The 70,886-nt window shown below is 44.1% G+C and overlaps 2 protein-coding genes across 2 annotated transcripts; one reads left to right on the top strand and one right to left on the bottom strand.

The window, feature by feature from the left end:
• The first annotated feature begins 1,935 nt into the window (after positions 1-1,935).
• AHCY (adenosylhomocysteinase) lies at positions 1,936-28,053 on the top strand. The gene is made up of 10 exons (XM_036395766.2): positions 1,936-2,048; positions 3,676-3,866; positions 6,609-6,684; positions 8,446-8,598; positions 14,224-14,336; positions 16,961-17,168; positions 18,606-18,693; positions 19,554-19,671; positions 23,927-24,121; positions 27,073-28,053. The coding sequence occupies exons 1-10, from the start codon at positions 2,021-2,023 to the stop codon at positions 27,202-27,204; spliced, it is 1,302 nt and encodes a 433-aa protein (XP_036251659.1). The 5' UTR covers positions 1,936-2,020; the 3' UTR covers positions 27,205-28,053.
• Positions 28,054-41,858: 13,805 nt separating this feature from the next.
• ASIP (agouti signaling protein) lies at positions 41,859-45,382 on the bottom strand. Its single transcript, XM_036395737.2, has 3 exons — positions 45,202-45,382; positions 42,992-43,053; positions 41,859-42,035 (listed from the first exon to the last, which is right to left on the bottom strand). The coding sequence occupies exons 1-3, from the start codon at positions 45,380-45,382 to the stop codon at positions 41,859-41,861; spliced, it is 420 nt and encodes a 139-aa protein (XP_036251630.1).
• Positions 45,383-70,886: the final 25,504 nt, after the last annotated feature.

Here is a 70,886-nt window from a genome sequence, read left to right on the forward strand (position 1 = left end):
GCTTCACAGCCTCTCTGCACAGCCTGTTCCAGGGCCTCACCACCCTCATGGGAGAAAAACATCTTCCTCAGATCAAAGCTAAATCGAGCTCCTCCAGTTTCCATCCATGCTCCCTTCTCCTCTAACCACAGGCCCTGCTGAACACTCTGTCCCCGTCCTTCCCCAGGGCCCACCAAGTCCTGCTTGGCCGCAGTGAGGACTGCCCCAAGCCTTCTCTCCTCCTGGCTCAGCAACCCCAACTCTCTCAGCCTTTCCTCAGAGCAGAGGGGCTCCAGCCCCTGCAGCATCTCTGGGGCCTCCTCTGCACTCCCTCCAACAGCTCCAGGTGCTTCCCATGCTCAGAACCCAGAGCTGGGGCAGGGCTGAGCCCCGGAGGGGCTGCAGCTTCATGGGGAATTTCCCACGAAGCTGCAGCCCCAGTGGGGAATTTTGTGTTATCCCTAGAGAGGAACTAAGCGCGTTTGGATGCTGAGGGATAAAATGAAAGGAATGAAGCCTGTACTTCAGGCTTACATTTCTGTAAATCAATCTTTTGATTTACAGAACTTTTGATTTACAGAACTCCTTTGTATGGTATCAGGTGTGCCAGTGCACCTGCAGCACTCTGAGTATTCTACAGAAATCCTGCCATTTCCACGTGTACTGCTTGTCTCTGTCCCGGTGTTCCACTGGGATTTCTGTGGTTTGTTCACTGTAGGACAGTCACTGAAGATCAGTTGCTGCTCACCTGAAAAAATAATTACCCTCATAATTACCTTTCCAGGGTGGAGTGGGAACTGGGGTCTCAGGATAAACTCTGCACTGAGATCTATTTCAAACTTTTCAAAAGAATTCAATGAGAATTTCTGTGTAATTATAAGGAAATCCTCACTCTTATGTATTTCACGGGTTAAAGGAGACATGGATAACAGTGTGGCTGGAAAGTTCATCCCAGTTCATGACTGAGGCTTATGAAAAACGTATTTCAGACGTTAGAACAGAAGCAGATGTGTGTGTGACCTGCAGGCAAGGCCGAAGCGGGGCTGTGCCTCTTGCGTGCGCAGCAGGCATTGGCTGTGCCTAGGGGCTGGCAGCCCTGCCCAGCACCTGGCAGAGGGCTGCAGGCTGGGGAGGGGAACTGCCTGCAGCCAAGTCCAAGGTCCAGGGTGATAGAGCTGCTCACACCTTGGCCCCAGCTCTGCCTGGCATCTCACCAGTTGTATCCTGCCCATTGCTTTAGGCCCTGCTGCAGTGTCTGTGTGCCCAAGGGTAACACTTCACACTGAACATCTCATGGGATCCTCTTTGGGAAGTGAAACAGGGAGTGCTGTCTGCTCAGTGTCCATGCGGTAAGGCCTGGCATCGGGAATCAGGGCTGTTCCTGGCACTGCCCTGGGACCTGCTGTGGCTTCATGGTACAGAATCCCAGAATGGGTGAGGCTGGAAGGGACCACAGTGCGGCTTCAGGTCCCACATCCTAGGTCAAAGAGAGCCATCCCACAGCACGGGCCTTGAATATCTACAGTGAAGGAGACTCCACAGCCTCTCTAGCAATCTGTTCCAGTGAGTGGTCACGTGCAAAATAAATATCTTTCTCATGTTGGTGGAACTTTCGTCAGCTTCTGCCCATTGCCTCTTATCCCATCGCTGGGTCCCAGGGAGCAGAACCTGGTCCGTGCTCTGAGCCATCCCTGCAGATATTTATACACCGGCTCCCGTGCTGGCACCAGTAGCGGTGGGTGCGGCGGCCGCCAGAGCCTGCTCGGGCACGGGGCTGAAGCTGCGGCAGAAGCCAGGGGACAGGTTCTAGGGAGCGGGGAGCAGGTTCTGGGGACGGGCAGGTTCTGGGGACAGCCCACGGACCCCGCGCCCTTGCTGCTCGCAGAGGAGGCAGGCCCGCGGCCAGCCCGGCCCGGAGGAAGCGCTGGCCCAGCGCCCAAGCGCAGCCCGGCCCCGCCTCACGCAAGCGGCACCGCCTCTACTTAAAGCGCGCCCGGAGCTGCTCCTGCCTCCTCCTGCTCGCCGGCCACGCAGCTCCACCATGTCGGACCGGCTGCCCTACAAAGTGGGTGAGTGCGAGCCCTGGGCCGACTCCGCCGTGCTCGGCACCTTTCCCGGGCCGGGGCGGGTGCGGTGCGGGGAGCGCGGCCTCGGCGGCTGCGGCGCCGCGCTGGATGCGGCCGCGGGGGGGAGGACGGCGGGTCCTGCCCGCGGCGGAGCCGGGCCTGAGCCCCCTGTGCGCTGGGGGAGCCACCGCGGGGGAAGGGGGCTCGGGGAGCGGCACTGCCGGCTTCCCACTCGCGGTTGTGCCGCTCTCCCGGCCCGGCTGCCCAGTCCCTCTCCCGCCGCTCAGAGCCCTTGGCGGGAACAGGCTTAGCTCCGAAGGTAAAAGTATTTCCCATCCCGGGACCTTTGACTCATGTGCCATGAAGGTTTTGGCGGGTATTTCACTAGACCTGAAACTTCACAAAGAATCCCAGTTTATATAAAGAGTTGGGTGTTCCTTGGAGGCTTCATTCAAAGAACATTGGTATGTAAGGCTCAGATTCATAAATAATTTACCCTAGAGGCTCTGAACCTAAAATACTGTAGGGTATTTTTAAAGCAGCCCTGGTTAAGCTACCAAGCCCTTAACAGGGGTAAGATTAAACCTCCTCCTCTTGATATGTTTGTTTCTATCGTCCTTTCCTGGCCTGTTTTCAGGCAGGTTTCAGTCCTAGTGGTGTACAGGCTGTGCTCCAGTCAGCTCTAGCACGTGCAATAGCTTCAGTGGCCCCAGGCTTCGTTCTGCAGCAGAATGCAATTAGTGTGTCTGTGTTAAACCCAGCAGTCTGACTCGGAGTTCTGGTGTTCCCCAGTGCTCTAAACAATCTGTGTTCACGAGGTAGGTGACAAAAAAGCATCTGACTATGGTCTAAATGGAATGGTGAACTTCTGAAATCTCTCCAAGAATCTCAAACCAACTAAGAAGGACAGTCTGTGTTGGCTGCTGCTGCAGAGTTGATGCAGCTGGGCATTACCTGCTTGACCCTTGTGTTTTTAAGGCTGGGGTTGGGCATCCATGATGAATACAGTAAGCCTGTCAGAAATCTGTCTTGCTCATTTTTTGCTGGACTTTTCTGCTGTAGATACTTTTTACAAAATTAGAAGTAGACTGGTAACTAAGATAATTACAGTCACTTAAAATAATTCTTGTGGATCCAATGGGGAAGGACCTGCAGCTTTGCTGTGAGGAGTGGGAGCTAAGCTGGGTTCAGCTCCTGGTGCACTCTTAGGGAGCATTCTCAGCGAGGGAAGCCACTGCCCTACAGCCAACCCGTCCCCACACGCAGGTCAATACTGTGGAAGTCAGTCCCTGTAGGAAGTTTTGGGACTTTTGGGGAATGTCTGTAAAAAGTGCTTAAGGCTGTGGCTTACTGAATTCATGGGCCTCAGGATGTATGTGCACTAGATCACAGTTGATTTATACCCTCTTGCAGTAGCATGAGGGGCTGTTAGGTTTGGTCTAAACTTGTGTACCATAGCAAAGAACCAGGAAGTAACTGGAATAGGGTCTGATTTTTCTGTACCTCCGTCTCCCAGCTGGTGCTGGGTGTTCAGTTCAGCTGTTGCAACCAGTGCCTACCCACAAGTGTGTGAACAGATACCAAGGTCTCAGCTATTCAAACTCTGACACCTGTCCTGCTTCTCTTGCAGCTGACATCAGCCTTGCAGACTGGGGTCGCAAGGCCATTGAGATTGCAGAGAATGAGATGCCAGGGCTGATGAAGATGAGGGAGATGTACTCTGCATCCAAGCCCCTGAAAGGCGCCCGCATCGCCGGCTGCCTCCACATGACTGTGCAGACAGCAGTGCTCATAGAGACCCTCATCGTGCTGGGGGCTGAGGTAACGTGGCTCTGAGTTTCTCCCTCAGCTCTTGGGTAACGCTCTGCCAGGTCACTGCTCCTGCTTATGTAACACCTTACGGAATCCTGGCAAACATCTGTGCTTTTTGGATGAGGCTGCAATCTCCACGTGGCTGGATTGTCTTGTCTTCTCTCCTCGAGCAAGAAGCTTGTTGCTTGCCCTCAGCACCTCTGGGGTGTGGGTGTGTGTGTTTCCTGTGGTCAAGTTGCAGCTTTGAATGCCTGTTGTGCCCTGTGTGCAGTGCCCTGGGCAGTGCCCACAGCTGCTGCCACGCAGCTATGCTGTGCTCAGGCTTGCAGTGCTGTGGCTGCTCATGCTGCAGCTCTAGGGACTGCCTCCAGCACAGATTAGCCTGTATTAAGAACCCCACTCTGCCCTGGTAATGTCAGCAAAATCTAATGAAGTTTACTGAGAGCTTGTGCTGGCCCTTCAGCTGTGCAGGAAAAGAAAAGGGGTGCACTGTGGCTTCAGGGACCAAGGGCTGGGATCTCCACTGAATTTTTTGTGTAACTAGGAACCAGTCACTCTCATCCATATTAAAGCCTGAGCCACTCAGAAGCCATTTACTGCCTTGTGTCCCATGCCTGACTTGCTGAATGAAGTCTGGACGTCACAGCTGAGTGTTTGCTGTACAGGGCATGAGGAGAGCCAGGTATCTGAGCACAATCTGCATTGCTTGTGTGCTGAGCAGGGAGCTGACTGGAATTTCGATGGATTGTTAAGTATGTAAATGATCTGAAGTTCCTTCTTCCTGCAGTTTGGCTGCCCAGAGGTGCCCTATATGGCATCCTTCTCTGGAAACAGTTAAGAATTGAGCAGGGTTGTGCTGATTGAAAGGTGCTGGGAGAAGGAGGAGTTTCCTCCGTAGCTGTGAAGATGTTTCCTCAAAAAGAGGAGGAGGTAGGTATGGACACTGTGCCAGGTCAGCCTGGGCAGGGTACATGCTGCTGTGCAGGTGTTCCCCAGCCTGTTCAGAGCTGTCCTGTGGTTGCAAATGGTACAGTGCTGAAGGAGAGCTTTGATGTGGAGGTACAGTACTGGCTTTGTTCCAGGCACTCCATGTGGAACTCCTGTCCCTCTGCAGGATTTAAAAGGAAGCAGTAGCCATTGAAATTTGGGAAAGCTCCTTGCTGCTCCTGTTGGTTGCTGCATCCCAGTATGGCTGGCCTAGGAGGCAGCTGTGTGCTTAGTTAAACATTGCCAAGCTGCTTTAAGCTGAGCATAACCCCAGACCAGTGATATAAGGGGTTCATCCAAGTCATTCAGGCAGGTACCTGCAGAGACTTGGTTTCTCTAAGATGTGGTTGTACCTTTAAAGGTGTGTGTTGCTGTGTGAACTCCTTGTCCTGATGCCTGTGGATTAGTTTAGGCTTTGATTTGAGTTTGGATTCAGCCCTGGTTCACCTGTTCTGTCAGAACTTTGGTGCCAGGGAGGGAGGAATGAAACTGATAAAATCATAGCCCATGTAATGAGGATGTAGCTCACTGCAGCATAGTAACCTTGGTGGCCATTTTTTGGCTGGGTTAATAAAGATAGAATAAATATTCTGTGCTTCATAATTTGTAACAAAAAATAATCCTTTCCATACCCAGTGTTGTAATTACTAGTGTCTGAGCCTGTCAGGTGTTCCAGTTATTCTAGGCTCTATGTCACTACCACAAGTCTATATTGAGTCTGAAGTGTAAACAGTATATAGGTATTCTGTATACTTTTGAATGTCATGACACCCATAACCTAAAGCTGCACCTCCTCACCTGGGTTTTTGCAAGTTGCCCCCATGGTGTCACCTGCTGGTATGGGGGGAACTTGCAAAAACCCAGGTGAGGAGGTGCAGCTTTAGGTTATGGATTTTGTTTTCCTGTGCTCCTTCCAGGTGTGTTTTCATGACAAGTGTTGGTAGTATAGGCGGCTTCCTACTGCACCCTTTACTTCAAAATGTCACTTTTTGATCAGGTGGGGTGAGTATCTGAAAACAGGCTGGATGTTTGTGCCTTATTGCCCTCTCTACTCAAGCTCTGTAGCCAGTGAACATGTGAATAGCTGCCAGTCAGCCCTGTGGGGAGCAGAGGGTATGTGGCTCTGGGATGTGGTGCTGTGAGCTGCAGTAGGTGTGCAGATCCTTTTCAGTGCAACTCAGCAACATGCTGTTGCTTTTCTAGGTGCCTGAGCCTAGTTATGAAATCTGAGGAAAACACTTAGCTCAGCTGGAAAAGCTTCCATGACTGGAGCACAGAGTGGGAGGTGGGTGAGCATAATCTTAGAGAATGCCTGGATTGAGTGTAATGTTTCAACTGCATTTCTGACTCTTGTGAGTGCCAGCAGGTGTGTTGCTGCATGTCCATACCCTCAGTGGACTTGCTGTAGGGCTGTTCTGAAAATCTGACCTTTATTCACCAAAACTTCCCAAACCCATCCTGTGCCTGTTGGGCCCCCCTGAAGATCTGGAGTATGCTCTGGCTGTCTGGAAGAAGTGCTTGTGAGCAAGGAGATGGCTGAATATAATATGGCACAACTAAAGCTCATTCACATTCTCTCCATGTGACATTTTCCCTGACTTAGTCAGACACCCAGTTCTCACCTTATCTTTGTAGAGCTACTGAAAATGGCAGGAATCTGCACTAATTTCCTTCTGCTCTTGCTCCCTTTTTAAGTCCTGTGTTTGATAGAGTCCCTGATATCTCAGAACTTTGTTCAGCAAACAAAACTTGGTTGTTTTCCAGGTACAATGGTCAAGCTGCAACATTTTCTCCACTCAGGACCATGCTGCAGCTGCTATTGCAAAAGCTGGTATCCCTGGTAAGTTCTCCATGTTCTGGTTTGGCTGAGTTGGGCTGTACTGCCTGTTCTTGCTAAATCAAACTGTACACATCAAGATCTTCTGAGCAAGCTTGAGGATAGAAACAGCCCATCAGAAGCAGTGGTTTTTACAAACCAGGACATTTGATTCAGGCTGTGTTGCATCAGCCTGTGCCCAGGTCTCCCAGCAAAGGCTGCTGTTGGGCTCTGATAGATCTCATTAAGATGATGGAATGGGCTGGGTGATGAAATGGAGTGGTGTGTAGGTGTGTGCAGCTGGATGTGTTTGGTGCTTTCCAGCAAGCCCTGTCCTAAATAGGCATTGGGAAAGGTAAGGGAACTGCATGTACCCTGTCACAGTGGCAGGGTCAATACCCAAGATATTTTTAGGCTAGAATTAGCCCAGCTGTGTTCCTGCCTAATATCCCTTAGTTGCTGTATCAGGATGCTGCTGTCTTGTTACTGTCAGGTTCCAATAAGGAGGAATTCCTCATGGACCAGTATAAATACCTGAAGCTGTCTGTGGTGTAACTCAGCTGAAGGAAATGTAATCCTCAGTGCTGGGAACTGAGCCCAGCTGTTGGCAGAGGCTAAATTTGGTTTCTGGCAGTCTGCTTTGGGAGGGGTCTCTCATTTCTATTATAAATAATTATTGGCACAGGTCTTTCCCTAATTGTGGCACATTCTATGGCAGCAAAGTGATCCCTTCATCAGCTCCTTTGGCACTACCAGCTCCAGGCATTGCCTCTGGTGTGGGATGTCAGAGGGCCACATGGGATTCTTTAGATATTGGGTTGTCTTCCTCACTGCTTTCAGCACCCAAAACTCAACTGAAGAGCCACTTACAGGTTGAGTGTTTGTGAAAGTGTGTGACCATTGCCATTTGTATCCTTATTTTTGGAACCTGCTCTCTTTGTTAATATTGTGCCTCACATACTGAATTTGTGAGACCCTGAAGGAATGCTGGTCCTTTGGCTTCAATATGAGATCCTGACACACATTAATTCAGAATAGGCAATTGCATGATTAGCTCTTCATGGCTCAAGCAATTTTCTATGTAAACAGTGAAAACACAATGATTTAGCTGAATGTTGGGGTGTGTAAATAATGCGCCCAATACGTGTTTGAGTGGCTGAGTACTTCTGAGGGTTGAGTACAGCAGGAAGACAGTACAGATGCCTGGAAAGAAAGAAATCCTAGTGGATACAGCATACCAGTGGTGGCAACCTGTTGCTAGGGCTGTACTGACATAGAAGTACACCCTGATTAGAGCAGATGAGGCACCTCAGCATGGATTTTAGTGCTGGGCTAGAGAGACTAGAATTTAAACTCAGAGCTGTTGAAGAGTTTATATTCTGCTGCTTAGCTCATGCTGAAATCTGGTCCCTCTTTTCTGCTGTGCTAGAAAATGCTGTGGTCATGTATTCATTCATCTGTATCATTCTGTCCAGTGGTTATTTCTAATGAATGGGGTGCTGTGGATGTGAGTCTGCTTTAGTTTGCTTTGTCTTCTCCTTTTTAACATGGAAGAGGAATAAGGAGAACAATGAAGTCTCAAAATTTTGACCATGTTTGTGGCCTTGGAACAGTGATTATTCTGAGGTCTGTTTTTTCAGTGCAAATGTCCTTGCTGGCCTGCAGGCACAGATAATCATCTGTCTGTCAGCTGCTACTGGGAGCTGCTGATGAAATCTTCCTTTGGCTGCTTCACTACATGCTGAGTAAGAAACTGGCTAATGGTTTGTGCTTGTTCCCATGCAGTGTTTGCCTGGAAAGGAGAGACAGATGAGGAATACTTGTGGTGCATCGAGCAGACCCTGTACTTCAAGGATGGGCAGCCCCTCAACATGATTCTGGATGATGGTGGAGATCTTACCAACCTAGTTCATACCAAATACCCACAGCTGTTGAAAGGTGACTTGTGTTTTGTTTTGGTAGGCACAGTTCTGCCTGGCAGGCTGTTTGGGTGGGGGGTGTGTAAAAAGAGGTGGGGGAAGAGGGACAGGCATGTACAAACAGGCTGTGAAAATTCCTTACAGTTCAAGACCAGAATCTCTTACCTGCAGGATCTATTCCCACTTCTGCTCTGTAGCTGCAGTGACCTGTCCTGGCCATAGTTCACTGAGCCCATTACCTGAAAATGACCTCTAGGTAGTTCTGCTGTCATGCCAAAAGCTTCCTGGAAGAGGGCTGTGTTCTAGAACAGCTGTTTGCAATTAACAGTTTTACATGAATGCATTTCTTACCCATTGTCTTAGTGCAGTTCTGAATGAAGTCATGACCACCTGAAGCCTTCTGTGGAAAATGAACAGTTCCACCTTAAATGCTCATTCAGTTTGTCAGTGAAGATGCTGATGAAGTCAGGAACTCTTGCTTTGATTTGCCTTCAGTGCAAGTTGGTAAAACTGATCAGTGTAATGTTGCTAGCATGTGCTTATGTAAAAGGTTTCTGTGAAGGGAATTTGACATGAGCAGGCTGATCTGTGCCTGGTGAGTATGACAGACTCTCCTTAGCTCTGCCACTGTCCATCAGCTGTGCTGCAGCAAGATGTGTGCCCAGGGTAGTTAAGGGGCACGTTTGGTCTGGGATGTGAAGGAAATTGGGTGGTGATACAGTGGGGCCTGTTGGTGCTTTTGTAGAGGGGAGGTTGCTGTAGAAGCCTGGATCAGCTCTCCTCTGACTCATGCTCTGCTTTAGTAATAAGATAGGAAAAAATCTGAAGGTGGCAGGCTGTGAATAGGGCTGTTTGTGGGGAGTGTGGGGCTTTGCTCCTCATCCATGTGCTGCTGCAGGTAGGGGCACCAGAAAGAGGGAAACTTTCTCTGTGACAAGCCTCACTTTGTCCTTCATCCTCAGCCTGATGTCACCTATAAACCAACACTCAACATCTTTGTGTTATTTAAACTGTGATGGAAAGTTTTCATTGGTCTCTGCTCAGCCTCTCTTCCATCAAAGCTCTGGTGCTTCTTGGGTTGCCTCTTTGTGATGTGCATGACCTCTTGCTTTTCCCATGTTTGATGCCCAGGAATACAATTGGTCATCCCTCTCTGTCTTCCTGGTGTTGTCAGAGGCCAAAGAAAGTATTTCCCATGTTCATTCTCTGTTTTGCAGGGTTGTTTCCCTACCATGTACACTTTGGTTGGTGTCTGTTTCCAGAGGTACTTGAGCTGAGCTCCTTTCACACTTTCAGCCCTCCTGTTGTCCTTCTTTCTCCTCTCCAGCCCTTTTCATCCTCTTGCCAGTCTTGTGCTCCTGGTGGAGAAGGCACCAGTATAATACAGGGCAGAAGGACAATGGCTCTTGAGCTGTCTCAGGTTTTGACATACATGTGTAGCCTGCCTCTGATAAAAAATATCCCTGTCTGGGTTTGCTTCCTAAATTCATAGAAATGACTCTTCCTCTGGGGTTTTAAAAAGTCTAGGGAGGATGCAATATCTGTCAGTGTTTCCCTTCCCAAAATGTATGACTGTCTGCATTGGCTGTAGTTGAAAAGCTTCTTGCAGCAGTTCAGTAAATTAAGACTGATCTCATCCTTTGTAGAGGATGACAAACTTGATCTGTTTTACTTTCCAGTCCATTGTTCCTTGGAAACAGAAAAACTTCCAGAATGGGACTCACAGAGTAGAGTCTTGATCTCCTTAACCTGAGATCTGTGTTTAGCCTTTTAGCTGCAAAGTCTGTTTAAATGAATAGGTGTAGCATCAAATTTTGGTATCTTATAGCTAACAGAGGCTAATATATCTTAAGGGCTTGTGGGGAGATATGACTACTGTGGAGGTGGAATGAGAGTGACTTTGGCAGAGCATGCACAGTGTGTGGATTGTGAACATGGGAGGCATTTTGGCATGAGGCAGCTGAAAATGCCATTTGCCATTTAAAGGCCAGATAAGTTTTCTGGGCTAATTTCAGAGGGAATTGTCTTCCATGCTTCAGCTGCATTCTAATTTAAATAGTTTGGTCCTAGTGTGCAGCTAACAGTTGAAAGTAGTATTCCTTCAACTAGGAGACAAGTTAAATGTGTATGTGGAACTGCTCAGTAAGCTGCCTCTCTCCTGAAGTGTGCCTGCAGTTAGAGGGCAGAATGGCCTTTGTACTGTTGGCTTATTCCATTAAGCCAAATGCCCTTAATACCAAGATAAATAAAGGAAGAAAAGGGGGGGAAATGAGAACTGGCCAGTGGGGAAAGTCATCTGTGCAAAAGCCCTGTGTGGGGAAGACTGGCTCATTTGTGAGTCATTGATCAGATTTGCTCATTGCTCAGGTGACAAATAAAGGTCTGAGCATTTAGCAAGGTTGTGTCAATTTAATTCAAACTTGTTCTTGCTGCAGGCCCTTCTCTGCTCTCCAGTCACTCAGGCATTGACCATGAGTGGTGTAGGCAGCACTTGGGGCAGCTGCAGAGTGGTTTAGAGCAGCTGTGAATGGCACCTGGGACAGTGCTGGGGTGCCTCCAGGGTGGGGAAGCTGTTGGCATATGGGCTGTGAGGTTTGCTTAGTGCTGTGGAAAGAGAATCTGCTAAGCTCAGGACTCTCACCTGGAGAGAGATGAAGGATGAGGAGAGTGTCTCTTATTTGCCAGATACACAGGAAGAGAGGGCAGGTTTGAACTGGAGGTTCCTGCTGTGACCTCCAAAAGCTTTTCTTCAAGGGGGTGATTGTCCATGATCCAGGCAGTTGTTCTGGAAGCTGATGCTTTTGGGAGAATGTTTACAGATCCTCCATTTCACTGTGCACAGGGCTGCACTGAACTTTAAACTCTGCTTTCTCCTCCAAGCAAGCCCTAAATATGCCAAAGCCTGAATGCATTCCCTCAGCAGGTGACCATCAGGGCAGTGGGGCTGTCGAAGGCTCTGTGGCGAGGTAAAGTGAAGGGGATCAGTCAGCCTGATCACAGAACCACAGAATGGTTTGGGTTGCAGGGACCTTTTAAAGGCTCTCTAGTCCAACCTGCCTGCAATGGGCAGGACATCTTCAACTCAGGTTGCTCAGAGCCCTTTGAACATTCCAAGGGATGGGACCTAGAGCACTTCTCAGGGCAGCCTATTCCACCCTCATTGACCATCAGGGCAGTGGGGCTGTCGAAGGCTCTGTGGTGAGGTAAAGTGAAGGGGATCAGTCAGCCTGATCACAGAACCACAGAATGGTTTGGGTTGCAGGGACCTTTTAAAGGCTCTCTAGTCCAACCTGCCTGCAATGGGCAGGACATCTTCAACTCAGGTTGCTCAGAGCCCTTTGAACATTCCAAGGGATGGGACCTAGAGCACTTCTCAGGGCAGCCTATTCCACCCTCATTGTAAAAAAATGGTATCTTATATCTAGTCTGAATCATCCTCTTTCAATTTAAAACCATTCTCCCTTGTCCTCTTGCAACAGGCCATGCTAAACAGTGTGTCCACATCTTGTAAGCCCACTTCAGGTATTAAAAAGCTGCAGTGAGCTCTCTGGAGTCTTCTCCAGTTAATCAGCCTTTTCCCTTCTAGTGCTGTTGGTCTCATTTCCTTCATGTGCTACAGAGTGGTGTGGGGAGCAATGGGAGGGTCTCATGGCTCAGTCTCAGGCTCCACTGGGGAATCTGTCAATTTTGTTGTGAAAACCATGTTGAATTGCTCTCAGAGTTTCCTGCCTGGGCTTGGACCAGCTCACAGCTGGATTTTTTGAGGAGTAAGGATGGATTTGGACCAGACTTGGCATCTCTGAGTGAGCAGTGCCCTGGAGCCAGGAGGACCATTTGTGTTATGGGTAGCATCACCAGTTGGTCAAGGGAGGGGGTTGGCCTGCCCTGCTCTGGGTTTGGGCAGCCTCCCCTTGAATGTTGTGTGGTTTTGGTCACCACAATGTAAGAAAAATGTCAAACTCTTAGAGAGTGAGTGTCCAAAGGAGGGACACAAGGATGGTGAAAAAACTTGAGGAGAAACCATATGAGAAGTGGCTGAGGTATTCAGCAATAATTGACTGGAACTCCAAAATGAGGATTTTGCAACAAGATGCATCAGAAAGCAGCAAGAAGGGGGCTCCCCCAGGAGGGGGACAAGCCAGAAGCCAAGGGTGGCCCCAGCGCAACCATGCTCTCACTAGCAAGCTACAGTCCCTCAGGGTGCAGAGAGGAGCCATCTGTAGGTCTTGGACAAGGAACCAGCCCCAGGATCCATCCAGGGTGCCCCAGAGCTGGGAAAATAGTGGTGAGACATCATGGTCAAATTTCCATCATTGGGGATCTGCAGATGCCCTGTGTTCATTTGTCCATCCCAGGGGAGCTGCTGGGACAGGACAGCCCAGGGTTCCCCATCTGCAGCTGGGGGACCAGGGATGAGCCTGGCTGCATCCCAGACCCCAGGCAGACTCTGCAAGCTTAACCAGGACTGCAGTTTGGGGAGGGTTGGTAATGTCTTGGGGAGGCATGGAAGAAGAGAGCATGGGTTTGTCCACAGAAAAAATTATTTTAAAAGAAAATGAGCAGAGAGGGAAAGAAGTGCAAAAAAAGTCCTGACAATGGCACTGCAGGAGGAAATGCTGAAACCCAGTGACACACACAGTGAGGAAAGAATGGAGGCACAATAACAAGGATTTAAATGCTCTTTAGGGTGAAAATCAAAGCTTGGGCATGACCTTGAGGAGCACAATCCTTGCTTTGCTTCTGAGTGTCCCAGGGTGCATCAGGCTGGCTGGGGGAGAGGTGACTGTCCCACTCTGCTCTGCACTGGGGTGGCCCCACCTCGAGTCCTGGGGGCAGGTTTGAGCAGCACAATATAAACAAGATCTAAAGCTGCTAGAGAGTGTCCAAAGGAGGGACAGGACGAAGCTGAAGGGCCTTGAGAAGAAGCCCATGAGGAGCAGCTGAGGGCACTTGGTCTGTTCAGCTGGAGGAGCCTGAGGTCAGATCCCACCAGGGCTGCAGCTCCTCCCGAGGGCAGCTCTGATCTCTGCTCTGGGACAGGCACAGGGCATGGCTGGAGCTGTGCCAGGGAGGCTCAGGCTGATCCCAGGGAAAGGCTCTTCCCCAGAGGGTGCTGGCACTGCCCAGGCTGCCCAGGGAATGGGCACGGCCCCGAGGCTGCCAGAGCTCCAGGAGCTGCCAGGGATGCCCAGGCTGGGGCTGTTGGGGGGTCTGGGCAGGGCTGGGGCTGCCATGGGTGATCCTGGGGGTCCCTCCCAGCCCAGGACATTGCCTGCGGGCCGGGCTGAGCGGCGCCCTGGGCTGACAGCAGAGGGCGCTGCGGCGCCGCGGAGCGCGGCCGGGCCGGGACCGTTGCTGAGGCCGATCCTGGCCCGGGCCCGCCCCCGTTCCCTCCCCGGGCCCGGATCCTGCGCCCGCCTGCGTGCCCCGGGAGCCGGGCAGGCACAGCACAGGTGAGCAGGTGTATGGCTCTGAAACACGTCCTCTGATGTTCCTGCAGTTGTTTGAGGGTTTTCATCTCTTCCCTGCTCTCTGCCAAGGGACTGTTGAACTTAAGCCTCTGTGGGATGTTCCCAGCACCTGGATGGCCTGATTTGCACAGCATTGACTCCAACTAACGTGAATACTTTTACTCTTCCCACAGGAATTAGAGGTATTTCAGAAGAGACAACCACTGGGGTTCACAACCTGTACAAGATGAAGGCCAATGGGACCCTAAAAGTGCCAGCTATCAATGTGAATGACTCTGTCACCAAGGTAATACAGACAGAGCCCTTCTACAGTGTTCTGCTCTCTGACCAGCTTGAGGTTGGGATGTTGTCATTGCCATGAAAGTATTCCTTCTCTTGCTGAGCTTCTCCTGATCTGGTTCTGAGCAGAGATTTCCAGCATATCCTAAAAGTGAGCCCTTGATGTCATTGTAAATGCCCTGTTGTCAGGACATCAAGGGGTTTTTGTGTGTAAGGACATCCATTCTTCTGCTGTTTAAGAATGTGAACACACTTTTGGAGATCATGACTCCTGGGCAGTCAGTACTTGTGGCAAGGAGCCTGTCCTCACTCACTCTGAGTAGCTTAAAGGCTCCCAGGCAAGTGTCAGATACCAGCTGGAAAAGAGAGTGTGACCTCCTTGAGCTTGTGCTGGTCAAGGTTGGTTGGTTGTTCAGCCTGTGGCTGATCTGTGAGCAGCAGATGCAGAAGAGAGGGCAGGAGGGAGATATTTATCCCTTGCTTAGCTTTAGTACTGCTTCCAAGATAAAGCCTGGTGAATTGAGAATGAAGTGGAATGGTTTTTAAAGGGTGATGGTGCTTTTTGGCTGCAGATGAATTATAGTGGCAATTAAAGGTGTACTAAAGATTTATGCATCTTGATGTTTTTTAAATCTAGTTACTGACTCTATTTCAAGTTCCATACAGACATCATCCTATTGGGTTGGCAGTTCTCATGTTTGGCCTGCCTTCTCTGCAGTTTGCTGTCTCCTTTCTGCTCACTAAGATGCCCCTGACACTTCATAGGTTGTGGGCTGGAGTCCAGTTGATTTTGAAGGAAGTTCTTCACATCCTTTTCAGCCAGATTTGTGCCACTTGCATAATAATTATTAGTACTGTTTAGTAGACTTGGAAATTCAGATGTTTTTAACAAAGCCTCTTAAAGGGATTTGGGATTCTAGTGCCAAGCAAGTGCTTGTTTTCAAGTCTTGTTTGGTATTTATACAGTATAAGATTTGTACTGGCCACAATTACAGATCTCTGGGAAAATGTGCAACTGAGATGACAAACTGCTCTCCCACTTTGCTATTTCCAATTGGTGCCAGGTTCCTGTGCTAACATTTGGAGAGAGAAGGCAGGCACAGCAGCCAGCTCTGTTCTTCCCCTCTGCCACTCAAATGTGTTTTGGGTGGGGCAAATGTCTGCATCCAACACTCTGCTCTATTCCCTGCATGGGAATGAACAGAAACCTGGAAGGCTTTGACTGCAGTTGGGGGATTTGGTGATGAGGAATCAAATCTGACTGACCATGCTCTTTTCCTCTATGCTGCATGGAAAATCTGCAGGACTAGGAAAGCGGGATACCAACTGGTACTAGCTCTAGAATTTGAAGAATTGGTAACACAATTTTCTGATACATTAATGGCAGCTATGCCTCTGGTAATGATTATAGGCACTGAGTCAGGAACTTCTGGATCTGAGGTATAATTTGTTACATTTTGGCCATGAGCAGTTTATCCCATTTCTGTTCATACTTACAAGAACTGCTGGTGTTGTGGGTGTGCCTTCCACTAGACCAGGTTGCTGCCTCTGGGAATTTAATCTTAGGATTGCCTGTAGCAGACAGTGCTGTGTTAAGTAAAAGCGAGAAGGGTTGGTGCCCTAAGGCTGTAGAAAGCCAGGACAGGCTTTGAGACCAGTATTTTGCTGTGAATGCAGGATTTTTTTAGTATTGCTTCCTTGCAATAGTAAAGCACAGCTCAACATTAGTAGCCAGCTTCTTTAAAAATTCTTGGTCTCTGTAACTCCCCAAGGAATCAAATCTGTTTGTACAGCCCCTCCTCCTGGTCAGAACAAAAGGCTTCAGAAGAAGAAGGAGCATTACAAAGATTAGCACAACAAGGTGTGTTTGAGTTTAGGAAGGTGTTCAAGGGATGAGGTAGTATTTGATGTCTGATTTAGCTGGGCACTTTTGATTGGAGGGTCTGGCTGTCAATGTCAGTGTTACAGCAGGAGGATGTTGTGTGATGGGGCATTAGGAGATGAAATCCAGAGGGTCCTGGTTGCAGTGACCATTATTGTGAATGGCTGCTTGCTGAATCTTTCTAAGTCTGAGCAATAGTGAGTGACAGTGTTAGGGTAACTCTTCATGGGAAAAGATGTAATTTGGATCTTCTGGGGCTGCAAGAACCAGTTACTCCTGGTTGGTGTGGGCAGCTTGCTGCTCTGCAGGCTGGATGTGTCTTGCAGAGATAAGATGATATGCTGCTGGTGTGTTTTGCCTTCCTGTGGCATTTGGTTCAGTTCATTGTCTGATAAATAGCAGCAAGGAGCTGAAGAACATCTGGTTTAGGAACTTAGACCTACATTGGTGTGAAAGACACTCAGGTTACCTCTAACAAGTTTTTAGCAAGTCCAAGCCCTGGTCAGTAGATACAAGGTATTTATGAAATGCTTCTCACCATGTTGAAGCTTGTGTTTGATATAACTCCATAGACTGAAACTGGATGAATAAAAACATCTAACCAGGTTGTCTTCTTCCTGTCCCTCGTGGTGGTTAAAGTATTTAAATTACTCTCCTAGTACTTGCACATAAGTCCATTTTGTTTCTTTAAGGAAATTTCACTTGTGTGGCATTCATCTGTTCTGAAACTGCTCTGTTTTCTCCCTCAGAGCAAGTTTGACAACCTTTATGGCTGCAGAGAGTCCCTCATAGATGGCATCAAGCGTGCCACAGATGTCATGATTGCTGGGAAGGTGGCAGTGGTGGCAGGATATGGGGACGTGGGCAAGGGCTGCGCCCAGGCCCTGCGGAGCTTCGGAGCCAGAGTCATCATCACGGAAATCGACCCCATCAACGCGCTCCAGGCAGCCATGGAAGGTGGGAGCTGAGCAGAGCAGCAACTTAAATAAACAGGGCAGGAGACCTTTCTCCTTTTTAATGCCTTTATTAAAAATCAGCTCGGGTAGGAAGAACCAACGGGTCGTGCTCACGGCACCGCTGCTTCTAGGAAAGGCACAGAGGGGGAGGAAAAATGCAGCTTTGTCTACTGGCCTGCAGGCAGAGCTGGGGGTTCTGTCCTCACCTGAGCATCAGGAGATTCCCAGTTTTTCAGTTTGACATTCGAGCTCCTCTTTCCAGCCAACATCTTTCAGGTTAGAGTGAGGGGTAAAAAGGGTCTTGGCGGACACTGGATTCTGTTCCTCACGTCTGGACAGCACCTTGATCCTTCAATTCCCTGCACCTTGATCCCTCAATTCCCTGTTGGCTCGTTGTTTTTAGGGGTTTTTGCTAGGTTTGGTGAGGGGCTTCCTCATTTGCATGCCAATTTTGTTGTCCCCTCCTCTTCACTTTCTCGGGTACCATTCTCCAGGAAGCAGCAGGGTGCCACTCTACAAAAAGGGGAATTCCCAACCATCAACAACAGGTAGTTAACAAAAAACTATTAACAACAGGTGATTACAACAACAAACAGTTAGAATTCCACCGTGGCAGCAACTGGCCCAACCTATGAACTCTGCAACCTTTTAAAAAAATAGGCAACTTTTCTACTCATAACAGCAACTGGGGCATCTGACAGGGTCTGTGTGTCAGTGGAGAGCAGTAAATGAGTGCTGGCCAAGAAAGATGCAGTGGGTTTCAGCCCTGTCCCTGCTGAGGTACAGTTGAATCCAATTTAACTGTAGGAATTCTCTCCTTGCAGTTAGGGAAGGAGTTTGTTACTTGAGGCCTTGAAGGTGTGTTGTGAATCAAGGATTCAGAGACCGTGGTGGTGATGGGCTGAGGGATTGTCTGAGGTTTGCAGTTCTAATCTCCAGTGTGGGATAAGGCTTGACTGGAATTAAAACATTAAAAAACACCAGGCCTTACCCTCTATAGATTTTTTGAAGAGCAGTGCCATGCTCTCTGTCTTTCCAGCTGAGCCCAGGGCATGCTCTGGAGCTGGGTGCCTCATGTAACCGTGCCTTTGGTACCAGTTTATCCCATTTCTGTTCATACCTGCCATGAACTGCAGGTGTTGTGGGGACACTTCTTTTGCAAATTTGACTCCCTGAATTCAGTCTTGAGTGCTGTGCCAGACTGCACAGATTGAATGCACAGATCCACAGATTTGGAAAGGGTGAGGGATGGGTGGTTATTGTGCCATGGTGCTGTTTAGCGAGACCAGTGTCCCACTACCTTGCATCATTTCTAGGCCAGGTTTTGGCAGAAACATTTGACTCATTCTTTCTCTGTACTTTTCTACTTCTAGTATTGTGTCCTACTTGTTAATAAATGTTGGTGGTTGTGTAGAGAAGTAACATTTTCTCTTTTCAGGTTATGAAGTTACAACCATGGAGGAGGCCTGCAAAGAGGGCAACATCTTTGTCACCACCACTGGCTGCACTGATATTGTGCAGGGCAGGTATGGCCAAGCCACTTGTTTTAGTGAAAGCATACCTGTACAATTAGATTTCTTTTCTAAAATACAATTATAACCTGTCAGCAGTTAGCACTCAATCTGACTTGTGGACATCAGAATTTAGCATTAATTTGGTGAGAAATTAAATCTTTGGTCAGTTTTGGTTGGATGTTGCCACATTGCAGTTGTTCCTGGCTTATGGAATGTAATGATGGAGAAACAAAAGCTGCAGAGAGGTAGATTGACTTTTGGAGAATGAAGGCATCAGGGCTGAATTCTGTGTTAGGCCAGACAAATGTGAACAGAAGGGGAGGCAGGTAAAGGTTGAAAGTGATTCCATCTGTGGGTGCATATCAGCAGCTGAAACCAGCCTGTTCTCAATGTACTGCCCTGCAGTGTTTGGTTCTGCTTCTTAGATCTCAGTTTATATCCCCAGCTCCACACAGACTCCTTCCTTTCTTTGCCATGATGACTGTACATGTTATAATGGAAGATCAGATTATGTGGGAAGAGATGTAAAACTCCTCGGAACTTCAAAGTCATGAAGCAAATTATTTCTTGTGTAAGGAGAATAACTGCAGGTATTTGTTTTGACCAATCAAACAAAAGCTTATTACTTTCCAAATTGGGAAAATACTTTCTCTCCAGTAAGTTTTTATATCTTTGGGAAGTGTCCTTCCCTAGAAGTTTGAAAGGCTTTTCCAGTAGACTTGCCATGCCTGGAGGGGTTACCAGCCCCACACACCTTGTGAGAGTCAATGCAGTTGTTGAGCTAGGCACTTCTCAGGGCTGTGGATTGGAGCATCTGCTGAGGGAGAAAACTGTGTGGATTAACTTTTGATACAACTTCTTTTCTTTTGCAGACACTTTGAGCAGATGAAGGATGATGCCATAGTGTGTAATATTGGCCATTTTGACGTGGAAGTTGATGCCAAGTGGCTGAATGACAATGCAGTGGAGGCAGTGAATATCAAACCTCAGGTGAGGCAGCCTTTCCACAGGCTCTCCTGCTGGAAAAAAAACAGTAGCTACTCAGTGTCCATTTCTAGAGAGTATTTCTCTTCAGCTTCTTTGGTGTTTCTAGCTTTGTTGGAAGCCACTGTTGCTCTGGTCAGAATGCAGATTCTGCTAACCTGGGACAAGCTGCACATGATAGTCTTGGGCTGCCATGAAAGAAATTGTTTCCAGCCAGTGCCCAAGGCCTCAGGGTGATCTCTGGGGAGAAGTGCCTGGTATGGGTACATCTTCCTCCATGTGTTGCCACTTCCTTGAGAGACAGGAGCCTACCCTTAGTGCTGGTTGTAGAGACAATTAATTGCATCAAGTAATTCAGCTTTGATGCATTCAGCTTTGATGTTTGGGGCATGGGCAGGGGGTATGCAAATGTGCTTGCTTCAGTAGCCCTGAGCTGAAAACAATGTCATAGCTCAGCTTCCAAAAGCAAGGTAGATGGGAAATACAGAGCAGACCATTAGACACCCTGTAAACTTCAAGAGCAGAGCCCATAGATTGCCTGGTGCCTGACCTGAATCTCCTCTTGTGGAGCTGTTTGCTCAGGTACTGCTCTGCAGCAGAACAGTCATGGTCCTAAGGGAATCTCAATGGAATGACTTTTGGGATTCTATCAAGGTTTGAAAAAACTCACACCTCTTTGTTTTCAAAGTGTGGTGTGTGTTTTTCATCCACTCTGAAATTGAAGCCTCAGGAAAGCCTACCTGGTGCTCTGCCAAACTTGGGTTTCTCTTCCAGACCTGGTGCCTTCATTTTAGAAACCTGTGTGGGCAGAGCAGGCAGGATGTTTTACCCTTGCTCAGCTTGCATGCCTGCCATGTGTTTGTGTTAAGCTATGGCTGTAGCTACACAAGGGAAATCAGAGTCTGAAAATTTCAGCTTTTCAACTGTGTATCTTAAAGCAGAGAAACAAAACTGAACTACATCAAAACTGCTTGGTCACACCAGTGTTGAGGGACAACCATAAAGCAAACCAGGTTTCATCTGACTTGGTGAGGGACTTCTGGTTACCTTTTGAAGAGGGAGTATCTTTGCTATTAGCTGGATTTTGTGACAGGTTTTGTACTTTTTAATAACACCACACCCAAACATACCTCTCAGATCTCCATTTGCCCTTCCAATTTTCATAATTCCCCTGTGACTTATTAGCCACCTACATCAAAGTCTGACTAAGCAGCTGTGAAAGGTATGTTGGGTCACTTTGCATGGCCTTAACCAGGGCTGGAGTTACACTCTCAAGTTCTCACTGTGTTCAGGTTTGTTCTTGCCTATGGCCTTAGTGGAGCTGACTCTGCTCAGCTCACAGGTACCTGCCTGCTTTCTGCTAGCTCAGGTTGTTTAAAACTAAACCTTGGACTGATTGAAGAATAAACATTGTTGAAGATTTAAGTGGGTGTTAATATGGCACCATACAAACTCCCTGCACAGAGGCAGTAAATCCCTTTTTAAATGCTTGCTTTGAGGGGCCAGTCTGGCATTGATGACAGAGTGTAGTAAGGTGCAGTGTGGTCTCAGGTATGAAAATTGTAACAAGATTCTGGTTAAAAAAAAATAAAATTACCTTTTGAAAAGGATGGAATTGGGGTCAGGCTTGTCCATATGGATTAATGCTGAAGAAATCTAACTTTCTAAATATTCAGATTTTTACTAAAACCTGTCAGCTTCTTTTCTGTATCCTGAACCAGAGAGGGGAACATAGTACAAGAGCAAAAAAATCCCTGACTTTCTATGAGGAACATCTCTCTTGATGAGAGGGTTAATGCCAGGGCTGAAGGTGTTTAACTTCAGCTGGAGGTACAGAGTAATTGAGACTGTGTCCAGCATGAAAGTTTCAGTACCAGTGCTGGGCTGATTGAAGAGATGTTTAATACTTTAATAAGAAAAACATCTTACTGTGCCATTGTGACTCATGTGTTGCTTTCAGAGGACAGGTAAGGAGGAAATAGGCTTATTGCTGAAAAGCTGGCAGGTTGGTTTGTCTCTGGGTTTGCACTGCAGCCCTGCTCAGCTGTGTTTGAGTATCAAAGACTGACCTGCAGCACAAACTCAACTTGAGAGGGCAAGGAAAGGTCAAGGTCAGTGAACTTTGGCTTGTAAGTTAGTCCCACATAATGGGAAGGGAAGTGCAAAGCAGCCAGAAAGTCCAGAGCCAAACAAATTCCAGTGGGAAAAAGGAGGAGGCATTTGTCTAAGTGTGGAGAGGAGCTTATTGCTTGGATAATTTGAATTCTACTTCTGGAGCAATTTATTGAGTTTACAAATCAGTCTGTTCTGTCTGCTTGTATATGAGATGGGTTTCCACAGTACTGACTTCAGCCTCTGCTGGTACCACTACTATTTTGTATTTATTTCTCTGCATTAATTTTACATTTTCTATGTTCCCCTGTGCATTGAATGACTCCTGTCAGCACAGGTTGCTGAAGGGGTGGGGTTCTTTGCACAATCCAGCTCTCCAGGGGCAGGTTATGTGGATATTATGTAAGGATACAAGATTTTGACACCTAAACCACCCAATTTAGACTTCAAAACTGAAATGCTACTTGAACTGCTCAACTATCTTTCAGTAGTTCAGTCTGTAAATGCAATGTTTGTTATCAGTAACACTGTAGCTGTTCTCAGGATTTTTCATGTTTTGCTTCCCATCTGGTTCCCTCTTTTGTTATTTCCTCCCATAATCTCCTGATGGCCCATATGGTGTTTTTTGGGTGCACTGAGCACTGTCACTGCTAGTCCACAATGGAGAATTGACATCCAAAATAACAACTGCAGCTGCTCAGGGGGGATCATTCTTATCCCACCTGCTGAGTGCTTTTGGGCGGGAGAAATCAAGGCTGATTTAGGGCTGCTCTTTGAGGTGGTTACTGCCTGCATGTGTTGTGCTGATATCATAATAATCTGTCATGTGAACCTGAGAAGCAGAAAATGATGCTGTGATTGAAGCATAGCTGGGGCAGGCAGGTGGAGGCACACACCACCTCTGAAGGCAAAATGCCTGTTATAAAAAACATGGTTTGTATTGGTTTGCTCTTGGCATCTCTGCTGAAGTCCTGAACAAGGATGATTTTCAGAAGAGAGTTTTGTTACAATTACAGCTTCATCATATGTGGCTTTTAACTTACAGGCCGAAGCTTTAAGAGCAAAATTGAAAGTTGTGTTTTACTTAATATTAAATGACTTTTAGCTTCTGGAGTTTAAATATAGCTGTGAGTAAGGACTCTTTTAGGTCTGTCACAGTTGCTCTGCTGTGCTAGCAGAAAATAAATGGCCTGAAGCATTAGGCTTTGTCAAAGTTGGTTGCTGATTATGTTTTAAGTATTCCCAAAGTGCTCTGCTTCCAAATGCTTGGTATGAAGTGAGCAATAAATACCAGTTAATACTGAGTATTCTTGTGACTTATGGGCCATGTTAGTGTCTCATTATTGCTTTAATATTGTAACCTCCTCTAGGGTGAAGGCAGGGCAGAGAGGAGCTAATGAGAGGTGCAAAAGAAGCAGAGTTAAGTTTAACATTGCAGGAGTTCAGTCTGGCCCAGGCAGTTGGGGCACGTGTTAAGTGACATTATCTCCTGAGTTGTGTGGGACAGTGACCTTATCTGTCTCCTGAGTTGTGTGGGACTCTCACAGCTGAGGCTCTGTCTCCTTAGCCCATCTGAGCCTGGATTCTGTGTGCAGAGTCCTGCTGTGCCTGGGGTGGATTGGGGAGGATCATGCCTGTGGTCCCCCAAGAGCAAAGCAGGGTACACCAGGAGCCAGGACAGCTCTTTGTTTTATGTATTGGCCTTGCAGAGGTGGGAACAGTTCCAGGGGACCTTCAGCAGGCTGAGGGCTCCAGCTGTTCCCTGTGTTAGATGCCAAAGCTCTGGACTGCTGCATGCAGAGGTGTTCCCTCTTCCCTGTCACTACACACCAGTTGTGACCAGTGGGTGTAGATGAACTGGGATTTACTGCTAGCAGCACATTCCCATCACAGCTGGCTGGGACTACACTGGCATGTGGAAAAGCCAGGAGTGTGGGCAGAGCTGGTTGAAGGAGTGTGGGCAGAGCTGGTGAAGTACAAAGCAGATGCTGAGATGTGTGTGCTGTGAAGGCCAGGGTTGCTGCAGGCTTTGCAAACACCAGGGTTGGAGAGAAGGGTGTCTGTGTTACACCTGAATTGCTGAGGGGCAGGGAAGCCCCCTGGGCCCCGGCTTTGCCCCGTGCCTGACGTGGCCCTGCTGCTCCCACAGGTGGATCGCTACACCCTGCGCAACGGCCGCCACATCATCCTGCTGGCCGAGGGCCGCCTGGTGAACCTGGGCTGTGCCATGGGCCACCCCAGCTTCGTCATGAGCAACTCCTTCACCAACCAGGTCCTGGCACAGATCGAGCTCTGGACCCACAGTGACAGATATGCTGTGGGGGTCCACTTCCTGCCAAAGAAGGTGAGTGACAGCCACACAAAGGTGCTGGTAAGGAAGGCAGCTTCAGGTCTGGCTTTGTTGGTGCTTGGACTCATTGAAGGTTCTGTCCTTCAGAGGATGTTTGGCTTTGCATGTGCTGGGTGTGAATGGGCTGTTCTATTGTGTGCAGAACTGGGACTTGCCTGTCCTGTAACAGAGCATCCAGGCACTTCTTGCCTTCTCTAAGGTGCTGGGAAGCCCTGTGCTGCCTCAGGGCAGTTGGAGAGCTTCTACCAATCAGCTTGTTCCTTCTACAAACCTGTCTAGCAGCAAAGGGCAGAGTTGAAGCTGGAGTGAAACTGAATCCCTTTTACTGTGGTTGATAGAGTCCTGATCCCATTTGCACCTGAGAGAGCTTATCACAATCTGGTCTTAATAACTTCACAAAATATTAATGACAGATTTCCTCAGATTTCCCTTTAAACTTATCTCTGTGGTTTTTGTTCTTGGAAAAGTCTGGATCATGTCACAGCTTGCATATTCCTTTTAGAAAACTAACATGGTTTTAATTTTCCAAAATAAGCCTGAGAATTTGAGATGGTTCGTGGAAAAAGATGCTGGAGTTAAATCCTACTGCTTTTGGAGCACAACCCAGGTGTGAGAGTAAATGTGAAAATACTTTCCATTTGGGAAGTAGAATGTGTATGTTTGGGCTTATTAATGAGGTGTTTCCTGAAGAACTTAAGTTTACAAACTCATCAGTTAAGGATCAAGCAAAGCATACTAGAAATGCAGTGTAGGAGTGGATCAGCAAACTGCCACAACTTTTGTCTTCAAAAGAACAGTCTTATTGACAGTTCTCTTGAAAATACATCCCAGTGTTGCTGATAAAATGTGACTTCATCCTTTCACTGAATAAAAATTTTTAGTAAGCATATTTTAACTGGAAGTACAAAGAAATGAGAAGTGATGCCCAAAGCAGTTAAATATGAATTTGCCTGTTGGGGGAAGCATATGGCAGTGATCTCTTCAGGTTCATCCACGGTGACAAACACTTTTGACCCTCTGTGCCTCACAGAAGGCTTTATTCAAAGAATAAAGCAGTCGCCTTGTCAGAACCAACAAAAGAGCTTTCTGTGATAATTTTCTGGGTTAATGCCTTTCCTTGTTCTGTGCAATTGCTCTGAGGTCCAAGTGCAAGACTTAACAATTACCAAGAACCTTACCCTGCACTTTCTTTGACTGCAAGAATATTGCTTTGATTGGCCATTGCAGACCTGCACACATTTCTGCAACATGTGTTCCTGGAAATCCAGGAAAACTCCTGTCTCTATGTTCTTGGCATAAATCTGTCCTGCTTAGCTTTGATTTTTAGGTGAGAATGTCGGCTTACCTTTGTCTAAATTTGTGTGTGTTTATGTCTAAGTCTTGAAGTCCCCAAGCTGAAGCAGCTGTGAAACAATTGATCCCTGCTGCTGCTTGAAAACCTCATCTGGGAATTGTCAGGGACTCAGTTCCTTTTCAAGTGGGTGAAATCTGTCTTAAATTCACTGGAAATACACCTGTGAGAGCTTCACACCCCTGTCTAATCAACCAGATGAGAATACAATTTCTGACCCTCCTTTGTTTCATGACATCTTGACAGGATGTACTAGGCTTAAATACTTGTTTCCCTCCTAAACACAGACCTTCCCCTTAGGTTTTCTTTCTTTCATGGTTTATCTGACTCTTTGGTGGATTTCATGGTTCACTGCCACCATTTCAACCATTTCCCCTTAGGTTTCTGATTTTGTCTTGTCACCTTGGCTGTCCTGGTTCCCTAAAGGCAAGGGAAAAGGTCCACAGTGGTCACTGTGAGCAGGCTGAGCTGCTGTGAGTTACCCTCTGTGCAGATGGAGCTTTTTACCCTGGTTCATGGCATGGCATCACTTCAGAGTAGTGGCTTTGTTACCACAGGGGGAAATCCAGGACTAGTTTTTGAATCATTTAGGCCCTGCTGGTTCACAAGCTGGCCCTTGATTGTTTTGTTTATCTACTGCCCTTCAGTTATATTGCAGCCTTTCATGTCTACTAAAGTAATATGAGGGAAATATTTCTGGTTTTCTCTGTGCTGCTGGGATTTAGACTTAGCTTGTATCTGTTTACTCTGCAATGATTGCCTGGTTTTTGCAGGAATTACAAATGGTCAGGCTTGTCCTTGATCCCTGCTTGTGCTGTCCTTTCTACCTCTGAATATCCCCTGTGGCTGTACATCCCCCCTGACACAGCAGCTTGGTCAGCATCCTCCTGTTTGTTTTCTGACTCTCCTGTACCTGCTCTTGGAGCACTTAATTGCCTTCTAACTTTCTAAATTTTTCAGTTTCTTGAGTTTACACATCTGCCTGACACCTCTGGGATAGAGAAATTATCTCAACCTTTCTGTGCTTGTGTCCTACAGCCCACCTTGGTTTTATTCTTCATGAAGACAGTGCCAGTAGATACAAGTAGTCTTGCTGAACTGGAGATTCTGGAGTGAATTTCATTATTCATGTGGCCCTAAGATGGGATATCTGGAGAGGGCAGGAATTTTTTTTTCCAGTGTTAGGACTTAAATAATATTGTAGGATGACAGTGTAGTATGTCCAGGTGTCTTTTCTTTAGTAGTGGAAACTTTATAATTTTACCAAACTGGATATTCTTTTATCTGAAGAGTTTGATCTCTGTTCTTTCCTTGTTGGATGGATGTGAATGGGTAAATTGATTGAAAAGGGTTTGATTATATAAAATTTTGTTTCACTTAACCTGACTCCCTCAAAAGCACAAGGCTCTTCCATGTAAGTGCAGGTCTGTGCTCAGACAGGAGAGGGATGTTGGCAGGAAAAGAGCTGTGTCAGTTTAAGCCCCCCTTGTTGCTGCTCTTGGTTTCCACATATTAATTTTGCCCTCTGGACTGTGACTTCCTGAACTAATAGAACTCAGTTCTGATGTTCTTATCTCAATGTTTTGTTTTCCAGCTGGATGAAGCTGTGGCTGCTGCTCATCTGGACAAGCTGAGTGTGAAGCTGACGAAGCTGAGTGACAAACAGGCCAAATACCTGGGCTTGTCCAGAGATGGGCCCTTCAAGCCAGACCACTACAGATACTGAGCAGGTGGCACTGCCCAAAGACCAAAGTGCAGGGATACAACCTTCCAAAGCTCTTGTGTGTGCTGGGCTTCTGAGGACAAGCCTTTTGCCATTTTCCTCTCAGTGCTGCACAACCCCTCCCCTTACCAGGGAGCCTTCAGGGCTCTGTCAGTGGATGAGGATCACTGACTCCTGGAATTAGAATTGGTTACTTAGCTAATGTCACAGTGAAAAGGATGCTGTGCACCTTTTGTTGGTTTGTAATGCTCCAGTGAGGGGAACAGGACAGAAGGTGGCTAAATGAGAATATGGAGTCATGCCACACAAGTGGCTGTCAGCTTTGAACAGCTCACCATGAGGTGGGGAACGGTTTCTGCAGGGAGATGCTTTTGCCATGCCTTGCTCCAATCAGGTAAATCCCAGTAAGACACTGGCAGTGGCAGGCCCTCTCCACAACAGTGCCCTGGTAAAGTGCATATTGTGAAACTGGAGGAAATAGGGAGGATATGAGTTGCTTGGTCTCCTTGCTGTAAAAGCAACTCAGCCTCCTGTTAAAAGATTAGAGCTGGAGCTTTTTCCTGGGTTAGTTTACTTCATTGGTTTTGGTCAGAATCAAGACCATTTTGTGCTTCTGCCATACCAGCTTGAGGAGGGGTGAGGCAAGAGAGACTTTTAGCAGCCTTCAAGAGTGTTGTGAGCAGCTGAGGAGCCACTGAGGGGATCATTGGGTTTAGGGGCCTTGCTCAGTCCTCTGCAGACACCAGCAGCACACTGTTACCCCCAACTTGATTTCTCTGAGTTGTCATGTCTGCTGTATCATGTTTGTCACTGACTTCAAGTGCTTTTATTAAAGATCTGACTGTGGCCTGACTTGTTTTGTGCAGTGAGATATTTTGGGGTTTGCCATGGGTTTGTTTACCTTTGTGTGATCTTTAAGCTACTGAAAATATTTGATATACCCACGTGTGGTGTCCTCAAGGCAAAAACCCTTGCTGTGGGCTGCTCTGCATCTTGTGCTGGGGCTGGGAAAAGCTGCTTCTCAGGAAATATATGAAGGGCTGAATCTTACAGGATGGTCACTCTGCCCACACAGATTTATCTCCATATGCCATGGAAGCCCATTCTTGCCACTGTCCTCTTCAGTCCAGCATTGCACTGCAGACCACCTCTGTTTCTGGATGTGAGAATTAAAAGGTTTAGAATGATGTTACAAAGTGCTTGAAATTCTCAGATTCATGCCCAAACCTCAGTGATCAGTTGGAACAGATGGTGGGGGGGAGTGTGAAGTGTTGGAGGAGGAAACAAAAGAGATGAGTAAACAAGATGTTGCTCAGTGTTCAGCTTTTTTCCTGGTTTTGTTTTGCATTGACCTCTAAAAAGCACCAATTTGAACTGAATTAGGGTCCCAAGGGGCCCCATAAGTGTCTCCATAATCATTAATGGTGATTATCCTTCAAGAGACACACAGCAGTTGAGTACACATCTGAATGTAGGTGATGTGCATCTTGTGCTTGTGGCACAGAGTGACAATGGTGGAAAATGTGGAAAATGTCACTGTGGTAGAATAAGTGCAGTGGGAAAATAAGGACTGCTGGTGCCCTTATTCCTTAGTTTCCACTACTTGAGCTTTGGCTTCTCAACCCATTTCACAGCTGAAATCTGCTATGCTGAACTGCAAGGCTATAATTCTGCTCTTAGATCATGGATTCCTAAAACTGGATTAGGAAGGGCCACCTGGAGCTCTCTGGTTCATCCCTGTCCTCATACCAGGGCCATGCTGAGATGAACTTGCCCAGGAGAGTTTCAGGTGTCCTGGGTCAATCACATCATCTCCTTTGGCTTCTCTCCCAGAATGTGACCACCCTCTGGTGAAATTATTTTTCTGTACATTTAACTGGAATTTCCTGTGTTAAGCCTGTGCTGGCTGCTGCATTTTCTCCCTCTGTGCCTCTGGGAAGGGGCTTGTTCCATCTTCACTACATTCATGATTCCATAGACAAATCAGGGAAGTGTCCAGACCAGCTCTAAAGTAGCAGGAGTGGCTGAGGGAGCTGGAAAGGGGCTCAGCCTGGAGAAAAGGAGGCTCAGGGGGGACCTTGTGGCTCTGCACAGCTCCTGACAGGAGGGGACAGCCAGAGGGGCCAGGCTCTGCTCCAGGGAGCAGGGATGGGACAACAAGAAATGGCCTTGAGTTGTTCCAGGGGAGGGTCAGGGTGGATATTGGAGGAAATTTCATGGAAAAGGTGGCCAGGCATTGGCACAGCTGCCCAGGGCAGTGGTGGAGTCTCCATCCCTGGAGGGGGCCAAAAGCTGCATGGCTGTGGCACTTGGGGACATGGGTTAGTGGCAAACGTGGACATTCTGTGGGATGGTTGGACTCCATGGTCTTGGAGCTTTTCCAGCCTCAGTGACCTGGAATCACTCAGCCCCATTGCTTGCTTGCTCTTCATGGGCAAGAACACAGCTGATGGCAGAGTTCTGCTGAATCATTCACAACTGAATTTTTCCCTCCTTTCTCTTTGTTTCTAATCCACAAGCTATTAATTCAGAGCTCACTCTAGCCTGAGGTGGAGCATCTAGACTGCCTAACTACAGATTGCTAGACCCACTGTGGCTGCTTGACAATGGTTTTAGCAGGAGCTAACGAATGAAGAATAGCACTGAGGAGAGCCTGACCTCTGTAGGTGCCCAGGCTGGCGAGTGTCCCCTCCCCAGCACCAAAACCCCTCAAATGGGCTCCTCTGGCATCCCACATGTGGCTGGTGAGTCAGAGGACAGTGACAGGCTCCAGCTTTTCCCACTTCTGGACCTCTGCACAGCAGATGTCCCAGTGAAATACAGATTTTTGGAGTTCACTTGAGTTAGCAATATGAATTAAGCATTTAAAGTTTAGCTTGTAGAATGGTATGTTGAATTTTAACCTTTTTACTTAAGAAACCTCTGCCATGGTACAAAGAGCATAGGAAAATGCAAATTTCTGAAGCGTCTTGCAATAAAGAACAAACCAGGAGAAGACCAAAGGATGCAAGGAACCTAAATAAAGATCAAAATCAACAGACGTACTCAGATAAGCACCAAGGGACCAAAGCAGGCGTGCAAAGGACAAAAGTTCAAAAATTCAACCATGAGGAAGACCACGGCCTTCAGCCTCAGAGACCACCAAAAGACCCCCATGCAACCACCACCGTGAACAACGCATGCTCAGAAGGGCGTGGATCTCATTACCATGTGAGGCCAGGAGAGGCGGGGCCAAGGGGTGAATATGCACGAAAAGGTTGTGCAATGTGATGTATATGGAACACCTCTGTGAATAAAGATGTGGCTCAGACCAGGGCTCAGGGCACAAGTTTTCACCAGAGCTATTGTGCTGGTGCCAGGCGCTGACAATACAAGTCCACTTCATACCTACATCAGGGTGTGGAGTCTATTTATTCCGTGTATCGCTTCACCAGCACTGGGAGAGATGCGAGCCACGGCCCCCCTGGGTCTGCCTGGGCATCCCAGAGAGGGGGAGCTGGCTCACTGTGAGCACAGGGAGGGCTGGCAGGGACAGGGGGGAGCCAAGGTGAGAGTCAGCTGTGACCGTGCTCACAGGGGTCCCAGGATGAGGGGAGAGATGAGGATCTGACTCTATGTTTCAGAAGGCTGATTTATTATTTGATGATATACATTATATTAAAACTATACTAAAAGAATAGAAGAAAGGATTTCATCAGAAGGCTGGCTAAGAATAGAAAAAGAAAGAATGATAACAAAGGCTTGTGTCTTGGACAGAGAGTCCGAGCCAGCTGACTGTGATTGGCCATTAATTAGAAACAGCCACACGAGACCAATCCCAGATGCACCTGTTGCATTCCACAGCAGCAGATAACCATTGGTTACATTTTGTTCCTGAGGTCTCTCAGCCTCTCGGGAGGAAAAAATCCTAAGGAAAGGATTTTCCAGAAAATATCATGGCTACAGTCAGCCTCAGCCTGGTGAAGCTGAGCAGGTCTGGTGTCGGGTGAGCAGGGCATGGATGCACAGAGCCCAGAGCAGCGTTTGCTCCCTGGGGAGAGGCTGATCCAGAGCAGCCCTCAGGCGCCTGTCCCAGCCAGGCTGGGCAAATGGACAAAGTCCCAAAGCAGCCCTACCTTCAGTTCAGCAGCCTCTTCCCCCAGCCTTGTCTGCAGGCTCATTTGGAGGGGCAAAAATGCCAGAAGTGAGATTTCCATGTGTGCCCAAAGGAGGTGCAGTTTGGGAAAGCGTGGGCACTGGGTAAGGAATGAGGAGAGCTGTGTGTGACTCTTTCACACAACAGCAACTGGCTCAGATTTGCAGCCTCTTCCCAGCCCTTATCTCCACCAGCAACCACAGGCTGAGAACTGAAATAGTAAATCCACTCTAGTTAATAGCTATTCCTTAAATTTAGCCATTCCTGGCTGATTTAGCCGGGCTTTTCCTGCTGTTTCTTTCTACTTGATCAGGAAAAAAACCTCAGTAGTAAAGTACTGCTAAACCAAATTTGTTTCCACACTGGAAAAAGTTATTGTTTCATGCTGTGTCAAATTTCAGGTTGTTATTTAGCACCTTCAAGTGGTTTTCAATGTCCCATTGCCTTCAGTGGGGTTGGGTTGTTCTGGGTGGTAACAAGCACTGTCATGCTGGCAAATTGATGGAATCTGGTGATCAAATGAAATTAATTACAAAAGATTGTGCTCATGGTACAATTAGACAGCTCTGATTTGGCCAAAAGTAATCAAGTATTTCCCAAATGTCTGTCAGACTAACATTCTGTTAATGCTTTCCTTATTGTTCCCAGAGAAAATACTCTTCTCTTGTAAATAAGGCACCTCCTGCCTGTTTTCCCTCCATGGCTGAGTCAGAAGATAAGAGAGCACAGGCTGTACATTTTCCTCCATTTATCTCAAGCAGAAATGCCAGACTCTGTGATTTTTAAATTTGCAATATTGTCTTCCTAGGCCCTGCTCTTTATTTTTCTGTGAGGCTGCAGCTCTATGAAATGGAGGTTGATGGAGGTTGCCTTGGGAAATACAGATCAGAGGGGAACAAAGCATGGCTGAAGGGATGCTGCACTGATGACTCTGAGATTCATGACTGAGCTTGTTTTCATAGCAGTGGTTCCTCTTGCAGATGATATGAATCTTCTTGGAAGCTAATTGTGTTTTTTTTAACCCGTGGGGCTTTTTGCTAAGACAAATCAAATGTAGTAAATGTAGTCTGGGAAGCCTCAGCAGGGTTTGCAGTAGCGTTGTTTGCCACTGGACAGCTTTGCACCATTGTAACAATTACAATTATTTTTCTTCTCTTTTAAAATCCCCTTCATGCTTGTGGTTTGCACGGCAGCTTAGGGAAAGCAAAAACAAACAGTAGACTGACAGAACAATAATAAAAAAAACCCTGTGAAAGAATACTTCCAGAAGTGACTGGGATAAAAAAAAATGGGTTAAGTTCTGCAGCATCTTTTTTATGTGACGGGGACACCCCAACTTCTTGCCTAATTCCCTGAAACTGCACAGCAGAAAGATTAAAATATTTAGGATACTTAGAAAGTTTGTAGTACAGTTTTTATTTCTTGTTCCATCTGCAAAGTCCAGAGACACTTTTCAGTAAAACTGGTACTTTTCTGTAGCACCCTGGTTTTGGTTTCATTAACTGGAAAATCATTTCTGTAAGGGAATATTTAATGGGCCGCAGTCATAGGTATGTGCTCCTTTTCCCTGATGAAGCAGCAGCATTTTGGAAGTAAACTGAGCAGATTGCAGAGGTTCAGGAACCTTAAATGCTCAGTAATTGGGCACGAGGTTTTGGGTAGAGCCAGGGATTACTGTCAGCACCCGCCTGGTGCTGACATTTGGTGGTCCTGTTCTTCCTTCTCTCCAAAACTTATGTCCTATGTGTATTTTATTAACAACTGGCTGCAGACTCATTTGAGCCTTTTTGGGGTCTGTCCTGCTTCTGAGATGTCATTTTGGAGATAAATATCAACATCTCTGACCACACTCCAGACTTAGAGGAAAGGAGCAGTGATGGAGAACGTTGAAGGGAATACAGGGAAGCAAACCATCTGCTCTGCTCATTTAGTGCTCCAAATATTTGCTTCCCAAACTGAGAAATTAACATGAATTGAATCACAGCTTTATAGTAAGGAAATCTTTGAAATATTAAAACCTTCATGTTTAAAGTGGTCTGGCTCTGTCAGATATTTCTGAGGTTTTTTCAGTGGAGGAGGGATCTCTGGGTGTAGAATTACTTTGGATGCTCCTATTTCCACTTTAGAAGACTCAGGTTTGATGTCTTTCACCAGCAAGTGAAAGAGCATTCTTTTAATGAATTTATGTATATATTTATAATTTTTTTTAATGCCCCTCTTATTTGTTATGGAACACAGGGAAGAGTGAGGCTGTGTATTCTCGTGGTTCATTTCTGGCTATTACTGTTCTAAGTCACATAATACTGTTGTTGATCTATTTGAGACAGCTGTGCACAGTGAAGGGGAGCCCATATGAGATCCCAAATGACATTTCAGCTGAGGAAACTGCCCAAAATGGCAAGGGTACCACATGAACACTGCTAGGTAAATCTACTAGATTAGCTAAAATGTAGAGAGTGAGTGATGAAGGGGTTATAAAAGTATATTGGAGTATAATAAAGTCAGCAGATGATTTCCACTGATTCAGAGGGGTCTGCAATGGATCACTAGGAAATGATGTATTTTCTTTTTTTCCTGTCTTTATCTGTATTAAATGAAACCACATGTGAATTGTGTTATGACATTAATATAGCCATATTAGGGCTCCCATATTTCAGGCAGGGTTTCATCTTTAAGGATTTCCTGGATGGAAAGATATGTGCATATGCCATGCAGCCATTGAAATAGTTTCTCATTTCACTGAAAAAAAAACCAAAAAACCACACTTGCAGAAATGACTGAAGCCTCCTTTTTCTTCTGGGAGAGTGACTTGACCATATGTTGGCCACCTGCATATAATCTGGGAAGCTTGCCAGTAAAATCTTTGTATTACCTCAGAAAGTAATCTGCAGGCCCCAGAGGTTTCAGGGGGGCACTTGGAGGGTGGGTGGTGGTTGTGCCCTCAGGCAGCCCCAGTGTCCCTGGCCTGGTGCTGCTCCTCCAGGTGGGAATGGTGTCCCCAGGTCCCAGGTCACAGCTGCCAGCCTGCCATGGGGCTCCTGGAGTGCCACAGTGTCGTAGTTGAGATGGTCACAATCCACAGCAACACCCCATTTTCAGAAGGCTTCAAACCTGGTTTTATTTTAGCATGCCTGCTTTTTATACATTCTTACAAAATTCATAAGTTTACACTTTACTCATTGGTCAGGAAAGACAAACAAAGTGCCCATTGGAACAGGCAGTTGCAGGTTTCTCTTATTTATCCTTCTTCCTTTCTTGGTCTCTATTAACAGCCTTGGTAGGAAATTCTTTCAGGGTAAACATGGATCCTGCTATCAAACTTCCCTCTGGCTCACAGAAGTCACTGTAAAAGCTCTTCCACAGCACAGGGCCTCTGTTGGAAGTCAGGCAAGGGGCAGGATTTCACTTCCCTCTCCCAACTTTCTCTGATGTGACTGTGCAAGAGACAGAAAATACTTATGGTGATTCTAAAGGACCAGAAAAACTTGAACTAGCCTGTCATACCAGACTGACACTGGGTTGTCTTTGTCCCCAGATCAGGGATAATTTGTTGGTGAAGGGAAAAAATATCCCACCAAACCCTTTCTAACTGTGAAACCCCATTGTACAGGTCTAAGAGCTGTTCCTGTGGGTGGCCACATGCACTGGGCAGCCCAGAGCCCCCCATGTGCCAGGCAGTGAGGGGGCCCAGCCTCTCTGCTCCCCTCTCAGGGGCTGCCTGCAGCTCTGGGGGCTCACACACGTGAGAAATGACTGCTCACATTTTCACATTTTACAAGTTTATTGAACTTCAACAAAAAATACAACAAAAGGACCAAATAAGGAAAAATTACAGCACTGGGAGCCCTCCCCCCCATGAGTGCCAGCCATGTGGCTCATCTTCAAAATGGATTCTCTGCCTTTTATACCTCCAGCCTCTCCTAAAGTCCTCTCAGTTGGCTCCTTCCTTGCTGTCCAGAGGTGGAGATCACTGTCTTACACCTTGGTTGGAGGTCAGGTGCTGCCAGAGTAACGAGCCAAACCCCTGGATTATAAGGCCATCCCATGATAACAATAGAGGGGGGAGCACATTGCAGTAACATAACTGTGCATCTATAAAACTCCTCTTAACATACATATCATGTTCATCTTTTAATTGTGAGAGCCAAATATCTCATTACTCATACATAACAAACAGGAGGAGGACATGGAGCTGTTGGAACAAGTCCAGGGGAGGCCAGGAAGCTGAGCTGGGAGAGCTGGGAGTGCTCAGCCTGGAGAAGAGAGGGTCTGGAGAGACCAAATTGCAGCCTTTAGCACTTGAGGGGGGCCTGTAGGGAAGATGGGGTCAGACTTTTGAGCTGGGCCTGTTGTGGCAGGAGAAGGGGTGGTGGCTGTAAACTGAAATAATGGAGATCTAAACTAGATATAAAGATCTTTGCTTTTTATGCTGAGGGTGGGAGCCCTGGCACAGGTGCCCAGAGCAGCTGTGGCTGCCCCTGCATCCCTGGCAGTGCCCAAGGCCAGGCTGGACAGGGCTTGGAGCAGCCTGGGCCAGTGGGAGGTGTCCCTGCCATGGCAGGGGTGGAACTGTGTGAGTTTTAAGGTCCCTTCCAACCCAAACCATTCTGTGATTCTAAGAGCAAGGAAGTGCACTGTAGGACTGGTGTGTGTATTCCTGTTCTTTGGGCTATCCCAGGAGCTGATGATGCCTTTGCAAAATACCTGTTGGAATCTGGACACTGGCAAAATGAAAGCTGAAACAGCAGAGGTTGTACAGAGAGGGGAAAGAATTGTTCATGGAGTGCCAAGATTCAGCACTGCCCCTGTGTGTGTGCCCACCTGTGATGTCCCCTGTGGTGTTTTTATGACCACACTGCCACCTGTTGCCTTTATAAGGCTGGGGACCTCACTCATTGCCTTTGGCCAGAGCTTGCCAAAATTGCCTGGTGACTTCCTCATCCCACAGTTAGGAAAGCACATGGTGCTTCAAGTGGTTTGCAGCTGGCCCAGGAAGCAATTCTTTCTTTGCAACTATTAAATGTACCACAAAAATATAAGATTATATTTCTGGTTGGCCATGAATAGCTGCTTGCTGTGCATTCTTGGTTTTGGAAATGGCAAATCTTCTACAGGTATTACAGGGGTAACTGGGATTTTGGAGCGCAGTAACCACAGAGGGCCATCTCACGTGTTTCCTGCTGGGTTCTGAGATAACTGACTGTGGGGAGCACTGTCCAGAAGAGCAGCAACATTGGAGCTCATGAACAGACAGAAAAAAATTGCTCCTGGGTTTGCTAAGGGAATCTGTTGTTAATGATTTTCTTTTCCAGGCCTGAGTGTGCAATTCAGAGGCTTGTTTTGGAGTTAAATAGATCACTGGATGTGGACAAGTGTTGAATTGGTCTCTTTAGCATGTTTGTAGAATCACTTCTGGCCATAGAGTGGTCTAATTCATCTTAAAATTCACTGTTGAAATATATTATGATTTAATGTATTTTGCATTGGCCTTGGGTACCATTTAACGTCTGCACCCAGGCAGGGAGTGAGCTGGAGGCTGCAGCCCCTCACAAGGAGCGTGTCCTGCCCTGCTCTGAGGGGTCTCCTTGCTGCAGCCCTGGGATGGATGTCATTTGTGCCCTGTAAAATAGAGCTCCCACAGGGTCACAGCTTGGCATGTCACAAGTTCTTCCTCTGCCCCTCGGTTTGGTTTTACAAATCTCCTGCTGCTGCTCCAGTAATTCTTTCCATCATGGGTTTAATGCTGTCCTCATCTCAAAGGGGCCTCTTTCAGTCTTCACCACCTCAGCCAAAGCAGCATCACAGACACTGCTGACTCTATTAGAAAATTTAGGAAAAGTCATTTTACCTTCCATCAAATCTTCCCTTCTCTCAGCAATTCCTGAAGGCTTTTGTTGGTTTCTTTTTGCTGTCTTCCAGAGAATTTGAGTGATTAGCTTGGAAAACTATGATGTGTTTAGAGGTAGTTTGGTATAGCCATTAAGGTGTTAATTCTTATTAACCACTAATTTTATCCATCAGGATAAACTCGGATTTTATGGGCTTTGAGTGTGACATTAAGCAACCAAGTCAGGAAAATACAGTATATGTTTTAAATTTACACAAAGCAGGCGATATGTGGAAAAGCTAAGAGTGATTTATTTGTGTTTCATCCTACTAACCTGCAATTGGGGTAAAATTTCCATTAGTCTCTAGGAGGACAATGACTCTGTCACAGAGCATTCCTGACACTGTCTCTACTTGAATTCCAGTAAGTTTTCAGTGGAGACAATTTGGTGTGTGACAGGTAAAAGTTACACACTCCATCTTTGCCATGTGCATGTTTTATTATCTGTTTTATCATCTGTGTGCTGATGACATTTCAGATGGGACCCCGGGGGTCTCCTGCACTGACATATATCCCCTCAGTATAAATATCTGCTCAAACTAAATACATTGAAGCAAATTTTTGGTGTACATATTTTGCTGATTTTTGCATCCTGTGTCAATACCTCATGCAATCTGATCTTTATCCAGAAAAGTCAAGTCACTAAGGCTAATAACAATTTCAGAGTATTTGATTATATGTATTCTCTGGTGTGATAGATGAACAGCAAAGAAAGCAAAGCCTCTTTCTCATCAATTCCAGTTACAAAGAAGGCTTATTAATAAATCAAATTTAAAAATACATTACAGATAGATGCTATATTAAAAGCAATGTCCATATATGTTGAAAAACAAATCCTCTTACTGTCATTGACAGCTTTTTTTTCCTTTTCCTTCGTTGCCTACACACGTGTCCCGTTCTTGTTTGGGTCAGCTGCTGTCTCTGGAGGTCCTTGGGTGGATCTTGGCACTTTGATTTCCTTGTCTGAGAGCCCCAGGTTGTGCTCCATCTCCATCATGATGTGGATGGTGGGGCAGAGGGAGCCCTCAGAGGTGTCTGGGCACACAGCCCTGGTGTTCCAGAGAGAGAAGCTGCTGTCCCTGGGGAGGAACAAGCCCAGGACACCCAGCAGGGAGCCAGGAAAGGCCCTGGTGTCACAGACATATTTTATGAAAAATCCTTTCTTTAGGATCTTTTCTCCTGAGAAGCTTCAGCTTCTCCATGTTTTGCTGCTTTGGAATGTGATTTGGAGAATTGTTTACCCAGCATGGGAAATTGTTTTTACTTGATGACCAATGACAGCCACCTGTGTCGAGGCTGTGAGCAGCCACAAGATTGTATAATCATTCCTTTCTATTCCTTTCAAGCCTTCTGATGAAATCCTTTCTTCTATTCTTTTAGTATAGTTTTAATATATAATTTTCTTTTAATATACTATTTATAATAAAATAATAAATCAGCCTTGTGAAACATGGAGCCAAGATTCTCATCTCTTCCCTCGTCCTGGGACCCCTGTGAGCACCACCACACTTGGTGAGCCCCAAGTGAGGAACATTGCCACACCCTGGGGCACCTGGGGAGCACCAAGGTGACCAAGAGCCACCAGAGGGAGAACTGTGCCTGGGTTGTGCTGGGAGCATTGTCAGCACAGGCCAAGGATGGGGTCCCTCCCTGCTCCTCACTTTGGAGCTCATCCCTGGACTCCTGTGTCCCCTTTGGGCTCCCCAGGGTGAGAGAGACAGGGACACACTGCAGAGAGTCAAGCATCAGGAAACATTTCTTTTCCTGCTTGTAATGGTGAGCGAGGATGACCAAGCACCAGGACAGGCTGCCCAGGGAGGGGGTGGAGTTTCCCTCCTTGGAGATGTTCAAAGGCTGCCTGGATGTGGTCCTGGGCAAGCAGGTCCAGCTGGATGGCAGCCAGAGGTCTCTGCTGACCTCAGCCACTCTGAGGTTCTGCAAAGCTGCAGTCCAGAGCAGCTGTTTGTTGGATTTCTGGCTCTCCTTCTTTCCCTTCCCTTCCCTCTCTTCCCACTCCCCTTGACCATGGTAAAAGATAATTTTTCTGACCAGCTGGACTTCCTGGTATGAAAATGATCTTGTTTCCACATAAGAAGTAGTGTGATTATTGGTATTTTATTATATGTTTTTAGTATCAATCTGATGCCTTGTGAGGTGATCTGGAACAGAGGCTAGACAGTGTTCAAGGGATAAAGTAGGGATTTATTAAAAGGCCTTCAAAGGATGCACCTTGGGCAGTACAAGAGCCTGGCTGTGGCTACACCCAAGATGGACCTCAGATCACACTTTTAAAGTTTTTATACTTTTTTTTTTCCCCACTTTTTGGTCCATTTCCATGTTGGGGTTAATTGTCCAATTCCAGCTCCAGGTAATTGGAGCTGTATCCCATCCTCCCAGATTGCTCTCCTGAATTCACTGCTGTTTGCACCTTTTGGGCCTTTTTGTTGTTTGCACTTTTTGGGCCTGAAGCTGCAGTGGTGTCCTGGGTTCTGGGGCTGGAAAAGGATTGTTTTGTGTGACTGAGCTGTGAGGAGAACTTGCTAACACTTTATATGAAGTTCAGAGTTGTATACTAATGCAGTACAGAATATGGAAAATATGAAAGCTAAAACTTAAGGCATCAAATCAACAACATTTTGTTATACTTATGAGAATTTTGAAAAAAATTGATGGAACCTAAATCTCTAGCTAGTAAAAGAAGGAGCCACATTCTGAAATCCATTATAATGTAATTCCTTCTTATTCTCCTTTTTCATAATAACTGAGTGGCTACAGATTCCTGAGCCAAGAAATCTGGCTAAAAGGCACACTTACATGTATTAACAAGAATTCAAGCTTATATTCCTTATAAAATATAAGGAACACAATGACATTCTGTCATCATTAGGGCTCTTTCTTAGATTAATCCAACAACTATATATCTAGTATGAACAAAAAATTCTGTCAATATCTGACCTTAGTTTTGAGTTCTGGGCTTTAGACTGATTATTAGAATTAAAAAAAACCAAAACATTTCTATGGCTTGAGCCCCTTTGGAGCGTCATCTGTATCATCTTTTCCTGCCTAGAAGATTTTTGTAGCCCTCAGCTGTGTTTAGAAATAAATCAGTAAACAACTGTCTTCTCGATTAGACCTGCACAGGGGATTACAAAATTCCTGAATTCCTGATTAGAAATTCATGGCTAGAAAAATTTAATTGTGAAAGCTAAAGAGCACTAGAAGGGACCGTGGTGCAGGCAGGTGGAGAGAACATGGGAGATGTGGGTTGGCCCTGGAGTGCTCCTGTGGTAACAAAGAATAGCAGTTGGATAAAGAGAAAACACTAAAAACAAGGAAGTAGCACAGAAGACAAACCAGTAAGGGAGCAGGGGAGAGACACTGTAAGTACAGAACAGAGGAGGTAAAAAACAAGAGCTGGAGTCTGGCAAATAAAAAGTCTTCAGTGTCAGGGACATTTTCTGGGTCTGGTCCCTCCTTGCTCTCCTGGGAATTTAACCATGAAGGGTTTTCCTTCTGTGCCATCTTGGATACCTCAAATTTAGGACAAAGAGCTTCGAGAACAAGAGAAAGAAATCTTCTGTTGCCTTGAGCTTCAGCCATCTCTTTCTGAGCCTTTAAGTCTTCATACAGCATGTGATGTATTTTTCCCCTGGTTGCTGCAGGACTTGGGCATTCCTGCCTGAATTCAGCCTTGGAGATGGTTCTGGGAGCTCCTGCAGCAAGTAAGGGCAAAGAATTGATTGCTTGGAATGGTTTGCTTCAAAATGTACATGTGGGACATACATTCATCTTTTGCTGATCTTTCCTTTCTTCCTCAAAAGTCCCAGATATGTCTTCCTGCTTTTGGGCTCTGTACAAGCAGTGTCCTTGGCAGCAGGAGAAGAAAGGCTGAAGAGTTGATTCCTACAGATATGTCTGGAGAAAAAAAAAATTCTGATTTTTATATTCCAAGGCATGGACACATTTACATTTTAAGTATATATGTATGTCATACCCCTGGGAGGTACTGCCTGGTGGCAGAGTGACCAAAACCCCTGAAGGTGAATGCTTGGCTCAGATTGATTAAATTGTCCTTTTAGCCTTGGGTCCATCTTTGCAGGTAGAATAACCTACAAAAATTCTTGTCCTGGTTTTTGTTGAATATGTGGAAATGGAGTTAAACTCAAACCCTGCATTTTCAGCCTGATACTTTGGCTGTGCTGAATGCTGGTGATGTCTCTGTGGGTAAAGCCAAGCTCTAGTCTCTCACTGGCCTAACCAGTCCTGTTTTAGTGGCCATTTGGGTGCCATGGGGGCAGCTTTTATGGTGCTGGTTAGACACTTCTGCAGTCTGGCATTAATATGATCCTTCAAATAAAAGCTCAAACCCACAGGAATCCAGAATTCATCATAAAACACAGCTCTTTTGCTAAAAATGCCTAATCAGTGCCAATCTCCCTGGCTGTCTGCTCCCTGAAATGACATCCAGATTGTGGTAACATTAACCCCATTATAATGACTGTCCATTAAATTTTAAGAGGGGTAGATTCAAGCTTCAGAGCTCTCTATTCTGATTACTAGAGACATGGGGCAATTTGGAATATCCACTTGAGAAGCTAATGAAAGACAGAAGGCTTGCTGTGTTTCTGACTTGGCTTAACACTTGGGGTTTAACATCAGGCACTGGCAGATGGTCTGGAAGATTCTGCATTTGCAAAAAGCACAGTAGTGACAGCAGGAATTCAAGTGTGGCTTGCAGGTTTTGAAGGTTGGCACACAGTTAGCAGCAGGTGGGGGCCTTGGCTTTGGAGATATCTTGCGTTTAGCATTTTTCTGGAAGATAAAAACATGAGAATTCATAGGCAGGTGAAATGAGGGTGGTGAACAGCAGGAGGTTCTAGGGGAATGAGCAGCTGGCTGTGGCAGTGAGAGCTGTGCTAGCAATGCAGAGGTGTGCTGGGGCTGGGGAATGGAAAGGGTGGCTTGAGAGCAACGTTCTGAGCAAAATGACAAACCTCATTTTGACCATGACTGGGTGGACCTTTGGAAAGGGTCTTTAGGAAGGAGAGTGGCAGCAGTGAAGAAAGGGGGGCCAAAATGTACTCAGATGGTGGAGTTATCAATAAAACCAATTAAGGTGTCATGTTTAGATCCCCCAGCTTATCAGATGAGTGAAAACTCCCTGTCAGTCTCGTTGGCTGAGCTGAGAGCGCAGGGCAGCGGCTTGGCAATGCTCCCCCTCCTGAGCCCAGTGATGCTCCATCCATGGGAATCCCCCCTGCACACACAGCTCAGGGAGGGGGAAAAGCCCTCTCATCCCCCCAGGGGTGCAGCTTCTCTTCTGGGGATGTGGAAAGGTGGAAAATTTTGGGTTGCTCAGCACATGCCTGGGTCCTGGGAGGGATCTCTGGAGCCCAGCAGCTCCAGGCACCCTGTGCACTTCTGAAACTCAGTTATGGAATTCTTTGGGTGGGAAGGGATTTGAAAGCCCATCTCTCATCCCACCCCTTGCCACAGGGACACCTTCTGCTATCCCAGGTGGCTGCAAGCCCCATCCAACCTGGCCTTGGACACTGCCAGGGATGGGGCAGCCGCAGCTTCTAATTTTCTTTCCACCGTTATTGTTTCACATCTATTTTTACATTTCAAGCTTTTAACCGAAATTAATATGTAAATTATTTAAATTAGGGAATGACAGTAAAAGCCTTTCAAATGAATGCACCAAGGGAAACTCTAGAAGTAACAAACTGTTCTAAAAATCCAAGAAGGTTTTTTGAACAACCACCTACCTTGGAAGATTTCTTGATCTCTGCCTCTTTCCTGCTGACTTTCTGAGATTTTCTAGTTAAATCTTCAATGAGAATAGCAGAGGAAAATGTGGAATCAATTTTACAGAATGCTATTTCGATGAGATAATTCTATTTTTTGTGTGAGAGGAGGCAGATAACCTGCATTGCCTCCTCACTGCTGCATGTTTTGCAGTGATGTTCATCTCAATTCAGTGTCTGAACTCTGTCACTGCTACTTGTGCAAAGCAGAAGAGCAACTGATATTTGTATTTTAGAAGAGATTTTTTACACATTGTTTGGTAGATGCAAACAATGAATTATTTCAGAGAAATAAAATTAAAGGTCTCTGTAAAAAAGATTGGGGTGCTCATGCACAGTAGTCACATAAACAAAATAGGAAAAATCTTTAGAATTCCATAATTTCTTCTGTTAGAATGTTGTGCTACATGCATAATTTTGGAAGGCATTAACAAGTGTACAATTAACTGCTTTCCACAAGCAAAAGCTCTGCTGATTTGGCATATACTCTGCATCTGTGATGCCACCTTTCATTCTGCAGCTCTTTGTCCCTTCTCCCCCCACAGCCCCTCAACATTTTACATAATGTTACTTGCAAAGATGTTTCATTCACATGCCTGTAACTTTGCTCCCTCTATATTTGGCACTATATGCAATTTTAGATATTTATAACTGTATAAATCCCATTACTTGTTTTGGGGCTTGTTTTGGGCTCTAACACAACAAGAGTGTTCAAGTGTGAGACACTTCCCAGCTCACCAAGCTCTTGTGGTATTTTTGATACCTTTATTCTGGGTGTGTGAGTTTTGTAACAAGCACTACCTGTATGTAATGGATGACTGAGCTAAAAAACATCTATATCCCCACTGGTGAATGGTGGCTCCTTATCTATTCCAGGATCCTCTATCAATATGTTTTTGAATATTTTCTAATTGCTAGGATTTACTGAGTTGCAAAATGAAGAACAAATATTTTGAGCTGGTTTTGGGGGGATTTCATTTATTTTTCTTGTATTATTAAAAGTCAGGGTTATGCATCTCTAAGAAGCAGTGGGGAGAAATGTGTTACAGCTCAGCCCATCTGCCATGTCTAAAGCATGGGCTCACTTCTGTGAGAAGATGAAATATCAGCTGAAGGGATTGTATTTTATAGCCCTGATTTTAATTGGGACATTAAAAAGTTATGGGAATTGTGAGAGTGGAGGCATCAAGGATCACAAGGATCACAAATGGTGCAGCTTGGGAGGCTGCACAAGCTCTGCTGAACTCTCAGTTAAACAACACTGCATCAACTCAGGATTCAGAGGTTCAGATTTCTTTGGAAATGCATGTGTGGGGCAACTGTTTCTCCTTAAAGATAATATTGTCCTGAGTAAGAGCATTGAGAAAATGCAGGAAACAGGTAAGAACCAGAGTGCTTTAAACTAAAGCCCTAAAAACATGCAGAAAGGAGCTAAACAAGAGAAGGTTTATTTTTTTTAATTATTAGCATTTTGACACAGTTTTGAATGTTCTGTAGCTGACTATCTCCAAACACCTGTGAGTTTCTTGAGAGAAGAAGTTGGTGTAAACAACATGGAAAGAGTTAAGGCAGACATGAGGAAATAATTTTGTGAAAAAAAGAGTTAAGCATCACCCTAAAGAGGCTCTTCCCAAACAGGACAGGTGGTCACTTGCCAGAAACTGTAGAGACAGATCTGGTCCTGTCTTGGACAGATAAATTAGTGACCCCTGGCTGTCCCTTGCAGTGCTCTTTTCTTCCCCTGTTTAAAGGCCAGGTAAACTGAGGTTATGTTAATACTGTTGATTTTTCTACCACAAAAGCAGACCCCTAAATATCATATTATGGTTTGTTTTTTTTCTCATATGCATAAAGTTTTCTAAGCAAGGTTATTTCCCATATTAGCACAAGACCATTCTCTTCAATATAAAAAGGCTTACAGTGTGATGGGAGCTGAAGTGAAACCTGTAAAACTGAAATAAATTGTATTTTTTTTCCTCTAAACTGAGGTTTACCACATTGTCATTCTTGGGTGCTGCAGCCACCACAGTTCTGTGCCCTATGAAAGTTGGGGCAAATAATTCAGAATAATCAATAATTCAAGCAAAGTTATCCAAATAATTCAGAATAATCAAAAGCAGTGTTTCCTGCAAATCTTGTTCATTTGGCCCTGAAGGGCAGGTTTTACTCACCTACTATGGAGATGGGTGGAAGATCTGAGAGGTCCATTTTGCTTCTCCTGGACACATTGCATTCTGTCTTCTCCTCAATGACCAAGTGGGAATCAGCAGCCCTGAACAGGCTGTAGCAGAGCAGGAGGCTGAGGAAGAGATTCTTTCTTGCCATCGTGGAGAGGAAAAATTCCATCGTCATGAAAACCAAAGTTGGTCAAAACCTGCAGAAGTGATGCAGGGATATGAATCTCTGCAATGGTTTTCTGTCACATTGTGCAGCTTTAGCAACAACTCTCTGACAATTATTTTATTTCCAGCACTTAGCCTCTGGTCCTGGAATATCTAAGATTGTTGTAAGAGTGGAACAATGCTATCTCAAATACAAGTCCCCGAGATGTTATTTTTTTCTCAAAAGATTTATTTCCCATAAGATGTGAATGTCCTCCCAACTGAGCTTTATAATGGTTATTATATGGCCAAGGGCAGAAACTCAACCACATCATAACTTTTTCCAGGAAATCTTGTTGACAAAAATGTGCTAGAAAACATAAAAGAATAATGACAATTTAAACCCTCCCCCCGCCCCCCCCAACTGTGTTTCCTGTAAATTTTCTGGTCTTAAAGATAAATCATGAAGTAATATCTTATTTCACCTCCAACTGGCTGCTCTAATCCCATATAAATCACAGCTATAACTCATGTGAATAATAAAAGGCCAGTGCTGTAAAGTGTTTGTGTGCCTTGGGGTTATACACTGAATAACTTCCAAGATGTGCCAAAGTCTGGGATTTGGGGATACTCATGGAGGCACCTGAGCTGTGGAGCATGGCCTTTCACCTGAGGTGACAGTCCCTGCAGGGTACACAGAGTGTGTCACCAGCCTGCACTCCTTTTCTTGTACCTTCTTGTATTTCAAAGCTGATTTTTATTTCCATGTGCATCAGTTTTCTGCAGTGTCAGCGTTCTGGGAGCCTTGTTCCCCCAGAGGCACAGCCAGTCTCCAGATTTATGGATGGCTTTGTGTCAGTGAAAAGCTGCTGGATGCAGTTAAAAAGAGCGAGTAAAACCAAGTGGTTTGGGCCATTCATCTGGTTGTAATGACTTAATTACTGGGGACTTAAAAATGAAGAATTTCTGCCTTGGGAGGGCTTCAATCTGGTCACTGCTGCTGCACCAGGTCTGTTCTATACCTGCTTTTGTAGCCCCACTGACCCACTCCTCCCTGGGAGATGGTCACTGTCATGCTTCTAATTCCAAGTGCTTGGGATCAGTTCTGGAATTGTCTGTTCTGCACACCATGTTCCTGTGCCAAAGCACTGCTGGGGACATCAAGGCTGCTTCCACTGGTGGCTGTGGCTGTGCCATGAGGGCACTCACCTCTGCTCTGGGGCCAGGCTGGGAGCTGGGGGGATCAGCCTGGAGAAGACAAGGCTGCAGGGAGCCATGAGAACCCCTTCAGCCCTTATCAAAAAGAGGGAGAACAACTTCTTATCTAGACAGAGAGTGATAGGACAAGGCTGAATGGTTTTAAATTAAAAGAGAGAGATTTAGATTGGAGACAGAAGTTCTTTACTCAGAGGATGCTGAGGCTCTGGCTCAGGGTTCCCAGAGCAGCTGTGGCTGCCCCTGGATCCCTGAAGTGTCCAAGGCCAGCTAGGATGGGGCTTGGAGCACCCTGGGGTAGTGGAAGATGTCCCTGTCCATGTTGGAACTGGATGAGCTGTAAGGTCTCTCCCAACCCAAACCATTCTGACAGTCCATAATTCATTCCTGGTTCTGTCTGGGCTCCACTGGAATTTGCAGGGATGCACATGCTGGATCCTTTGTGGTTTATACACCTGCATGAGCTGCATCTGAAAGAGATGTATCTGAGCCTGAAGTTTTACAGGGGAGGATTAACCTCTGGGGAGGCAGTGCTGCTGTGTCTGAAACGCTGCACAGCTGGAGTCATTCAAAGCAGATGTGGAAGTTCAGACCCTGGCTGGATCAGTCATGGCTGTGGGTAGGAGTCTCCTTTAAATGAATTGATTCAAATTTTATCATACCAGATGTGAAGAGCCTTTGATTTGATTCTGAATCTGAGAGGAGAAAGTGTGCCTTGTTTAGAAGACTCTAAAAATTCCAGAAACCAAAAGGAACAAGTCCTGCCATGAGAATTTTTTGTTGTCATGGTAAAATTGAATTTTCAGTTACTGCAGTTTAGTAAAGTAACAAGGTGACACTTCTGTGTTAATTCTTTACCTACTTTGGTCTTACAAAGTAGGTAAAGAATTAACAAAAGTTTGTTTGGTCTTACAAACTCTTGTACAGAAGCTCAGCCCTCGCCTGTGGCAGTTGTCCATTTATAATGGGCAAATTATAAATGTGACAAGCTGTGACAAGAAATGAGTTCTCCTCAAAAGTGTTCAATATACCAGGCTGTTTCCAAGCAAACCAAATTTCCATGAAGAATTTTAATACGACAAATATTTGTTCGGTCAGGATCCTACTTTTTCTTATCTTCAGACGAGTTGCCCTTTTATTTGCTCTTCCCCATCTCCTTTCACAAAAGATGTCCAAACCTCACTGAGATTTCTTGATGCTTCCTAAAAACTGCTCTAACACATTACCTATGTATGTCAATAACTATTAGGTCAGAACCATTTAGCTCACAACTGGAGCTTCTTTTCATCTGACAGATTTTACCAGCCTGAGTATCCCTGGTGATGTTCATGTTCTAGGCAGATGTTTGCAATTCATACAAGAACTAAATAATGACTCATATGCCCAAAAGCTTGTCTTTTTTTTCCAAATACAGAGTTGGTCAAATATAATAGATTGCCTAAAAATCTTTGTCTGCTATACATTTAAGTTTCCTGATTTTTCAGATCTAGGCTTAAAGGGAAGAAAGAAATTTTTTACAGTGAGGTTGATAAAACACTGGCACAGATTTTCCAGGAAGGTGGTCACGCCCCATCCCAGAAAACATTTAAGGTCAGGTTGGAGAGTCTTTGAGCAACCTGATTTAGATGAAGATGTCCCTGCTCATGGCAAGGGAGTTGGACTAAATTACTTTTAAAGGTCACTTCCAACCCAATCTATTCCACAATTCCATGACAGAGGGCTTGTCTGTGGCAGGTGGATGGAGACATTTGGGCCCTTATTCTTTTCCTGATCTGAGCTGGAATGACAAGAGCAAGCTGTGAGCTGGAAGCTGTTTTGCTTTGTACACAGTGGTGTTCATGCTGCAGATTTTAGTTTTTAAAGCAACTTTTTAGCCTTGTTGCAGGATATGCTCTGTAAGGTACCTGTGGTGTTCAGGTCAGTGGGTGCTGCCCACCCAGAATTTTGGCTGGCACAAAGCTGCCTGATGGACACCACATTGGCCTGCCCCCAATGTACCATTTGTACAAGCTTCCACCCCAACATGTTGTTTCTGTTGTATTTCCTTCTCTTTATCTCAGCAAAATTGCCAATGGATGTGATTTTGTCTGAGCAAACAGTAAAATTTTACAGCTGACCTCTGTTTACTTCAAACAGCAACACCTGAGCCTGGCTTGGTTTGAGCTCTGGTGTACATGGGGGTTTTTAATCACAGGCACTTGGGTGGCAGGGATTGTACAGCCCTGGGGTGAGTGTTTGAACCTGGAAACTGCACATATTTGGGGAATATGTGCATTTGTTCTGCAAAATCCTATCCATGGGCTGGAAAAGCAACACTCCCTGGGGCAGTGGAGTCTGTCAGGGCTGAGCTCATGGAGGGATGAAGGAGGAGAAAAGTGGAATCAGAAATGGAGTAAAAAGGTGTTCATGGCCCCAAACCTGCCAGAGCTCCAGCAATGTTTGGACAATGCTCTCAGGCATAGGGTGGGATTGTTGGGGTGTCTGTGCAGGGCAAGAAGTTGGACTTGATGTTCCTTGTGAGTCCTTCCAACCTCAGGATATTCCATGATTCTATGACTAATCTTTGGTTTCCTCTTTTGCATCATGTTGCAAAACCCTTCCCTAAGTCTGTTTTCTTTTTCTGGCATTAAAGAGAGGTTTACTTTTCCATTTGCCCATTATTTTCCTTCTGGGATTCATCAAGGGCTAATTAAAGCAATCAAACTCTTTTCCTTACCTCTAGGAATACCTCTTTCTTCACATCTGTTTCTCTCTGAGAACTTACATTTAAAAGTTTATTTTCCTTTTGAGCCCCTAACAATTTAGAATAAATAGCTTTAACAGTGGAATCTTGAGACTAGGGTTCCAATTTCCCTAATGTTACTAAAATGAGCAACCATGATTTTTAATTTTAACATTTGATTTTTTAATTTTTGGTCTGGAGACAGTCTTGCCTGGCAATGAAATTTAAGCAGTGAACTTCAGCTGCAGTTTATCAAATTATGTAAGGAAATAGTTAACATGTTGCAGTGGCCTTGATTGTCAAGGGAATGACAGAATTTTTTTAAAACCAAAACACAGGCAGACATTTGAAAGTTTGTTGACTGTCATCAGAGATCACAGTACCCTTTTATGTGCCACTGCCTCTCTGCTTTGGATTATTATATTCAATATAAATAAAGTATTTTAATCTTTACCCCAGTTGTTGTCTTTCACAAAGATTTTTCCTGAATTTGGAAAATGACAGATGATGGGAAACAACATTTTTCTCTTTTTAGTCAATTTTTTTTGGTGTCATATTAAAAGTCTTCATGGAAATTTGGTTTGCTTGGAAACATGTTGGTATCTTCAACACTTTTGAGGTGAACTCATTTCTTGTCACAGCTGATTTAACTCTGTTCAGAGATTCATCTTCATCAACAACAGACTGAAGAGTGTGAGGCATTAAAGCAAAAAGTCTGCCATGAATGCTGGAAGGGACAAGTTGAAATTTTCTTAGATAGATTTTCTGACAATTTTTGGGTTGACTCACAAATTAGTCAGCATCTTTATATAGAGCTGAAAACAGCTGCTTGGGAAAATGAGATGGTAAAGTAGGTAGAACAAAGGTAAAGTAGTAGAACAAAGACCTATAAAATAGAGAAAACCATTTTACAGCACTCAATAAATCTTCACCTACACTGGGCTGCTGAGCTTCTGCTTTGAAAAGGATCCTGGAATCATTAAGGCTGGGAAAGAACTCCAAGATCACCAAGTCTAACCTTTGAGCAAACACCACTGTGCCCACTAAACCATAGGAGCGGATTGGAAAAAAAAAGTAATGCAAGAAAAAACCCAGGAATTAATGGCTGCCTTGAAAAGTGCTGAGATTTTTAGAGGGTGAGAGACTGAAAAATTTGGGAAATGAAACATGGAAGGTAATGGGATGACTGAGGACCTCCTGAGGGAATTCCATGGTCACCTAGAACCATCCTACCCAGTCTGCAGAGCAATCCCACCTCAACCATCAGGTTTCAGCAAAGGAATAGCAGTAAAAAGGGAAATGATGTGTTAAGGAGCAGTTGGAGGGAAAGGAATGGATCCTCCTGAGACAAATGGGAATCACCAGTGCCCCAGGCAGAGCTCTGCCTCAGAAGATTCCTCACAGCTTAGGACTGACTGCACAGAACACACAGAGAAAAGATAGGTGTTTTTCCAGGGCTGTAAATATGTGAAAACACATAAGGAAAACCAAAGAAATAGCTGTTACTCCTCCTTAAACTACAAAATAATTTAAATTTAAATTTATGCAAATTGTGCAATTGAAATTGTGTCACCACAGAATTCAGTTGGTGGCTCTGTTTGGATTCTGACCTGAATCTCACTGAATTTCAGGTGTTTCACAGTGCTGGGGGACTGGGCTGATAATCTCAGTTCCCATTTTTGGCATGGGCCTGCTGTACACCTCTGAGAGAATAGTGACAGGGCCAAACCTTCCAGAGAGTTTTTGGTGTTTGGGTGGATGCCTTTTTTTCCCACACTGTTAAAATAATAGGAAAGTTGAGGGACAACTTAATGTGAAAATGTGACTCTGCAGATTGGAAATACACTCAATGCATGCTTGATTCCAGCTGGGTTGCAGGGGGGTCTGCCCTTTATGTGTTGAAATGGATCCTAGGAAGCATGAGAAGGGAAAAACCAGCATGTTCCTGTTCCCCTGTCATGTTCTGGTCTTAGTTCTTAAACCATTTTCAAGCTCTTCAAGTCTAATTGCAAAAGGCAAATTCTTGAGCACATCCAAAAGAACAAAAATGAAAGGAATTTCTTATTTTGCAGGTACATGGATGCCCCATCCCTGGAAGTGTCCAAGGCCAGGTTAGACATTGGGGCTTGGAGCAACCTGGTCTAGTGGGAGGTGTCCCTGCCCATGACAAGGGGTGGCACTGGATCATCTCTCTGGTCCCTTACAACTCAAATCATTCTGTGATTCCATTGTGGAAGAATGGCTGGATGAACAGGGCCATGGATCCCTGGAAATGTTGTACAAGCAAACTCCATGTAAGCTTAGCATAGGTAGGCCGCACATAGCATAAGTAGGGCCGCACACCATAATAAGGAGATTGCAAAATATACTGCATCATGCTGACAAGGTGGAAAGGGCAAGGACAGCAATGAAAATGAAGAAGAAAGGTGGTTTTGCAATATAAAAGTAAAGAAGTAAAAGCGACGAGAATGAAGAAGAACCCTGTGTTAGAAACCACAAAGTAGAAGGAGTATGTAAATGTAACCTTTTGCTTGAAACCAATGAACTAACAACAAGTATGCATAATTACTAGAAACAATATAAAAGTACCGTTGTACTTGAAATAAAGTGAAGCTTGCTTTACCAATCATATTGATTGATTGCTTGTCTTCCCTCGCCGCCATCAATGGTGACCCCAACGTGATCAATAACCAAGAGACCCTACTTTCTAATCCTGACTTCAACAGCAGCGAGACATCAAAAAAGCACCAGTAAGCAGAGACTGAGGGGCAAAAAATCAGCAAACACTAGCGTAAAATGCCCAATCCTTGCCTAGACTGCCCTGAGCAGAGAAGTCCGCCATCCAACTGAGCTACCCAAGAGAAAAAGCTGCACTAACGACGTTAACAAAGACAGTTGCCAGCCAGCTAAAATAGAGTGAAGTAGCCCTTAATTTCTTTATGCGCTTTTTAGAAAAGCAAAAAGTAAAAGAAATTGACCTTAAGAAAAAATTAGCAGAGTTAATTGCTTTTAGGAAGGAGCAAAGTTGTTTTACTGACCCAGAGACATTATTTGAAGTTAATCAATAGCAAGAATATGAAGACATATTATAGAATACAATTATAAATAAGAATAAAACTGCTAAGAAACTAATGAAGCCATGGCAAGCAGTAATTAACTGCTTACAAAAGTATCACGCTAGGAAAAATATAGCAGCTGTAGCGTCATCTCATCTAGAAAGCAAACCTGCAGAAGCAGAGAGGTTCCAGTTGAGAATTGATTATGTATCTACTCCCCCAATAAAGTGCTCTGTACCAGTGAAAAACCAGCAAGAAATTGAGTCAGTAGAGCCAACTGCCCCACCACTTCAAGAAGAAACAGTTGAATTAAAAGCAGAAGTAGAATCAAAGACAGTTACTCCACTGCTCAAGGAGAAGCTCAAAGAAGAGAATAAGAGTAGCGAGTTATCCAAAAATAAAGAAGAAGAATTAGACCAAGAAGCAGCAAGTTATCATAATTAGAATTCAAAAGTCTCTTGTAAAAAGAGAAGAAAGAAAAAAGAAAAAATGCAAGATGTAGCTAGAAAGTCTGAGAATAGAATTTTGCAAGTAAATTGGCAAGCAATTTCAAAAGAAGCAATAAATCATCAAAATTATGACTTTCTGAAAACTATGAGTGAAATACAAGCCTTCCCTGTAGTATATACAACTAATAACTAAGGAAATGTCAATGCCACATATGCTCCAGTTAATTAGAAATTGTTAACCCAATTGCAGAATACCGTCAATTAATCTAGCCTACATAGTGAACCAGCCAAACAAATGTTAAATTACATTTAGAGAAGTGAAATCTTATGTCCCGAAGACATTAAAACTAATATTAAAATAATTATGACACAATCACAGTTAATGCTGTAGCAAGCTCACTAGAATAAATTATGTAATGAATCTGCACATAGACAGCGAAACCAACAAAATCCACTGTATAGTATTACAATAAAAAAACTCATAGAAATAAGACAGTTCACAACAGTCGAAATGCAAGTGCAATTAAGACCAAACCTATTAATAGAATCAATAAAATTGACTCAACGAGCAGTTAGCATAGTCAAAACCGCTCCGCCTACACCTTTATATATGTCCATAAAACAAACAAAAAAATTAGACCCTTGTGCAGTTTGTGAATAAAATAACAGACACCATCAATCAAGCAAATGTACAAAAATGAATGAAAAAAGCCTTGTTAACACTGTGTTATAGAAAACTGTAATGCTGCCACAAAAGCCATTATAGTCACATTGTCGAGAAATGCTACAGTAGCAGAAATGCTAAACAGAATGAGTCAAGTGCCAGTAGGCCCGCAAGCTATGTTAGTGGAAGTAGTAAAAGAAATAAAAAAAATTTAGTGCAAACTCAACAGCAAGCCTTTGCCACCCTTGCCCCACTGCGAGTAGAAAGACCTCAGAACAATACCACTGCCCCAAGTGTCAAAAATCCAAAATATTTTCAATGTAGCCGTAAGAGCCATATGCAACGCCAGTGCCAAGTCCAACAACTGTAGTGCCAGAACTGTAGTATAGCCAACCATAGTACAGAAACATCGCCAAAAGCCAAGAAACCCGAGGCCAAGTGCAAAGAACTGCAGCACAATGACCCCACTGCGACTCATGCAGCAGCAACATCACCTCCCAGTTCTGTCTGCAACCCGCCAGTCAACTCTGGCCAGCGACCAAAAAGAGTCTCAGCATAGACCTAGCAACTGCAATAAATGTGACCCTTATCGACAACAAACCACAGAAAATCCCTACTAGAGTTAAACCAGTAATAATAAATTATCAACCCGAAGAAGCATTACTACTAGGACGCTCCTCAAGTGAATTAAAGAGAGACTTTTTATTCTCCCTAGCCTTATTGACAGAGACTATGAAAGAAAAATCAGCATAGTAGTGCAAACACACTTTTTGCCTATGCACATCCCAAAAGGCAGCAAAATAGCACAACTTGTCCCTATGCAGCAACTCACTAATGCAGCAACAGCGTCCTCCCCATATGACCGTAGAAATAAGAAATTTGAATCCACCAGAGTACTCACACTACTTACTGTTCCTATAAGCCATCGCCCCATTGTTACTGCAATCCTGCAATACGAGCACGAGTCAATACGAATTCCCGTCCTGCTAAATACCAGCGCTAATTTAACCATTGTCTCCTCTGCTGTGTAGCCCTCACAATAGCCACTACAACATGCAATAAGAAGCGTAGAAAGAGTAAGAAGCTCTGTTTATGTGCAGCGTAGTAAGACCAAAGGACAAATTACAATGAATAGAAGAACTGTATCCATCTTTGTTACCGTAATGCCACTGCCCTTCAAAGTTAACGTATTAATTAGCAGAAATGTGTTAAGCCAAATCAGAATCGTGCTAACAACTAAAAAACCTTTTTAGCTGTAGTCACTGATGGACTTTCCCAATTCCCTTGCAACAGTTAACTGAAGAGCCTGTGTAAGTCAACCAGTAGCTGCTAAAAGAAGAAAGTCTGCAACAAGCACATACGTTAGTACAAGAACAACTAGAGCAAAGACGCTTAAAACCTTCCACCAGCCCTTAGAACACTCCTATTTTTGTAATCAAGAAGAAATCAAGAGTATCGACTGCTGCATAATTTGCATGCTGTGAATGTGCAAATGCAAGCTATGGAAGCTCTACAAGCTGGCTTACCCAACCCAGCCATGTTGCCAGAGCATTGGCATCTTCTCATAGTAGATCTAAAAGACTGCTTCTTCACCCTTAGCTTGCATCCAACAATACCCAGCAATTTGCATTCACAGTTCCATCTATCAATCAAAAAGCACCTGCCAATCAATACGAATGAGCCGTATTGCCACAAAGAATGAAAAACAGTCCCACTTTATGTCAACTTTTTGTTAATGCAGCTTTACAACCAGTCCGTAAAGCTTAGTCCAATGTTTTCATTTATCATTACATAGACAATATTCTGCTAGCACAGAAAGACCCATTTACACTTAAACAAGAGAACTTCTTAACTTATCAATTGAAACAACAAGAGTTAATTATTGCCCCTGAAAAAGTACAGCAGTCTCCCACCTAGAAATACTTAGGCTAGAACATCACAAAATCATGCATTCAACCGCAGAAAATTACTATTAAATCAGACATAAAAACATTAAACAATATCCATAAGCTTATGAAAGACTTGCAATAGCTACGACCAGTGACTAACGAGACCAATAATGAACTTGAAGTATTGCGACCACTGTTGAAAAGTACAAATCCTTCACTGCCCATAACACTCACAAATGCCCAACGCACAATAATCCAGAAACTTAGCACCATCATCTCACAAAGAATAGTGAATCAGAGAAATCCAAAGTTTGACATCAACCTCACTATCCTGAATAGTTCATCACAATTTATTAATACACTAACACAAAGCAAAAACAAAAATCAGAGTCCTTGAGTAAATCTTCACACAACTACAACCCAAAACAACAATTCAACAAAAAGTTGAAAATTTAGCTGACCTAATTCGTAAGAAGCGCAACAGAATCGTGCAAATATCAAAGAAAGAGCCAGCAAGATTAACCTACCTTTGAAACGAAAAGACCTAGACTAGTATCTGAAGTATTCTCAACCATTGCAAGTAAGTCTTCTAAGTACAACTCAGCAAATTAATGTCAACTCTTTAAAAGCCCCTGTGCTCAAGTGAATAACTCAGCATGAGTGAATCACCATTCCCAAGCAAAGTGAGCAGCCTCTTCAAAAAGCTCTGACAGTATTCACTAATGCTAGAAAAAAATCGCGACAAGCAGCAGCAACTCAGTATATTAATAGCCAATAGCATCATACTGTGCTAGGAGCTGAAGAGAGGAACTCTTTACAGACACTAGAATCATCTGCAGTAGTTTAGACATTTAAGCAGTAGCCCCACAATAAGCTAAATGTAGTAACAAATTCACTATATGTAGCTGAAATTGTTCAAAGAATTGAAAATACTTGCATTAAAGAAATGTTGTAAAGAAATACAACATTCCCAACTCTTTAAACTGTTACGACAATTGCAAGCAACAATAGCCCAAAGAGTAGAAGCATATGCAGTGTTGCACATCAAGAGCCACAAATAGGCTGAAAGACTAAGTGAAAGCAACGCTCATGCAAATCAGTTAGTCTCGTTGACAGTACCAATGAATGAGTTTGCAAAGACTCAAGAAACTCATGCCACATTTTATCAAAATGCCCAAAGACTGCACAAACAGTTCAGCATCACTATAAAAGAAGCCAAAGAAATAATAAGAGCATGTCCTACCTGCAGCCACCATAAACCAAGCCTCAGCGTCGAAGTTAATCCTCGAAATTTAAGCCCAAATGAAATTTAGCAAATAGATGTTACGCAAGTCCCTGAGTTTAGAAAACTAAAGTATGTCCATGTCACAGTAGACACCTACGGTCAGTTCGTGTAAGCAACTGTGCAAGCAAGAGAGAAAACCTCTCATGTAACTCATCATTTGACCAGCTGTTTTGCTGTAATGACCATTCCAAAGCAAATTAAGACAAACAATAGCCCAGCCTACAGCCGTGAGCAAATGAAGAAGTTTTGCCAGCAATGAGAAATCCAACACTACACAAAAGTTCCCCACTTTCCTACAAAACAAGCTATAGCAGAAAAAACTTATCAGACTCTGAAATTATATCTTTAAAAATTTAAAGATATTAAAATTGTGCACGAATGACTGTACAAAGCATTATTTGTATTAAATTATCTTTGTATTTTTGCTAATCAAGAAGTGCCGCCAGCCTATATACACAGCAGACTTGAAAAGCTTAGACAGAAAGTTGAGAAACCTTTTTATGTCACGTACAGAAATCCAGCACCAAGTGTTTAGAAAAGTCCCGCAGAAGTTCGATATTCTAGCAAAAGTTACATGTGTATCATTACTCCTGCAAGTCCAGTTTGGGTACCTAGCAAGTAGACACGAACAGCCGTAGAGACAGCGAAAAAAACTGTATCAGCAGAAAACGACAACAGCAGTACAGATGACAATAGCCCTGAATCCAGAAACAACTCAGCAAGAGTTTGAGCAACTGAGAAGAGCAGTCACTCCTTATCTGAGTCAAATACAAAGACTTTTAAGCATTGAATGCCACCTTAGAACACCTGAAGACATTGTGCACATCTTGCTTAGACTCAAAGCTTCTAAGCTTGGGCACTGCAAATACTTTAGCTGTAAGAATTGTAAAGTAACTACATGTTGAGCCTAAATTAAAATTTATTGTAAGAGTTGTCATAAGAAAGTATAAGTGCATCAGAATTGCTTTCTCTCACCTTGCTGTCATAGCTGTTAGAAAGACTTAACTCGTCGACACTAACTCAGTGAATTAAAGAAATTTACAAGGCAACCATATCAGCACACTATTGAACTAAACGAAAATTTAGAGGCGCGCCAGCGCTTGCTTATAGTAGTGCAAAATCGTCAAAGTATATGTAGACTCAGTGTATTTAAGAGCTCCACAGTACTAAAGTTGAAGTGTCAAAACGACATTTTCATACCCATCATGTGCCAAGTTCCTGACAATGAATGAGACAAGCAGAATCATAAGGAGAAAGCTCGTATGCTGCCTCGCACTGCTCACCATCATTGCTATTAGTCAAAAGTATGCAAAAATACACACAATCAATCTGAAAGAAAACGTGTAAGTTACACAGGCTAACCAAACAAAGCAAGAATCAATGTGTTTATCACTAGCTACACCTTCTGATCCTTTTCATACTTGTTTAGTTAGAGTTCCATTAAATTCTATAGAAAAATTTAGACCTTAGACTAAAGCCACAGTGTACAAAAATTTGAACGAAGCTTAGTCAAATTAGTGCACAGTCCAATAGTAAAGTATCAAATGCAAACCAACCTCTACTAATTAGTGCAAAGCTTTTGAAATTCTAATGAACACCGTAAGAGCACAAACCTTTATAATTGCCCAAGAATTGAATGTCACCAGCCTAGAGCTGCAAGAGCTAGACATCCTAGGCTCTATATCAAGCAATTACTGTCTATTTTTTAAGCATTATTCTATGACCCCAAATTTGCTTTGCATAAAAAAAAGACAACCAAAAAATAATAGCCCTTGAATATCCCCTGCCTCCTCATAGTACTACAATACCACAGCTTATTGCAACATCCAGACAAAGCCTTTACTAACAAAGCAAAGTGTAGCAAAAGTGCTACCTCCTGAAGCTTTCCTCATCTGCAAGAATAGAGCTTAACCTGCAGTGCCTCAGAAAACTCTAAGAATACCATGTTATTTTAGCAAGCTAACATTATTTGCCCCTAGCATCCACCAAATGCTTAACATCAGTCACAAGTCCCAACGCTCAAAACGTAGTGTACATCAGTTAAGCCCTGAATGTAGAATTAATGTACAATTATGAGAACCACCATCAATTATATTAGCATCACTTTTCGCACCAAGAGTAGCCTCTGCACGAGCCCTCACGCTATTGAGGTGACTAGCGTGTTAGACAAGAACACAAGTTAACATCACGTTTGCAATGTTAAATGAACTCACTACTAATGTTAATAGCATACACCATGCAGTGTTACAAAACAAAGCTACCATAAATTTTTTATTGCTAGTGCAAAAACACAGTTGTGAAGACTTTGAAAGAATGTGTTGTTTTAATCTATCAGACCATAGCGTTTCAATCCATAAACAGCTCCAATAGCTAAAAGAGCATGCACAGAAAATCACTGTAAATAATAATCCATTTAATAGTTAGCTGTCTTCTGTTTTTGAGAGTTTATCTCCCTAACTCATATCTCTTATAAAAGAAAGACTGCGCTAGTTAAGAATATTACTTGCAATCATAATAGTTTATTAGAATTGCCTATTCTTGTATTATGAGGAGTGTAACACAATTAACAAGAAGACTTTGCTTATACAAAAAAAAAAGGGGGAATTGTGGAAGAATGGCTGGATGAACAGGGCCATGGATCCCTGGAAATGTTGTACAAGCAAACTCTCTCCATGTAAGCATAGCATAAGTAGGCTGCACTTAGCATAAGTAGGCCACACACCATAATAAGGAGATTGCAAAATATGCTGCATCATGCTGACAAGGTGGAAAGGGCAAGGACAGCAATGAAAATGAAGAAGAAAGGTGGTTTTGCAATATAAAAGTAAAGAAGTAAAAGCGACGAGAATGAAGAAGAACCCTGTGTTAGAAACCACAAAGTAGAAGGAGTATGTAAATGTAACCTTTTTCTTTAAACTAACGACGAGTATGCATAATTACTAGAAACAATATAAAAGTACCGTTGTACTTGAAATAAAGTGAAGCTTGCTTTACCAATCATATTGATTGATTGCTTGTCTTCCCTTGCTGCCGTCATTCCATGATTTTATGAGTCTACACCAGGGAATATGTTTTCCCCAGCATTTGGATCTATTCATGTTTTACTCAAGTTCCACTTGGCACTTGTGGCACTGTTCATGTTCTTGGAGGAGGACCCAAGGAGGTTGTTTTATACATCCTGCCCACAGACTGAGATGAAGGCTTTCTCTGGCATTGCTCAGGAAGCCCAGTTTCCAAATGTTTTCTAATCTTTTCACATTCAGTGACTTTGCCAGGAGAGGGGAAGGCTATTTCCCAGTAAGGGAGGTCTCAGTGTGCACATCCATCTCTTCCACCTGACCTTCAGTGCAGGGTCAGTATACTTGGCATTTCCCTTTGGGAGATACCCCATGTATCCCCATCTGCTACTGATCATTCCACAGACCCTCAATATACTCCCAGTTTTCCTCTTTTCTGCAGCACAGAGAGATACAGGATAATAAATACCACTACATTACCTGGAGAGGAATGTCATGGCCACTGCCAGCCCCAGTGCTTGCATGGACATCTCTCTGCAGGGTTTGTGTTTCATTAGCTCAGATCACTGGGGTTATAATTACCCCAGTTCTGCCAAACTCAGCTGTTCTGGAAGCCATGAGCAGTTCAGTGCTAATCCCGCTGGGTTTTGACATTGAATCAGGAATTCAGGTTAATTTGTACACAAAACTATAGTAATCACTGCACAAAGGCATTTACACAAATACAAGAGAGGTTGTGTTTGTTCTGAACATGATTCCTTATTTTTCAGTCAATGATTATTGATTCCACCCCCCAATATCTGTGTTTTGTTATTCAAGAGCCAGGATAAATGTCGCTATTGGATTGTCCTGTTTGTGTACTTATTTCTGGACATCTTTTATTCTAACTTCTCTTTTCTGATTTGCTAAAAAAAGATTACCTGTGGTTGTGGAAAGCAGGTTCCAAGAGTGTTCCAGTGTCACACTTCATTCATTATTTTATGTCCTTCCTTTGCATTTTGGCTCATTTTTAAAAAATGCAAAGCACTCAGTTGTGGTGCTTGGGTCTAAATATAAACTCAGTGTGGTTAAAACTGATCCATGTGTTGTCTATGGAGACAGCCATGTTTGTAGCTGAAATTTTTTTCAGACTTTCAAACAAAATTAGTTCCAAATCTGTTTTCTTTTAAGGGTAACAGTTGAGACTATTTTTAGTTTTCTTCTAATAGCTCTACTTAAAGCTACCAGCTAATGTTCTCCTCCAGCCCACATAATTTCCTTTAGGCTCCCCAGGAATGACCCTGGAGGCAGAGCTGCAAGTGAAGCTTGGTTTTTACATCATGTGCTCAGATGCTGCCAGACAGGGACATTCCTGCCTGTGCAAGACTCTCACTCAGAGCATGGTGGGATGGCAGGACACCAAACTCCTCCCTGCAGTGGCCAGGTGGCTGAGAGAACTCAGTTTCCCTTTTAATAAAATGGGTTTAAATCCCTATTCATCTGTATAAAATGGTGTCATCCTCACTTGTTTTTAAACAGAAAAAAAAAAAAAAGACATGAATTTCCAGGATTGGGATTTCTATGGGATGCCAGTGTGTTACATCCAGATTTCTGCTCCTTTTCACCTTTAAATTGGAAAAAAAAAAGCCTTTGACATACTCTTGACCAAAGTCAAACTGACAAATGGCATTGGAGGCCTTCTCTCAGCTCATTCTCATTCCTTTGGTTCTTCCTTCCAGACTCTGTCTGGTCTTTGGTGTATTTTTTTGCATATGTACTTGCTTATTTTTTGTGTATTTTTTGTGTATGTACTTGGGGTTTTTTTTGTGTATTTTTTTGTGTGTGTACTTGGTCATTCCCAAGAACAGTGGCCTGGTCCAAGAGGCACTGTGTCTTCTCTAGTTCCCCTATACTGACCCCACAATCAGTTCACTAAAATGAATTGTGTTTGTTGTGCAGACAGAAGTGAACCAGAGAGAATTCTGTAGTGTTTGATGCAATATGCTGTTTCTGTGCAATTTTGCCTTTAAGCTTTTGTTTTTTGTTTTTTTTTTTAAGTTGCTGAACTCAATCTACCCTTCTTGCTCCTTTTATTTCAATTTTTTAGCCCTATTTTCTGTTTTCTTTCATTTTCAGCCATCCACTTTGCCCTGCTACTTTTGACAGAATTCCCTTTTGGCAGTTTTCTCTTGCCTGCCATGTATTTAGTTCTTTTTCCTTTGCACACTTTTATTGCTTCCCTACCTTTGTCTTCACCATCTCCAGCTGGATAATCCTGAGGAATGAAGCAGTGAAACTGAATGAGATGCAACAGTGCAGAGGTCACATTTAAACACTTTGACCCCAGAGCAAAAAACCACCCATTTCTGAAGGTAATCACTTTGGGATTTCAAATTAGAGAAGCAGAACTGGCTGTATTTTTCACAGCATGACCAAAAGTGAGAATATGATGCAGCTGTGTATAAAAAGGCAATTTAATTCTAGGGTGTGTCTAGAGAGGTATTTTGTAACTGAAATACAAAAGTGTTCAAAATTTTATGCATGTACTGGTCTTCATTTAGAGACTCATGTCCAATTTTGGGCACCCATGTGGAGCAAAAATGTGTGCAAGTCAAAATGAATGCCAGAAAATAATATTTATTGCTTGAGATAAAAGGCCATCCAGCAACACCTCCAGTGGTCCTGTGCCTAACACCATATTTCCTTACATTCCACTGGCAAAAGTTTCCTTTTTCCTGTTGGTATTCCCTTTGAAGCCTCTGTTGTTTTGGGGTTTGTTCTATTTGTACATTCCGAAACAAATCGGCTTTTAGGTTACAATCCAGACATCTAAAATGTGAAGTCGTATTTTTAATAGAATATTTGGTCTGTGACTGGTGGAGGCTGATAGTGGATTCGCCTCTGAAATTCTTTGGGCAGCAACAATCCTTCTGGCCATGGTTTAATGGGATAACTAAGAACAATGGTCAGTTTATATTTGGTGGTAAAAACAAAATTAATTTGCTGTCTGGCTGTTCCTGATCAGTTTTAAACATCTTGCTTGACAGTCAGAGGACAGAGCCAGGAGAGGTGCTGATGTCCATGTGATCCCTGCTTGCTGAGGGAGGGAAGAGTGAGGAAGAGGAGCTGTGCTGCTGGCAGAGGCTCCCACTACACGCCCAGGAGAAGGGGTGCAGCTGTGCTGCTCGGGGTGATCAGTCCAGGCTGTTATATCCCAGACTTGTTGGGGCACTGGGTGGTTCTTCCCTGCTCCAGGTGATGGGGCTGGCTCTGATACAGCATAGCTGTACCCCAGGATCAGGGTGCTGGGGCAGAGCCCCCCAAGGGCTCCCTGCTTCCCTTGGATCCATGGAGAAGGGAGGAATTCCTGCTTAGGTAATGGCAGACACGCTTGCTGAAGGGAAACTTGAAGGGGCAATGACTAAGGGCTTAAATTTAAAAGAGAATGCCAAAAGTCTTTAATTTGTATTTAATGTGAATGGGGTTTCTAAATATCCTATTTTTATCCCTGCCTGTGTCCTTGATGAGAGAGTCTGACTCAAATTAATCTTGGTTTGTAAACACAATTTCTTCTTGAGGGCACCACTTGCATATTGGTTACACAAGTTGGCCTGTCCCAGCTGAGAGTGCTGAGTGGCAGGGAGAGGGGAGACCTTCCTGGCTGCTGATGGGGAGAAAAGGAGGATTCTGGACACTCCTTCCACATCCTGGCAGGGTTGTGTTATCCTGACCCTGGCACAGACGTTTAAGAACACTGAGAGCCATTGGATTCACATGGAGTAGCTGCAAACTTTATCTGCTGTACTCATGTGCCTCCACTAGAAATGAGGGAAAAGAAAACAAGAATAAGGTAATTTGCATTGCAAGAATAAGGTAATTCTTGTCTGTGTGTGTGGGAAATCCTGGGCTCAGGGACTCAGATGTTGTGTCCCATATGGAAGGAGATATTGGAGCAATCCTGGGTATCTGTGCAAGATCAGTGAGAGATCTGAGCTGTCTCTACAAAGCTCTGTGAGGCACAGCTTTTCCACTGAAGGAGGGAAATCCATGTGTAGCCCATAAGGGGGAAGTAAAGATGAAGACAAATTTCTGCAAGTGGCATATTGATGGATGAACTGCCCACAGGAAAATAACAAACATTCTAAGAACAAAGAAACGATGGACAAACATCCAAGGAGAAAAATGTGTGGTGCATTTGAGAAATGCTGTTCTGGGAAGCAGGAATGCAAAAAGGTTTGGGATTGATGTGGAAATAATGCAGTGTAGCACTGCTGCCAAAAATGCAAATGGAGCTCTCAAATGGGAAAATGGGAGCAACTTCAGTAGGATGGGGGGATATTTGGTTGAGATTGGTGTGGCTGTGCCTGGAAGGCACTCCAAGAACACCACTCACTTATTGGGAAGAGTTTGGATAAACCAAAGAAATTGGAAAGTATGTCTAAAAAGAGACTCAAAGCTCAACTCCTGGAATTCCAAAGGGAAAATGGAGAGTGTCTCAGTTCCTGAATGTGCTTGGCAGGATTGGAATGATAATGGGGTGAAAAATGAGTTTTCAAGCAAGATGACAAAGCTCTAGTGGGATGAAGCTGCCAGAGGTAGAAGCCAGGTCCAAAACATTTTGAGGATTTTAACCATTCTGGTTCAGTAACAACTATACTTTAGAACTTCTGCCTTTGGCTTTTCTACTACAGAAAATTGATTTTTAAGATTTTTTTTCTTCCTAAGAAATACAGCTTCTAAGCAAAATTGCTGGATATTAGATTGCTCTTTGTGTTATGGGCTAACTAATGGTTAGAACTTCAGTTTTATTTATCATCTTACCAGTCTGAAGCTGTGCCCAAGTGTGGATGTTCACTTCAACTCTGGAATTTTGGGGACTCATAAAATCATGAAAACAAAGATGTTGCTTTTGCACTTATGGCATTCCAGTTTTCCTACCAACTTGGCCTACCTCTCTATTTACTTGTTTCCAAGTGTTTTGTTTGTTTTTTAATTTTTATTTTCTTTTTCGGTTTGTTTTTGTTTGCTTTTTTTGTTTGGTTTGTGTTTTTTTTCTGGGTTTGGTTTTTGTTGTTGATGTTAGTTTTGGTTTTTTTGGGTGTTTTTTGTGTGGTTTGGTTTTGGGTTTTTTTATATCTTACATTTTGATATCTCTAAAACCACTTTAGGTCATGGAAAATAAAAGTTACCTCCAGAGTGTCAGGTATTGAATCAGACCTATTGAAGCAGTCCATTTCAAAATCTTAAGAATATACTGAAAGAACAAGCCTTGAAATTCAACATACAAATGTTTAAAAGCTCAGTGTGAATCTTAGATACATAGATATTATTTATATATAAATAATATATATTGTTATTGTCATAGATAAATAATGATATATATTATTACTTATTTATATTATGTGGTAACATGTGTTACATCTGATGATTCCCTATGGGCCACTGGATGGTTCCCCACTGGGAACTGGCCACTTTCTAAATTTTTCTTTTAAGCAAATACATTTCCACCCAGAAAAAAGACGGATGTCTCTGCCAGCTGAGCCTTCCCAGAGTGCTCCCCAGAAGAACGTCCCTGCTGCTACCAGCAGCTGGCTCTGGGACCTGCAGCTGCTCCGAGCACAGCTCCCCCTCCCAGGGCTGCTTTCCACTGGCACAGGAAACGCCTCCCTTATGGGAACTTTTCAAAAGTTCATGGCAAAATTAATTTAAAATGTTGCTCTGCAAGAAGAGACTGATGTGGACACCCAGATATTTCTATTGTCAGGACAAAACCCATACTTCATATTTTGCTGTACAGTTAAAGTTATGTTGAAAGGATTCAAAATGCTTGATTCAATACTACTTGGAATGTAATGTCTTTCTCATTCTCTCGGGATTTTTTTTAATGGCATGAGCATTTCAAAATGCAGAGAGAAGCAAATGGAAAAGGTGTTGTGAGTGTTCCCTGCAGAGAGTGCTGCTTTCTGTTTCCTAATCACTCAAAAATCAATATATTTATTGCAAATTAAATAAAAGTTTAACTGCCCGAGTAAAGACATGTGAAGAGAAATTGTCTGATTTGATTGAAAGAAAAAAATTACTAGTCCACTTATGTTGTTTTTTTTTCCATTAAATTTGCTTTTAAAGGAATGTTATTAATATTTTAAAAGAAGTTATTAATTCTTTTATCCAAATATCCTCCATGAGCATGCACACTTAATTAACAAGGTGTTAATTATTTATTCAAGGGTTTTAGTAGGTGTTCAGTCTGCAAAATACTGGGGACTGATCAATGTGTATCTGCTTCTGTGTCTGTGTGTTGAAGGGATTACTAAAGAAAAAAAATCTGTATTTAAGCCAGCAAATCCTTCAGTTTTCAGTGAATTGGGGTTTTTTTATGTACAAGAAAAAGGGAAGATAATTAGGGAAAACACTCTGTTATTTTCTGTATTTTTGCATTTGGACTAGAATGCTGTGAAAGCTTTCTGAACCTGCTTCAGTGGGGAAAAAATAATTATTCTGTGAAGTGGGAAATGCATCGGGAAGTGAAACTCTGATATTTGTAAAGCAAACATGGGATGTTCTCAGGGAAAAAACCCCAACCCAGAACAAATAACCAAAGAAAAAAACAAACTAAAACCAAATAAGGCTCCAAACCACCACAAAAACCAAACGACAAAAAATCCCCCTCCAGCCCTAATGAGCTGCAAAAGACCTTTCTGAAAGAGATTGATTAAAGTGTATAAAATGCGAGACTTCAGCCTATCCCAATAAAATGCCTGGAATTTTAAAGGGACAGGCAGGGGGACAGTCCAGTGATGCCTCTGCCGGACTTTCCTGCCTTGGTCAGAGCCTTTCTCACATTAAGAAGATGCCGAGAAACCCCAAAATCTCCAGGCACAGCACCAAAGGCACTTCAGAACACAGTGGGCTCTCCTCTGCCTCCGTGGTGGGGCTGACAGGCAGCAGAAAGAGAGAGCTGTAAAGCAGAGATGGAGAAATAAAGCAGGGAAAATAGACAACAATCTAGACAACAAAAAGAAATTAGTCCTTTTTGGAAAATAACAACTGCAATGAAATTACCAATAAAATTGTTCATTTTTCAGTGACTGCAGGGTCTATAAAATTGATAGAATTGAGTAGAAATGGATGTTGAAAAGAAAAATTCTGGTGCTGCAAACAGCAGTCAGAAATTATCTCTGAATTTTCTATCTTGTTAAGTGTGTAAAGAAATCGTTGCTTGCTGAACTTGCACAAAATTAAAGAAGATTAAGAATATTAATGGAAGACTGGACGATGGGAAATGTGAAATGTAGGATTTGTTTTGTGAGGTACCACAGCAAAAGCTGACAGAAAATAATTACAATCAAAGACAAATATTATCAGTGCTAAAACAAATAAAGTTCAATCCCTTATCTTTCTGGAATTATGAAAGCTTTGAGAAAATAGAGACTTATTTTAACATTATATCATCATTTTAGTTACTGCACGTAGACAGGGGAATAAAATAACATAGCTAATCGATCGCAACAGTGTAAAAATACAGCTTAGGAAATGTACGTCGTTAATTTTAAAATCATGTAATAAAAGAGTGAAGAGAGATAATGTAACATCTAAAATAATTTCAGGGAAAAAAAAACTTAGAAGTAGACTAAACGAAAAAGCAAAATTTGCAACAAAAAAAAAAAATAAATTGAAGAGACAGAAACACCAAACAGAATCGAAACAACAAAATCGAAACAACATAAATCACAGGCAGTGCCTGGAAAAGAGGATTTTGGAGCAGAACAGAAAAGTGGAGCAAATAAATGCAGAAGAACACAATGGTAAAATAACAAAGTTAAGAGAGTTTGAAAGCGTTTGTGCTTGCCCAAGCCGTCGGGAGATCTGCGGGACCGCTCTGAGGTAAAGGCAGGCAAATCGGCGGCGCTGCGCGGCGGGCGCAGGGGATCGGTTCTGTCCGGGCAGGGAGCACAAGGGAAGAGCCCCGGGAAGGTTCGGGGCTCTGGTCCTACCGAAGCTGAAGCGTGTCCCGGTCACCAGGCCCAGGCCCGGGCAGCCGCTCCTCGTCCCGCGGCTCCGCGGGCAGGGCGGGCCCCGGAGCTCAGCGCGGCCGCCGGCCCGTGGCGCTCCCCGCGCCGATGGTCAGCCTGTCTGTCCTGCTCCAATTCCTGCTTTTTATCAGTCCTCCCCTCGACCCCCACCGCCCCCCCCCCTTTTTTTTTTTTTTTCCCCTCCTTCTCTCTTTGCCGTCTTATGCTAAAAAAATCCAGTGGAAAGTTGACCCTCAGCCCCTCCTTTTTCCTCCCGTTTGAAACGCACCAGGACGGACCCGGTCCGGCCGTCTTCAGGCAGCGGCGATTGCAGCTGGGATTTTGCTGTCACTGAGGTCGAAAAGGATGGAGAGCAGGGAGAGGAAAAGACCTGCTGATAAAACCCCATCGGTTGTGCTCTGCACCGCTTGTTTCGGGCTCCTTGCTGCAGGGCTCCCTGCCTGGCCCCCTGAAGATCCCTGTGAGCGCTGGGCATCCGCACGATCAGCGCCTCAGCCATTGCTGGAGAACTGGGAGATTTCCATCAGCTCCACTGCAGTGAGATAGTTCTCTGGAGTCACTCAAAGTCAAAATGCCACGGAGGAAAAGCTTTTTTCCTTAAGCTTGATAAAGGCATCTACAAAGACCAGATGAGTTTACCTGAATGTGGGTGTGATTATTCAAGAGGGTGTGATTATTCAAGACGTATCAAATGTCCCTTTATCATTTCAAGGGTTACATTATACATCTCCAGAGTATATTAATTCTCTTTGTTGGCCATTTTGCAGCCATGTGCAGGTCATGTGTGCCATGAGGGTTGATTTTTGGGCTTTTTATGCCTATTTGGGTGAGTTCTGTGCAGGGAGATAGAAACAAGGAATGGTTGAGCTCTTTAGCTGCTGGCAACACTGCTTGTGTTTGCAGCCTGGGGCACAAAAACCCTCTGACTGGAAGGAATTTCAAAGCAGCAATGGGTTTTTAGAGCTGAAGTTCAAATTTGATTTAACAGCCTCAAGAGTGGTTGTATAATAAAAGTTGATTGAGGGGTAGAAGCTCTGATATGAAATAAAACTGCAGCCCCCTTGCATTTCTGTCTTATGAGAAAGTCTATTTTTTAGTGCTGAGGATCTCATCAGGACTATTCTGGGGTAGGAAAAATGCCTCTTGAGGAGGTCTTTTTATTACTTTGTTTTTTTCTTTCTCTCAGTCACCCTGCCAAACTGTGGCAGTTTAGGTGAGAAAGGTGATAGAAAGGCAACACCAGCTGACTTTACAAAACTTGGAAAATTTGCAAGAAAACATAGGGCTGTGGGAATTGCTGCCTTGGAGTAGGAACCACTCCTTACAACCCCCAAACTGGAAAATTCTGTAAATATCTAAAGCTGTTAATTTTGTTTTTTACTACTTCTGATTGAAGGTACTAGCAGTTTATGATGTTGCAGTGTTTTAGAGTGCAGAATATCTACTAAAGGAAATATACAGTGCTTAGCCTGTGTTTTTTCCAAAAAGCATCCAGAATGTTTGCTTGGATCCTGGGACACTTAAGGGTTACCTGCCAATGGAGTTCCTGCAAGAAGGAATGATGTGTCCAGCCGCCAGAAATATTGGGGATAAAATAGGACTTCTGTGAGTGCTTGAAAAGCATCATTTGAGGGACCAGGTGGAGAGGAAGTTGATGAGGAAAAACACCTGAGTGGTGCTCAGAGCAGCTTCTCAGAGGAGCTGTGTGAAGACACGTGGAACAGCAGGGGGCACACAGACCTGCATGAACATATGGAATTTCTGAGGTTCTTGAGAGATGTTTTTCCCTCGTTCCTGCTTCACTTTTGTTGGGTGATGGGTTTGAAATGGGGCATACTGCAGAACTGGGTGAATTTCAGAGGGTTGGAATGTTAGTTTCTGAAACTGGCATTTACCACATGAAAATCTTTAATAGCAAACAAATCCTTCATCTGAAAGCATCTCAATCACAGAATTATGTGCTAATGTCTGCAGGGGAATTGACAGTATTAGCAACCTTCCTTTTGAAAGTGCAATTTCAAAGTTCATGTTGAAATTTTTTTTTTTTATCCCTCTTGAAATAAAAGCTTAGTCTAAATTTCCCAACACAATCCCCCTACTTTTCAGACACTACTGTTACCTAAATTAGGGACAAATTCTGGTTTTAGCTTACCTCCCAGCCTTGAGACCCTGAATTTAAATCTCATTTTATTGCAGACATTTATGCATTTAAAAGAGAAAGAAATCCCAGGATTTGTTGTGTGCTGCTTTGTAAAGAAACTCCACTGTCATGCTGGACTGTGGTTTGGGTTATCAGATGTGACGCAGAACACCTGGTTTGCATACACTGTAGCAGTCTTGTAAAGATTTGGTGTGTGAGCACATTTGGGCTTTTTTTCTTGGCTTTATCTCAGTGTTTCCTTTTCTCCCTGTTTGGCTCTTTTTATTTTCCATTCTTTTGCATTACAACAAAATCAATGTATTTTGCCTTTTCTTATTCATTCTCCTTGTTCCATAGTTAGCATATCTTGGCTTTTCTTCCTCCTCTTCTGTACATGAATGTTTTCTTCTATGATATTTGTTTCCCCCCATTTTCCAGCCAAGTTTCCTTTCCTCTCTGATGTGTTTTTACACTGTCTTTATCTGTCTTTCCTTAATCCCCCTCATTTTCTCAATAGCCATGCTTTTTGATCTTTCTCAATTCCCCCCATTTTGCCAACCTCTCCATCTCATAATTTCTTGTGGCTCCTTCACCATGCCCTCCATCACTCTTTGTTCTGTGATTCCTTTGTGCCACCTCCTCACTGCCCCTTCCCCTGAGCATTTCCCTGAAGATGAAATTGGTGGCATTGGGAATGGGTTGAGACAAAAATTCCCACAAGGATCTGGGTACATATGGGCTCTGTTTGATTCACACCAGTGTGAGTGTGCACCCAACATCTGCAAAGCCCTTTGAAGAGTCTGTGGATTGTTATAGATCATGTGTTTTAATGGCCTTGTACCATCTTAGAAAAGGATTTGATGTCTTTCATGGGTATATGAGATCTGACTTCTATCAGCAACATCTCTGATTTCTGGAGTCATGTTCCTGTGACAGAAAGCAGCTGAGCCGTTCCTTGGTTTGCTGCATTTAAACAGTGCAATAATCTAATTTATTAATACATTTTAAGCTTTAATCTCAGTTGCAAATGTTTTTATTGGAAAAACATTACTATTCTGAAAACTTTCCTCTCTTGGCTTAAAGGGT

The sequence above is a fragment of the Molothrus ater genome, chromosome 17 (assembly GCF_012460135.2).
Source record: "Molothrus ater isolate BHLD 08-10-18 breed brown headed cowbird chromosome 17, BPBGC_Mater_1.1, whole genome shotgun sequence".
In the NCBI taxonomy this organism is placed as follows: domain Eukaryota; kingdom Metazoa; phylum Chordata; class Aves; order Passeriformes; family Icteridae; genus Molothrus; species Molothrus ater.

Excerpts from the sequence above, each read along its gene's own strand:
- AHCY (XM_036395766.2), top strand. The coding sequence starts at position 2,021 with ATGTCGGACCGGCTGCCCTACAAAGTGG. Across the intron at positions 8,599-14,223 it reads ATACCCACAGCTGTTGAAAG|GAATTAGAGGTATTTCAGAA; the intron begins GTGACTTGTGTT and ends CTCTTCCCACAG. Across the intron at positions 19,672-23,926 it reads CAGTGAATATCAAACCTCAG|GTGGATCGCTACACCCTGCG; the intron begins GTGAGGCAGCCT and ends CTGCTCCCACAG.
- ASIP (XM_036395737.2), bottom strand. The coding sequence starts at position 45,382 with ATGACGATGGAATTTTTCCTCTCCACGATGGCAAGAAAGAATCTCTTC. Across the intron at positions 43,054-45,201 it reads TCCACCCATCTCCATAGTAG|ATTTAACTAGAAAATCTCAG; the intron begins GTGAGTAAAACC and ends TTCTCATTGAAG. Across the intron at positions 42,036-42,991 it reads AGATCAAGAAATCTTCCAAG|AAAAATGCTAAACGCAAGAT; the intron begins GTAGGTGGTTGT and ends TTTATCTTCCAG.